Source organism: Eschrichtius robustus, chromosome 2 (genome assembly GCF_028021215.1).
Source record: "Eschrichtius robustus isolate mEscRob2 chromosome 2, mEscRob2.pri, whole genome shotgun sequence".
Taxonomy (NCBI): Eukaryota; Metazoa; Chordata; class Mammalia; order Artiodactyla; family Eschrichtiidae; genus Eschrichtius; species Eschrichtius robustus.
The window spans coordinates 18,859,836-18,931,924 of NC_090825.1; positions in this window are offsets into that span (position 1 = coordinate 18,859,836).

A 72,089-nucleotide genomic window follows, 5' to 3' on the forward strand; every position below is an offset into this window, starting at 1 on the left:
AGGCACTGCCCTTCGATTTATGTCCCTGAATCAGGTGTTCTGAATCACTGAGATAGAGCAAAAATACCTTGCCTATATACTCATTTTGCATATGTAATTTTAGTCTAGGATTTTAATACAAAAAGTTGCATATTCTCTTGTGTAGTATGTGCATGGGAAGTTGATATAGATATCTGTTTAAATACAATGGAATTGACAATTCTGACTAAAAGAGAGCATGCTAAGAAATCATCTATAATAAAACAAGTGCTCTTATTCTGGAAGAAATAAAGCAACCCTCACCAATCTTTCATTTTAGTTTATGCTTGCCTTGAAGGTAATGCAAAGGCAGCAAATAGGATAATCCAAGCTGGTCATAGTCTCTAAGAAAGAAGACATCCTCCAACATAAGAAAAAACATCATTATGTCTCAAGAATTCTATTGAATCTTTATTGCTCAACCCCTTAATAAAACTCCTTACTTGCTCTGTCAAGATCTGCTGAATGAGGCAGAGCCAGAGATAAACCAAAAAATCTTGCAGTGTAGCAAAAGTGAGAACTGCTTTTTTCCATAAATTAGACACATTTCACTGAAGAAAACTGTCTTCCATGATACTATTATTTCCTCTGAAGCAAAGGCTTATGAGAGGTGATTATTTTATATTTTTCATTCAGAGTTCAACAGTTCAAATATCTGTATTAATAACATCATCAATTGGGGTAATATGTGAATTTATCTAGCTTCTTTAGCACCCAATGAGGCAATTTTCACATTAGGTCCTGAAATTAAAACATCAGTGGGGATAAAAATGGGATGGTGGTGGATTTAAAGAAAGCTATACATCTGTATTTCATTATGAAATAAATTTTTTCCACATGTTGAATGGAACATACCTCAATGACATTTTAACTGTAGAGTAATTTATTGCTGACCAGAATCTAATCCAGTGTAAATGTAAAAAAAAAAAAAGTGAAAATAAATGGGTTCATATTTTATTTTTTCATGCTTTCAAAGAAAGGATAATTGATTATGTCAATATTAGATTGATTTCTCGATGGATATTTAGGCTGCTTCCATCTCCTGGCTATTGTAAATAGTGCTGCAATGAATATTGGGGTGCATGTGTATTTTTGAATTATGGTTTTCTCAGGGTATATGCCCAGTAGTGGGATTGTTGGGTCATACGGTAGTTCTATTTTTAGTTTTTTAAGGAACCTCTATATTGTTCTCCATGATGGCTGCATCAATTTACATTCCCATCAACAGTACAAGAGGGTTCCTTTCGCTGTACAGTAGAAACTGGCACAACCTTGTGAGGCAACTATACCCCAATAAAAACAAAAACAAAAACAATGATAAATTGAGCCTAGAACAGTATCTGACACATAAGAGGTGATACATGCATGTTTGATGTTATTATTATCCTTCAGTAAAAAGAATAAACATAAAAAATACTAGACTTATCTCTCAAAAACATTGAAAAAGATGGAGATCTTTGGAATGCACTTTACAATCACTGACATCAGAACTGGATAAACAAAGCAAGCACATATTTATGTGCAAATACACAGACACTACAGACATGAATACATGCAAAATGTATTTAGGAAAGATGCTGTATTCCAGGGTTACTCTAACTGCAAAGCTTGGTTTAGGCCAACCATTCATTGCTACGCACTGGTAGTTAAATTACGGAGAAGAATGTACAACAGGATGAGAATTCACACTCCTTTCTATATAAAACTTCAACTTGGTTTCTTATTTGGAGATTAATACCTGACTGGCATTAATTAGCACTTTGAATTCTCTCACATCAGTGGGCTATGTTAGAAATTAAACATATTTGCTAAAACAGATATTAACTGATTTTTTCTGAGCACCATGTACCAAGACACTAGGTATTCTAAGGTAATACTTGCATTGGGAAAATAATGTTACAAACCAGAAAAAAAGATCCAACAAAAATGTAGCCAATTTGTTTGCTAACTCAGAAAAGTACTGAGAGGGAATTTTTCTCCTTCAGAATCCAATACTATTGATACTTTCCACATTAATTCACTGTTTCATTAATTGCCTTAATTTTTTAAACATATTTTGTACCTCATTTACTCATGGATTTAAATACAATGTTTCCATTTAAATATTTTAAAACATGAGGTTTTAATTAATACCACTGGTTTGCAGTGGCCCTTTAAAAATTAAATACGATTTTGATTCAGTTATAAACTTTTAAAATGCATTGACTGAATTGCTTTCCAGAAGGAAAAAACAAACATATAAACAAAAAACAACAAGCTCCAAGTTTTCATTACTTTACATTAAGGAACTGAGAAGTCTGTTTGGGGAAACTTTCTAATTTCTTTGCAGTTACATCTCTGCAGACCTTGTTCTTAGAATTTGGATTTGCTTCCCAGTAGAGCCTGGTACTTCTATGTGCAATTAGAAGAAGCAAAGGAACCTTGTTTATACAAAGAGAAAGCTAATGAGATGGTACAATCAACATGAATGCCAGATCATTTCAGAGCTACAACTTCACAGCTCAATCTAATTCCTAACAAAGAATTAGCTGAAGTCAAGTGAGTATCCTGTATGGAATCAACTTCTCCCCTGTTTGTCTTTTTATGATCTGGGTTGAATGCTGTAAGTTTATTATCGTTGCCTAACCCTCTTTTGAAAGCGTCCACTTTGTTTTCCTTAAAGGTTTTACCAGGGATTATTCTATTTAGTGCTACTCCAATGAGGATTATTAGAAAATTCCCAAATAAACATTCTTTCTCAGTGCAGATAACATATTTGTTTAGGAAATACAGTAGTTCATTGTCAACTATGCAATAGTGAGGTGTTTTTTACCTTAAATATTAGTTAAGACAGATTTTGCTTTTGAATATGCCTAGTCATTGATTTTAAATCTTAAAATAATTTCAGAAACCACGTGACCCCATTTCTCATTTTATAGATAAAGGAACCAAAATATAGAACTGGACCACCAAGCCATTTAGTATAAAAATACTGACCAAAAACTTAGATTCCTAGAGTCCCAAAACAGACTCATTTCCACAATATGTGGACTCTCCCCGACATTTTCCCTAGACTTAATCACTAGTATTAGTAAATTGCTTCAGGTTACATAAGTAAGACATGAACATTCAAAAGAAAATTATATCTAGCAAGAATCATTAATTCACAGTTAAAGAGAAAATAAGCTATAATACTACTTTTTTTCTTTTCACAAATGCTTCTTTAGTCTGATCCTGAGTATGGATTGTGAAAAAAGCAGAAAAGCAACAAGGAATTAATTGCCCATATTAGTCCTCTGGTTTAAGGAATGAGAAATTATCTTTAAAATTTTAAATCTTATGTTTAAGGGACACTAAACCATGTCTTACCATCATCATCTAGAAGGAAATGATCATCTGGGCTCAGGGAAGGCCAGAGCCTTAGGGGATTAAGGCATTTGATACTAAGTTTTAATTGAAGGAAAGATAAATTCAGGGAGAGGAAGTGGTGTGCGGGGGCTGCCTGGGAAACTTCATGGGAGAGAAACACATAGATAGAGGGGAACTGAGGACTGGAATGTGTTTTTGTAGCAATGAAGATATACCAAGAAAACAGATGAAATAAAAGGGAAGGCAGAGATACAGTATCTTTATTTCAAGCCCAGGATGTCTGGAAATGCGTGTAAAAGCAGTGGTGATGTAGCTCGTACTGCTAAGAAGCACCAAGTGATAACGATGGAAACAAAAGTGAAAATAATTGAGAGAGTGGAGCGACAAGAGGAAGAAGTAACGGAAGAACCGAAGAGATTCATGATGCAGGAAATGGCAAGGGATTTTCTTTATTTGAGAAGAGACTGTTGGTTTTTGAGGCACGGGACCTGAACACAGAATGGTACACAAAGGTTGCAGCAGCTGTTCAGAAGGAAATCGAGTGCTACCGTGTCATCTATGACGAGAAAAAAAGAGCTACTACCCAGACATCACTGGATCATTTTTTCAAGAGGGTAGATGGAATTGAATCCAGCAAGGAACAAGAACCTGTGCCATCAACGTCAGGTGTGAGTGAAATTGCAGCTTGCCCTCCGTCTCCTATTGCTGACGATCCTTCAGCTCTACCATCTCCCACCTCCTCTCCCTCCTCCAGTCAGTAACTCTTCTTGCCTGTTCACTCGATGCCAGCCCCTGCATGCCAGCTGTTGTACTGTACTACTGTACTTTTCAAGGTACTGCACTGTAAGATTAAAAATGCTTTCTTTATTTTTTTGTTGTTTGCTTTTTATATATTATTTTTGTGAAAAGTATTATAAACTTACTACAGTACAGTACTAGATAGCCGATTGTGTTAGTTGGGTAGCTAGGCTAGCTTCACTGGACATACGAACAAACTGGACTTAATGAACACGCTCTCAGAATGGAACTCAGTCATATGTAGGGGATTTACTGTATTTTGGCCAATACTCTGTTAAAAAATAAATCAAACTGCCAGGGAAAATAAATAACAGCAGTCAGTCTACACTAACACTTCATTTGTAGAGCAATGGCTTAAAGCCAGGATATAAATAGGTTATTTTACTGTTGCTAATTAGTAGTAAACCTTAAAAAATAAGTTGTGATGACATTTGTTATCAGCAAATCCCTAAAGATGCAATTCTGGCACAGGATACCATACCTTTTCACTGGGAAGTGTTTGTTAATATGTTGCAATTGAATTGCTGGACAAAAAAAAGAAAAACAACCCTGATGGCTGCCAATATTTATATAATTATAACTAGATAGGCAGTCATTTTTCCCCAAGAGTGAGAACACTCAGACTTTAAAATTCTTTGCAAGGCAGGAAAACGTCAACAACGAAAAACAACTTGGGGTACAGATGAACTGGTTTGCAAGGCAGAAATAGAGACACAGATGTAGAGAACAAACGTATGGACACCCAGGGGGGAAAGCCAGGGTGGGGGGGGTGGTGTGATGAATTGGGAGATTGGGATTGACATATATACACTAATATGTATAAAATAGATAACTAATTTAAAAAAACAAAAAACAACAATAAAAAAAGATGTGGTATATATTAAAAAAAACTTGGTTTTTGCTCTAAATTTTACCAATTATAATCTCCTCTCCTATTAATAAACAACATGGAATTTACAATTATATTAACAATCCTGAAAATGTATCTATACACCTGGACTCAAGTTTTTACTCTGTGAACCTAGCCAGAGAAATTCTAAACATAGAAAAAAGGTTTTATGAAAAAATACGTTCATTTCAATTTTACAATAATATAAAACTGGAGATGACCTACAGAAAAATTATAAATTATAGCATGTTGTAACTAAACTATGAGAACCAGTTCAAAGACAGGAAGTTAAGAGAAAGAAATTCATATTTCTCAGAGGATCATACATATACGCAATACCTTTCATGCAGTCATTCCATCTCGTGCACAAAAATCTCACATACTGCTCCCAAGGACTACCTAAGCATGAGTTTTCACATTTTACAAATGAGACGGCTAGTTCTCTCAGTGATTGAAGACAAAGGCATGTAACCAGTAGTGATGACATATTTATTTGTGACCACTTACCACACACTTTATTATTTTTAGTTTATTTTTCTGTATCACTGAATAATGTTTTTATCAGAAATTTAAATACCCTTTATGTTGCCATATGCTATTATGAAGACTAGTAAATAATCCACATTCTCTAAAGCAAATTACTCTTTACAAGAAAAGTACTTATTTTGAAAATAAGTTTAGTGCCTCATATGTGTGCTCACTGTAGTAATTTGCTGATTGAGAACATTCGGTAAATTGACAGTTCATCACCTACTTAATGTAATAATATCTCCGCAGGCTTCTTTTAACTTTAGTGCATAATTCTGTTGAAGTCCTAATTTCATCCATATAGATTTTGGAGTCATACCTCATGAGCCATGCTATGTTATAAGAATAAATGCTTTTAACTCAGTCCAGAATTTAATATTATAACGTTAAACAAATTACAATCATACATGCCCAAATATTTTAGATATTGTTTGTGGAAGCCTGGTTGAAAGAAGACAAAGGAAAAAAAAAAAAAACACGGAAAATTCTGTAGGAAAAAGGCAAGGGGTGGAGGGAGAGTGAGATACAGAGAAAGAGACTAAATTCAATCTCAACAATGATGACAGGAGAATTAGAAATAACACAGGGCCAGGCCTATAAAATGTTATTAAAAAAGAATTGTTATTTATTATTATTTAAAGTTTTTGACTTTTAAGAATTATTCATTATAGCAAATTTCCAGAATAAAAAGGTTAAATCTATCACATTCAATTTTTTTAAGTAGGTTTCTGGCTATTTAGTATTTTGCAAATAACACGATTACATATAGAACTACAAACTAATTGAGCAATTACTCATTTTGGTCATGTTTCAACGTTTTATAACTTGCTATATATTTTTTCCCTATGGACATTTTTTTCATATAGCATTGTGAACTTGGGCAAGTCACATAAATAACCTGGCCTTTGGTGTCCCCATTTTTGAAGGAAGAAGGTAGAACTGTAGTACATAAAGTTCTTTTCAGTACACTTATCAACATATATTAACATAATGTTAAAAAGGCATTGAAGTATAATGTAAGTATTTAACAGATTTTAATACTTCAACAATAAATTTTGAGTTTTTAATTCATCTAAATATATCTCTAACACACACACAGGATGATCCCAGCATTTTCTCATAAACACTGATATCTGTTATTAATAATTTCCTTTTATCTATGGAAACACAATATTTTTCTCAGCAATAGTAATAACAACAGTAATTGGGTGTTTACTACATTCTTCACTTAAATTTTCTCTTTGACCACCACCAACTGTGTAACATCCCTTTCTCTATTCCACTTATGAGAAAATCAAGCAATAGACAGCTTAAACAATTTCTCTAAGGTTATATAAGCAGGTTGCAATCCAGGTAGTTCAAATAAACGTTCTAGCCACTCTGCTGTGAATTTGGTAAGAATATCTTAGATTTTGTTTAAACAGATTTAACTTTAATGTAGCTCAATGTTTATATGACATGGCAGTATAACTCACAGAAGTGTTTCTTGGAACTCACAATGTGATTGCTGGAAATAAACCATGGCTTGCTTGCACCACCATAATCCACTCATCCACAGCTCCTGGCCACATAATAAGCCCACAAAAAGGATGTCTTACTCTGTTCTTCTCAATATATTAATTGTATACCCTGTTTTATTCAAGCTTCTCACAGAGAAAGAAGTTTTTCTGCCGAAAAATTTTATCTCCCAAACTCTATGAAAAAAGGATGTAAAAGAAGCAGTGGGGCAAAAAACTGGAGAACAGGCATATAAGAGCTAGAGCCAGACAGATGGTACACCAATCAGAGAATGAAAGCCAAAGTAGTAATTTTGCACAGAGAGAAATGTCCAGTGAGCTTTGTTGTTTGTATATGGCATGCAATGTACATTGTCTCCTTTTTCTCCTCATAAAATTGTCAAAAGATAAATTAACAATGGTTGGCCCTGCTTTTGATTTGAGGGGGCGTGTATCTGATGCATGGGAAGTGCTGAGTTATCTTTAAGGTTAAGAGATAAGGATCAAGGATCCAGTGGACCATGCTCATACCTAGGTTAGGTAACGGATTCAGAGAAATTCAACCTGGGTTTAGATGAAATGATGCCTAAAGGTATTAAGAAGGAATGCTTTTAGACACTGATTTTACATTTCTTAAAAAGTAAAAAGTAATTTAGCTCAATATAGATCATAAATTTTATAATTGAGAAATGCGGTTTTTTTTTTAAGCACAGTTCAAAATAATTGTTTAAAACTGAGTAACTTGATTTCTACACTATTTTAATGATTAACTCAATATCCCAAGGTTATCTTTAAAAATTTATGATTTTAAATATATGTTGCTAATATAAACACTGTGCTAAATTATATAAATGAAAGTTTGAAACTTTCAATAGAATGTTCTGATAGGGAGATCAGCTCAGTGCTTTGTGACCACTTAGAGGGGTGGGATAGGGAGGGTGGGCGGGAGACGCAAGAGGGAGGGGGTATGGGGATATATGTATATGCATAGGTGATTCACTTTGTTATACAGCAGAAAGTAACACAACATTGTAAAGCAATTATACTCCAATAAAGATGTAAAAAAAAAAAAAGAATGTTCTGATAAATTAGAAATTTCAGCTCATATATTACAGATTTGTATATGTTCCAAACAAACTTAATTAATGACAGTAACAAAAAATTAACACATTACAGAAATTTCAGTTGCACACTAGTTCTTGTAATTGAGGCAGCCTGAAAATATTCATAATATATCATATGAATACTGTTGTGTTGAGGTTTTGTTTGGTTTTTAATTTGAAATGTTCTGTTAACCCAGTCAATGACGTCTGGAAGGAGATATTTCTCTTCCTTTTTGCGCTTTGGATCCCACCTAATCCTGTTGCTGTCTTCTCAGCAAACTTTTACTCTGGATTATTACCTCTTTCTCATGTATTTTCCACTTCTTCCTTTTACAGGATCATTCCTGTCAGTATTTCTAATGTGTAAGTCTTCACCTTTTCACCTCAGTGAAAAGCTCCTTAGACAAATATCTCCTTTTCAGATACATCTCTCTCTCTCTTCCTACCCCCTAAATAAAAACATCACTTAGGGGATGTCTTCACTAACAGGGTTTTATCACTTGGACAAACTCGTCCCACTTTAGAATGACTTCTTTACTCTCAGGCAACTAGTTCTCTCTTGGTGCTAAATTCCATAAACTTGGTTTTTTTTTTTCTTATTCATCTTCTTGCTCTTTCTGATAACTGTTGATTATCTGAACCATCTCCTTTTTTGCAAACTATTTCTCTTTAACCCAATACTTCCGTTGTTCCTTTGATCTATTAGAAAGCCCTTTCTCAGTCTTTGCTCTTTCTTCCTTCAATCAATCATTTAATGCTGAGGTTGCTTGGCTTCATCTTTATGATATTTCTCTTCTGTCATATATACTCTATTTAGGCGACCTCATCTTCACTAATTGACTCAATTTTAAACCTCCGGCCCAGATGTCTTCTGACTCAGCCTTCCACATCTCATAATCCCCATCTCTACACAGATGCCTTAAATGCACCTCAAACACAAGATCTCAAGGACTAAACTCAGTGCAAGTCTCCCAAACCTGGTATTTCGTTAATATTTCTTATTTCAGAAAATGGAACTGCTACAAATGTAACTTTACAGGTCATGCACTTGGCACAAGTTCTGAACACCTTCCTCTCAGTCATCACTCATGTTTAACCTATATTCAAATTCTGCCAATTTAATTATAATACTATTGGCTTTGTATACCTTTCTGCTCCTCTCCTTGACCAGCTTGAACCATTTTTTATCTAGGCTACTGCAACAGTCTCCTAATTAGTCCTTTCTTCATTGATTCCTACTTACCTTCTGTGTGTTCAACAAACATTAATGTGTGATATTTTTATAACAAAAATTTGGTCATATAAACAATCTAAAACTCTTTAATGGCCAATTAAATGAATAATTAACGTGTGTATTATAGTTATACACACATACATATTAAATAAAAAATTTTTATTAAAGTTATAAAATGAGTGGTCTCCTCTAGCTCTTAGAGATAAACAACAAACTGCTTAGTATGGCCTACAAGACCCTGCATGTTCTGACATTTTCTCTGATTCCAACCACCTCTGACTTCAGCTAATTATCCATTCTGCGCACTGGCCATGCCACAACCCCTCCCCTCACTCCAGTATCAGGAAGCTTGCACACGTGGGTCCTTCTACACAGAATATGCAACGGATACTTCAGAACTAAATGTCATGCACTTTTCTCTTTTGTAAAGCACTTCAAGGAAGATTTCGTATCTCTCTAAAGAAAAGAGAGAGATACGTACTTCTTCCTACTTCTCTATCTTGGCATTTTCCTTAGGAATGAACTCCCTTTAGTTAAGGGTTTCAGCTATGTTAACTCAGACTTTCTTTTGGGAATTCTCAGTGAACTATCACCCTCCATTTCCTTATCCAATTTCTACATTCTAGTCTTTGTGTGAGTTGAAAGTATATATTAATAAGAAGATATACTGGAACTGTATTTAAGGCTGTCAGTTACCTCATGCAATGAGATTAAGGTGAGATGCCTTTTTGGCGATAGTTTTCACCACCCATAGTTAAGAGTAAGCAGCCTGACAGCGGCGTGTTGCAGCCCCATTGGGCTCTGGGCTCTTTTGGTCCACGTCCTAAAACTTGAGGCTGACTGTGCTCAAACTTCTCTATTCTGATCTTCATTACTGTGGTTTCTGCTTTAAGGGTCTACGTGATACCGCATAACTGGGGGGATTATGAACAGTTGCCTTCTTAGTCGGACAAGTGCAAGGGTGTCCAGAATAAACTAATTTTTACCATGGCCTCCAATGTAATGATTAAAAGTTTCATAAAAATTTAAGAACCTATTTACTTATTTGCTCTGAAGATTTAAATTGTACTCTAAGAATAAATAAATATATCCCATGCCCAACGTGCATATTGTCAATAATCAGTGCCAGTAATTCACTTCATTTGCTTTTGCTTATTTTCCCATTCAAATGTACCTTTAGGTCGTACCAAGAAATTAGAAAGAAATACACTCACTATCACAGTGATTATTTTAATCTGTGTATTATAAGAAGAGCGAGAACATTTAAGAAAAAAATGTTTAATTCCTCAAATCATCATGGTTTTAAAGATCCATAATTGTTCAACATATATGAAACTATTTTTTCAATAAAAATTTAACATTTCCCCTTTTATTCTTCATTTAAATTGTGCTATTTGATCTTTCTAATTTATTTTATTATCAGCTTATAGTTTTTTATTATAGAAAAAGTAAATCTTTATATCTTATCGTTCTAACTTTACTTCTCTAATTAGAGGTACTTTTTTAATCCTCACTGAAGACAGTCTTTCTCTCAGTTTTCCCCTTTGTCTCCATTTTGAAGCCTCTGTTGATATTTCTGTCTCTCTCTGTCATCTCTGCTGCATCTCTACTCTCTCCTTTCTTCTCCTTCTCTCCTCTTTTCTTCAGTCTCAAGCTCTCCTCTCTCTCTCTGTTTGATTTTGTATTTATATTTTTAGGTACCTCAACATTTTTCAATAATGCCAGCCTTTAGTTTCCCTCAGGCACCAGGATTCACTACTGCTGTAGGTCTTCAAATGTGTTATCATAACACTTGCTCTTTTCCTCTGGCTGATGAAAATAAAATTACACTTCACCCTTTAGTTATGTTTCATTAAGAATCCATTCTCAAACACAGCATACTAATATAGTTTCTCCTTAAAGAGATCCCTGTGGATTTGTCAAAATACAGTTATTTTTGTAGTCTATAGGATAAAGCTTCAACGTGGGAACTAGTGAGTGCTAAATGAACTAAGAAACGTTGGCTTTCTCTCTCTTTCAAAACTGAGGGAAACACTAATAGTTTTAAATAGTTAAATGTATATCCAAATTCAAAATTAGAAAGATTTTGGTTAGAGCTGGGCAGGGAGAATGCAGCTGAGAAAAGAAAAGGTCTTAGATATTCAGAATATATGTATTCATGACAGACACAGATAGTTGACCACCCAATATATATTCTCCCCTTCCTCCTTACTAAGCAAGTTTAGGGTGGCAATATATGCAACCAAAAAGCTATAGTCACTTAGCTTTTTTGCAACTAAAAGTGGCCATGTGACCGATGTCTGATCAGTGAAATGTAAATAGGAGTCACTGGGTCTTGCTGGTGTCCAGTAAGGCTTTTTCTAAATAACACAAACTCGTTTTGCAGAAACCTTTTGCCTTTTGCCTTTTGTCTCATCACTTGCAGATTGACTGCAGTGTAAGAGCTGACACCATGGAATCAATCATAAGGGTAAAAACATGGTGGACATTACTGGTCCTTCATTTCAATACATAACCCAGAAGCAAAATTAGATCACCATAGCCTTCCAGACTTCTCTCTCTCTCTTCCTTCTCCTTCTTATCTTCCTCTTCCTCTTCCCTCCCTTTCCTCCTCCTCTTTCTTCCCGTAACAGATTAATTAATATCAATTAATTAATTGATATACAAAAAACGGCACATATTTAAGATATACAAATTGATGAGTTTGGACATAGGCAAACACATGTGCTACCATTACCACAATGGAGGTAATAAACATATCCAACAACTCACAGAGTTTGCTTCTGTCTTTTTTTCTTCTGTTGTTTTTGTTGTTGATGTTGTGTGTGTGGTAAGAGCACAACATTAAGATTCATCCTCTTAATGAATTCTGAAGTACACAATGTGGCATCACTAGCTGTAGCACCACGCTGTACAGCAGGTCTCTAGAACTTCTTCAACTAGCATAACTGAAACTTTACACCAACTGAACAACAGCTCTCTGTTTCCCTCAACCCCCCAGCCGCGGACAACCACTACCGTATTCTCTTCTCCTGTAAGTTTTGACTATTTTAGATACCTCATATAAGCAGATTTATGCAAAATTTGTCCTTCTGTGACTAGCTTATTTCACTTAGTATAAGTGTTCACGAGGAATTAGAGAAATCAGAACCCTTTTAGCCTGTTGGTGGGATGTGAAATAGTGTAGCATCCATGGAAAACTGTATGGAAGTTCCTAAAAAATTAAAAATAGAACCACCATATGATCCAAGAGTCTCACTTCTGGGTATATATACAAAAGACTTGAAATCAGGATCTCAAAGTGTTATCTGTACTCCCATGTTCATTGCAGCATTATTCACAATAGCCAAGAATGGAAACAACCCAAGTGTCCACCAACAGATGAATGAATATGGAAAATGTGGTGTGTATATATACACACAATAGAGTATTATTCAGCCTTTAAAAAGAAGGGCATCCTTCCACTTGTGACAACATGGATGAACAAGATTTCTTCTTACATGATCAAAACACATTCTCTGTGTATGAGCCACTGTGATTTGAGTCTTGTGTTAGGATCAGCTGATTCTATTCCTGACATATAGTAATTTTTTATGGTGTGGAAAGAAGTCAGAATTATGAAGTAATGTAGAAGACCGCACATTATATACTTGCTTATATCACTTCTCCAATTTTTCTATGCACTGATTTTCACTGTTAATTAAGCCATTTCTTGGGCGTTTAATATGCTGACCAACCATAATGTTTGTGTCAGGAGTTAGGCAAGCAGTAAAATGCAGGAAGAAGTCCAAAGCAAAATAAACATTGGTGGGCAGCATTGCAAGGAAAGTCCTACAGCACTTTTCTGAGGTCCCATAATTTGAGCAGGATGTAGACTCAGCAGCATATTAAAATTTATGTTTTCTATAATACAGTTTGATGATTACCAAAATAATATTTAGGAAATAGAGATACGAATAATAATTGAGGGCTTCCCTGGTGGTGCGGTGGTTGAGAATCCGCCTGCCAATGCAGGGGACACGGGTTCGAGCCCTGGTCTGGGAGGATCCCACATGCCGCGGAGCAACTGGGCCCGTGAGCCACAACTACTGAGCCTGCGCGTCTGGAGCCTGTGCTCCGCAACGAGAGGCCGCGACAGTGAGAGGCCCGCGCACCGCTATGAAGAGTGGCCCCCGCTCGCCGCAACTAGAGAAAGCCCTTGCACGGAAACGAAGATCCAACACAGCCCAAAAATAAATAAATAAATAAATAAATTTTAAAAATTACCTTTAAAAATAAAAAAAAGAATAATAATTGAAAAATTAAAAACCTCACTGTTTCACCACCTATAAATAACAATTGCTCTCTTCTTGGATTATAAATCCTTTCTAACTCACTTGTATATACATCTATATAATATGATAGGCTGTTTTTATTTCTTGTTGTTATTATTATTTTTTAATAGATCTTTATTGGAGTGTAATTGTTTCACAATACTGTGTTAGTTTCTGTTATACACCAAAGTGAATCAGCCATATACATACATATGTCCCCATATCCCCTCCCTCTTGCACCTCCCTCCCACTCTCCCTATCCCACCCCTCTAGGTGGTCACAAAGCACCAAGCTGATCTCCCTGTTCTACGCTGCTGCTTCCCACTAGCTAACTATTTTACATTCGGTAGTGTATATATGTAGAGGCTACTCTCACTTAGCCCTAGCTTCCCCCTCCCCCCACACCGTGTCCTCAAGTCCATTCTCTATGTCTACATCTTTATTCCTGCCTTGCAACTAGGTTCATCAGTACCTTTTTTTTTAGATTCCATATATATGCGTTAGCATAGGGTATTTGTTTTTCTCTTTCTGACTTACTTCACTCTGTAGGACAGATTCTAGGTCCATCCACCTCATACAAATAACTTAAAAAACTAAAAATAGGCTGTTCTTAAATACCAGTGATATTTAATGATTGAAAATATTTCATCATATTGATATATACAATGGGAGTTATAAAACTATCTTATTTTTAGAAATTGTGGTGCTTTTTAAGGCATTCCCTGTCATAAATATTACTAAGAGTTCATAAATCTTTCCTTGATATAAATTCCCACTAGACCACACATCTTTCTAAGGTTTTGATATATTTTAAAATAAATTGTAGACTTTTTAATTTTAATTTGCAATTTCCTCAGTAATGTGGGAGTTTCTTTCTTTCCACTTCTCACTGCAATACTCTAAATATCACTGAAAGCTAAAAATAAAATTTGCCAATCAAGTGGAATTTTTATTTTGTGTTGTAGTAGGTTTACTTTCTTTTTTTCCTTTTAAAAATTCTTTCTTCAACTACCTTCCACTCAGGAAGTAGCTTATGATACTCCTGTAAACATCAGTAAGTTAATCTAGTTCTCTATTAGTTTAGTTATGGTTACCATTATACTTAAAATATATTTAAAATGTGCAATGACAGAATCATAATAGAAATTTACTTTTTTTCTCACAAATTTCTTAACACCAAATTTATCCTAGAAATCAAATATACTGGAAGTAATAGAGAAGGCAGTATAGAGCAGGCTTTTTCAGCCTCAGTCCTATTGTTATTTCAGATCAGGCTATCTTTGTTGTGAGGACTGTTCCTAAATTGTAGAATGTTTAGCAACATCCCTAACCTCTAATGTTTAGACATAAGTGGCTCATGTGCCAGTGTAACCATCAAAAATGTCTCCAGACTTTGCCAAATATCCCCAAAGTTGAGATGCATTAGAACAGAGGAAGATGTTTATGAGCCAAGGTTGAAAATAGTGTTTATCATTCTTATATTCCACTGGCTAAAATTCAGGCATGATGCAACATCCATAGAAAGGTTGAGAAAGGCAAACTAGCTGAGTCAAGAAAACAGAGTGTTTGGTCTATAATAAGAAGTCTCTGTGACAGGTACACCATGCCTTTATTTTCCCCATTTTTTTTTTTTTTGGGTGCACGTTGGCATTCCTTAGAGAAAAAATATCCTCTGCCAATATCCTCTATTTTGCCATAATCACTGCCTTTATGCCCTTCAAAGGTTCCTTTTAGTGTGCTTCCTCTGTATTTTACCACCTTCACTGAAGTCACTTTATACATATAAGAAGATCCATCTCTTCTTTCTTCAACAAATGAAGCTAGACAATTGTTATTATTGATTTTTTTTTATATTTAGCCATATATTTGCATATATCATAACCATGGATTGTCTTTCGTCAACAAAGATGGATAAATCTTCTCAATCATGTGCTGGAAGACAGACAAGTTAGACTGGGAATGATTGGTCAATGTCCAGTTTAAATTGGTGGTGGTCTGAATTTTGCCATTTTACTTTACCACTTACTAAACATAATTTTAATCATATGAACAAGGTCTAAATGTATTTCCCAAGTTCCCAAGGTATTCCAACATGCTACATCATATTCCATACTTAATGTTGTTTCTAAGCACTGACTAAAACTCACTCTTAACCCTAATTTCTCTCCAAGGTAGCTGCAATCTTCATCTTTCTGACTCTGAACATTGTTTAATTTTCCCCTTCAACTGACATAATCTTCACTGTAAACTAGGCACTCATTTTTCATAAACCCCTTATTCAAGAAGTCAATTATCAATACTCCAGCTCTCACTGTGTTACCTCCAGTTCTTCTGAAATCATAAGGATACTTAAGATGTAAATTATGCAACATACATAATTTGATTTTATACCGTAGGTTGGAAGATTTCTTTTCGAGAACATTTCATAGTGTTTTTGATAAAGATAAACTTGATTATTTCTTTTTTCACAAACACAATCATATTGTTCCTACACGCCTATCATAATTTTACATAGAGTAACAACTTTTGGCAAGATAAAGGCTCTTCCTGGAATACTTAATGAATATTAATTATTTGCACTTAATTATTTCCTTGTATGTTTGTGAAAGACTGTGGCCTGAAAAAGGCTGCCCTTTGGTTAATATGCATCGTGTGCTATTGCCTACTTTTTTAATACTAACTTTGTAGTTTTTATTTCTTCATTGAGTAATGGTAAGTTTGTATCTAGGAGCAACTTTAACACAGATTTCATATTAATGTACTTCTAATGAAATTGATTTTACTGCAAAATATTGGCCTTGCAGCGTTTTTGCTTAGGGAGCTTACTTCTAACTACAAGGAAAACCGACATGCGGAGAGTACCTGCGTATCTAATTCACTGAAGTTCAACAGATGCCCCCAAACCGTAAATAATTAAGTATACTTATTAATGGTGCCTTTAGAAATTACTTATGCAAATAAATATGAACTTAAGACTCCAGAGTTCATACACCACCTCTCTCTATCAGTGAACTTGAGCACTTGCTTATAAAGATTATTTTGAAGATTAACAGTATTAAGGAAAAACAGTTATTGCATACTCACCCTCTGTAACTGATAACAAAATGGTCAAATACTCTATGGCCACCTCTAAACAATGCACTTAACTGAGTATGCAAATTTATATAAAATACAGAAAAATGTAAGATCCTTTAAGCCAGAATCTCCTTATCCAATGCTATGAGGTCTGTGAGAACAGGTCTATGTAGCAGAGAATTGTTTTGTGAAGTTTTCTCTTTTATAGATACTAACAAAAATAACAGAACAATTCTATATGATTTCATGAATATAAAGAGGCAACTATCTGTATACTATTAAAAGTTCATTTCCTTGTAATCCAATAACATTAATGCTAAAATTTAAGCAAGCAAGTTTATATGCTTTGGGGCACTGAGATGAAGTTTTTATAATTTTACTGAATTTTATATTTCATAACTTCATTATGAAGGCAGGGTCTCCAGATCCACTAAAGAACATGGAAAGCAGCAATGCAGTACAAGATATCATAACCATTTTATAAAATATATTTAGAAGTAACATTAATAAATTAGTTTACACCAACTTTTGAACTGGGAATTATATTGTTTTTGTTGTTGTTGTAACAGCTGGTAGGCAGTTTTTATAAGATGATATAAATAAGGGAATGTAAAATTGTGAGTAAATCTTAGTTAAAACTCATCAAAAAATTAAATTACTGTAAGCAATATGTTTACTTTTGTCCGGAAATCATAAGGTAAGAACCATGAAGGCCCTCTCATGAATTTCATAGCATGGTGTAACTTCTCTTCAGAGAATGTATAACTCTAATTATACAGGACCTCGTGATTGTCTGTGTCCCCGCTAGACTTAAAGCCACGGGCTGTATCTATTTGATTACCATCGAATCCCAAGCACAGGTCCTTATACAGTCTTATCACTCAGAATATGCTTACTGAATAAAGAATATCCTATTCAGGGACAATTTTGGCCAGACACAAACCATTTTGAACACCAAGCTTTCAACAAGGGGATGGAGTTCTACTGTATTGTCAAGCACTCTGTTAAATAACTGGAAATATAAAGAGGAAATTAAAGAGTGTCTTCAAATTTAGACCTTGTTCTAGATTCTAGATGGTAAGCAAGCTACATAAACATCCACACTGTGGCTAAGTGCCCTAATAGCTACGCACATATTATGAGGGTACTTTGTTAGATTTAATATTTTCTGGGGGGGAAAACAAGCTTTCAGGAAACACACAACAACAACTAAATTCTTCTACTAGTTAAATGTATATTTTACTTCCTTTTAATTAGAAATAATAATTCTCTCATTGAGAGACTAGACTCATCAACAGTATGTGCATCTATACATCTTGATATTGATTAGAGATTAGGATCGTTTTCTCTTAATAATTTTGAAGTGGCTTGGGATACTGATTAAAAATAGAAATTCCATCCAAAAAAATGTGCCTACATAGCAGCTGAATGCTACTGGCTGATGCAAACGTAAATTAAATTGGGTGAGAGATACTGATTTATGGATAGGTTTTATTGATGCTCCTGATGCTGTCCCCTAACCATAGATGGCTGAGCCAAATGTTCAGACCCTTGTCTCAAACTTGGCTAATCAGAGACGGGGATAACTTCACTGGAGACACCTAGACAAGAAGTGAGAGCCATATAAGAAGGTCCATCCCCACAGCACCTGCTGATGTGGCACCTAGCTCTTCCTCCAGAGGCTACCCCTAAAACTCTCCCTTCCTTCCTGCAAACACCTCTGTGTTATTGTTTCTTCAGTTAGCCACAGTCACTGGGGATTATCATTTAATCCTGAACCAATTTTACTGGATATACCTTGTTTAGAAAAATCCTCAATACACCAACATTTATTGCACACACAAAAAACCCCAATATTAACTGTTTCTTAGGTGTTAAACTCTTAGCTTGTGTAGAAGCAACTTGCATGCACAGACATTTTCTTGGCAGTGCTTTTAGCAATGCAATGTTACCAAATAGCTTAATGATGCCGTTAGTGCTCCCATCAAAAACCACAAAAATAATAACCTGAATGATATTATAAAACTAATAAAAGGACAAAATCTTCCAAGATTAAAAGTGTTTTGGCTTTTTCAATGTTTCTGGATATTAAAACAAATCCATCCTTTTTACTCCCCACTTCTATAGATCATGAATGAATGAGTCATAAGGAATGAACTGATGATATATGAGGACATTAGTTCTACCTGAAATTATTTAAAACGTGTCCACTCTAGGTGGTGTTGAACGAAAGGACTAAAATTGAACTAGAAAATGTACTTTGCAGTCATCTTAAAACCTTTGCTTTTATTACTTAGAAATAAAAGGAGGTAATATAAGAGTAAAAACAAAAAATATTTGAACTTATTTAAAACTAGATATTTTCAAACAAAGAAGGAAAGGACAATAGTAAATGTAAAAAAAAGTACTTGCATATTTTCAGTAGTTACGGATTCCAAATGTTGAGGTAGTTCTTTTAGGGTAGCATCAACTGGGAAGGCTCTCTATCCCTTATTTGATTAGTCATCACATTAAGTACATGTAACGTATGAGTTTTAGAGATCTGTATTCCCAGATGTAACTACATTAAATGAATCCGTTATTTTATATTAGACATTTTCCATTAAATTAAGATATCAATATATCTCCATTAAACTTCCAAGATTATGGAAGTGTATTTGAGGTTATCCATAGGGCAATCAGACAAGGCATATTCACAGTAATCACCAGCTCTGTTGCAATAAAAATCCATAACTACAGTGTTTTAAAATATACGCCTCTAGGAATAGTAAAAGCATATGACAATGATTCATGTCCTAAATAAATACAATGATGTCATCATTCTTATCACCAAAAACTCAGGCATAATGTTAAGAAATTAGAAGAAATATGTTTATTAGTAAATAAAATTGGAAAATTGGTGAATCAGAATTGTCATATATGTACATTCCTACCAGTATGAAATCTCACATTCATGACACTCAAGAAAAAAGAACTAGGAATTTCACATAAAACAAAAATGTCTCCTTCTCCTTCTTTTTTTCCTCTAAAAGCAAATGCATTTTGAAGAAACAATGCTCCTTCTCTCACTACAGAGTTATAATAATATGAATCATTTAAACCCTGGATTTGTCTTCTCCAACATTCTCAATTAGAGAAAAAAAGATGTACAACTAAGGGTCAGTATTTATGTAGATTATCTACCACCTTAAATTTCTATAATGTATTAATTGGCTCTTTCTATTCAGAGTGAAAGTGTTGCTTTTGGCATAGGGCAGTTCTCCTGGGCAAACTCTTTGGGTAGTTAAAAAACTGTCCAGAAAATGTATCATTTAATTAAAATTTTAGTTTAATTGATAATTATAATACCGTGAAATCATGTAGGTATATGAAGTATAATCATTTTCCCTTCCCCTACTTCTTAAATATACCTGATGGTAATATATTTTCTAGATGCTACCATCTGGAAGACATTGCATAAAGGTATTACTACAGATACATTTTTGATGACCCATCCACTTAACATACAAGATTTAAAATGTGAGGAACTATTTCTGTTAATTAAACTGTTGACATTTAAAACAAAAACATTTTTTTCTGAATTTGCCTTGTAAAAGTCTGATACAAGCCAGACCACATGTCTTTATGGGTTCCAAGCATTCGCTGCCTCATTTACCCAACTTGTTATTTACTGAATGCTAACTAGAAGGTAAGCTCCTTGAAGAGCAGACAGTAAACAGGTAACAGCATTATCCTATGAGAAGGTCTTTCTTAGGAATATATAAACTATACCCAACCTACAAGGAGTGGTAACGGGATAGAGTGTACAGCAACTGGCTTAGATTCCAGTGTTGGACAGACCTAAATGTTCCTTCTCATTCACTAACTGTATGGCCTATGTAACTAATTTAATCTTTCTCTATTTTCTTCACTCTAAAATGAAGACAGTAATATTAAATATCTCATATGATTGTAGTAATGTAACAAATAAAATACATGAGTACCACCTAACACACTGACTCAATGAGTGCTAAGGAAACCTTGTTGCTATTATTACTGTTGTTGGAATTATAATCGATCATTACTTTGATATTACTATTATTATTATTATTTAATAATAATCATATGCTGCCATCTCCTGTTTTGATTTTTACAAAAGTAACAGGTAGCAGTCGGGTCGAGTATTATTACTCCATGTAGAAGGTGAAGAAACAAGCTTGGAGCACTTTGATGGCTTTTCTGAAGACACAAAGCTGGAAAAAGGCAGGTTCTGGAATGAAATTCAGTTGTTTACGTTTACTGCTCTTTCAATAACTGAACCATGTGATAGCATGATACCCTGATGGCCATTTTTTAGGATATGTGGATTACCACACTGGTTGATTCAGCCACTCCTGGACAGCCACTTACAACCTTTCGGAGTTAAATAAAATGTACTGCCTACTCTTCATTCTTATTCAAATCTCTCTCTTCCTCATCTATTTGTGGACTGGATCCTTCACTGACCCTCACCCTCTGTACTCTTGAAAAGTTTCATCTTGATATCAGATCACTATATATTTATTATACACCAAGTATTGTATACCATCCCCAATCCACAAGTATTTTAATTCTCATCTATGAGAAACATGACTGCCTTCATTAAATTTTTTAAAATGTATTTTTAAAATTCTGAGGTTGATATTTTGTTACACAGCTGCAAATATATGCTTATGTGTTGTGTACTCAAGTAGAAGGTGTCTGAGAAATCCACAAATTTTAATTAATCACTGTATGATTAAACCACTTGAATTATTTCTAAATACACATACTATAAAATTATACTTTAACACAGGAGTGCTTTGAAATTATATATTTTTATACTGCTCTGTGTTACAACAGCAATAACTGTTAAGGAAAGTGATGAAGTCCTTAGTTATCTACTTATGTAAAAAGAATACATAATATATTGCATAATACATATTACATACATATAATACGCTGTAGATTTTCTTTCTTATTACTGAATGCCATATTTTAATGAGCATGAAGATTTAAAGTTCATTTTTAATTGTGTTTCATATCCTTTTAACCTGAGGAAAAAAATCTGATAGTGTAAAAGCATTTTGATAAGTTGCATGGCTGACTAATATTTTCTCAGATAATTACTGGAGATCATTGTATGCTGGGTGAAATAGGGGCTGCAAAATCGTGACCTGTCACATCACTTTAGTTCTAATAAACTTAGGGCGTCATTTTTGAGGTATGCTGCATATTTAGCTATTCAAGGGGCAATTTGTGTTTTAGAGCTGAAGACTGACTTCAATTTTTTAAATTACCTAAATGATTTTGCATATTCCCCCTTCCAAAAATATAAGTAAGGCATACAGTATATTTTCCAAAAGAAACATTTCAATTATTTCAGATTTTGAGAAATAAGATAATTTCTTACACTAGGTTTCCAATCTGATTTATAGGCAGACTTAGGGACTTAGGAGGGTTTTTTAAAAAATAAATTTATTTTATTTTTTATTTATTTGTTTTTGGCTGCGTTGGGTCTTCGTTGCTGTGTGTGGGCTTTCTCTAGTTGCTGTGAGCGGGGGCTACTCTTCGTTGCGGTGCACGGGCTTCTCATTGCGGTGGCTTCTTTTGTTCCAGAGCGCAGGCTCTAGGCGCGCGGGCTTCAGTAATTGTGGCTCGTGGGCTCTAGATTGCAGGCTCAGTAGTTGTGGCGCACGGGCTTAGTTGCCCCGCGATATAAGGGATCTTCCCGGACCAGGGATCGAACCTGTGTCCCCTGCAATGGCAAGTGGATTCTCAACCACTGTGCCATCCGGGAAGTCCCAGGAGGGGGTTTTGTACAAAACTTATTCTTCATGTATCTTTCAGTATAGAATGGGGGCAGAGCTTACTTATAACCATTTTCTTTTATTTTGGTTTCTGTATCTGACAATATAACATGAAATCTACCACAGGTAAAACAAAAGAGCTCCATACATATAATACACACACACACACACACTCATATATATATATATATATATATTCATGACTACATAAATCAAACTACAAACTCTACAGTGTTAAGAAAATATGAATCTCTTTATTCAGTAATGAAATCGCCTTGAATTCCTTAAATCAATAGTTCACTGAACCTGAAGAACAACTTTCAAGCACTGGCACATAAACAATCTGGTTTATGCAGTGTGCTAGAACTTGTTCAATATGAGAACTCAGTCCAGCTGTTAAAATAAAAATGCCTTTACAATACAGACCCCTTAAGCACAAGACACTTCCAAACATCAAAACTTCAGGATATCCCTGTTATTATATCAATAATTTGTGGACATTCCCTAGATACTTAATACTTCTGGAAGAAAGGAAGAGTTTTATAAAGCTTACAAAGTATTATAAATAAAATTCACTGCACTTAAAGTTAAGCAAGTAATATGCTTGTTTTATACTTCACACTAAAAAGTAGATCGCAATATACACTATAAAAGTCCCTAAAATGGTACCTTGTACATAAAAGAGGTTCTATTCAAAATTTTAAGTGAAGATGTGCAGACTTCACAGAACGTATATTATCCTAAAACCTCACAAAAACCTTTCTAAGCCATTTACAGGTCTAATTTCATAGAAACATTCCATTGTTTATTTAAAGTAAAATTAGTAAGAATCTCTCCTCTGAACTTCTAATTTTTCTATACTTTTGAAAATTGTTGCTGTAATATTAATTTGGATGCAAAAAATGGGTCACTGTGCATAGTTATCTAAAGAATGAATTTCCCCTATACTTCTACTACTTATCAGTAACTTCCATTCCTCGGAAAAAAAAAAGCAATTACTAAATTATCATACTAGATGTTAACTACTGAATTCACAATTTTGCTAACAACTAAAGGAGAAAAATTCACAACCATACCAAATATCATCCAGTGAGATGATCTGTAAACATGACCTATAAAAATGCAACTGAGAAACTCACATCACCTTCTCTTTTTCTACAGTTTTTAAGCTGTAAGGAATTTTTTATTATCTTTCATTTAATTCCATGTAGGTTTATTCTGGCTGATAACATGATCTATTGTTCTCTGAGCCATGGTGAGATTGCCATTTCTTAAACAGACAGCACTTATTGGAAATTAAACCTCCACTAATGTATTATAATTATTACTTGAGGGTAATTTGCTGCTCCAGCAGGGAGTCACAGCCAATGTGAAGGTAACGTTTCTTCCAGGGAGCTGTTAATATTTCTTCTACGCTGAAATCCCATATAATGGATCTTGCCTAAGGCTGATTAATGATTTCAGAGCTGAAACAGTGATTTGCAGCTAAATCAGTCCTCACTGGAGGAGATTCAGGGTTATTTCCGTCAATACTGTTAAATAAGTGTAAACAGTAACTTCAGTTAACACACATGTAATCTAGTAGGTAAGAAAAAGAGAGGCAATAAAAGGAAGTAAATAATGGTAATCCTGCTGCCCATGAATCTTATTTACACTTAGAACAGATACAGGGAAGTAACACACTGCGGTGTCATCAAACCCATGTAATTACTTCACTGCAACACATTTTTCTGCATCGAAAAAGCAATTTCCCAAACAAGTAAAAGCAAATTGAGCTAAGTGCCTAAAATAAATCAGCAACTTTCCCTCCATTCTTTAGTTTATATCACCTTCCTCACTGAAGAAGAAATTAGACAAATAGCTTGGAATGAAACTTGTGCAAGACAGATTTAAAGTAAGGAAAAACGTTTCATTTAGGATAATACCTTAAAAGCATACAGTGTTCCAATGCAATACACACTACTCAAGCTCTAGGGATTCCATCTTCACCCCAAACAATGCAGGGCATCCAGCCACAGGAAGTAACCTTGACCTCCCTTTGCCCAAAGGCCTACATGAGGATTGTATAGAATCAGGACTCTCTAGTCACTCAATTTAATCCTTCTTTGTTAACATAAAGCCAATATCAATAAAGAGGCAATGATATAACTGTAGTTAACGACAACGTTAGGGACCTTAATGTGCATCTTCCAACATGTACTTCACTGATAGTCTTGCTTCCCACTGTTCCAGTGTTCTAAACACAAAGCACGACACATTTACAAACATTCTGCCAGAGGTTGTTTGCCTGAGGTCCCTGGCTTTTGACTAGCAAAATTATTTAACAAGAACTGAGTGTAAATAATACTCAGGGAAAGAAGAAATTCTAGTGAGTTAAAGCTGAAGGTCTAGACATACACTCACTGTGAGCGCTGCTATTACAGTGTTTCAAGTAGTCAAAGAGGGAACTGCTGATATCTTTACTTAGCTATATAATATAAGTCCAGGTAAAACATAAAATATGGACCACAACTTGTTTATTAGGTTTTCTAGAACCTGGAAGAATCTGGACTTACTAAATACCTCAAAGAAACGTCACTGCATGTGTAATATGAAAATTTCCTTCTGTACCGTTACTGAAGGAATGTATATAAAAGAGCTAAAATAATTAGCTTCTAAGAATTATGTCTGAGCTTCCATTCAATTTAGACTTCTACATACACTACACAACTCACACACACACTTGCATGCCTAAGTACACACGTCCCTTCAATCAATGGCTTTTAACCTTCAATCAGAATCAATACCAAACTACATCTTAAACTTCGATCAAATCAATACCAGTGTTTCTCAGTTAATAATACTAGACAAGACACAGACACATGAGTGTTTTTTGTTTCTTGTTTTTTCTCTGATAGGATAGGATCAAAAAGTCAAGTGGAGAATTAATTTTGCCAAGGGGTAAGTTTCTGCCTTTGATAATAAATATAGGTGTTTTGTGGACTCTCTACAGACATATTTTATCTGGTTATTTGAAGTCAAACTTTTGGCTTCATATCCTATTAGTTATTTTAAAAGTGGCTTTATTAAATATAATTCACACACCATGCAATTCACTCCCTTAAAATTCTATGGTTTTAATATATTCATAGAGTTGTGAAATCATCACCATAATACAATTTTAGAATATTTTCAGCCCCCAAAATGAAACCCTCCACTCATTAACAGTCACTCTCTATCCCTACACTCCATCCTCAGTTACTAGGCAACTCTTAATTTATTTTCAGTTTTTATAAATTTGCCAGTTCTGGATAGGTCATGTAAATGGAATCATACAGTATGTGGTCATTTAGCATATTTTCAAGGTTCATCCCTGTAGCATGGGTCCATCCTTCATTCCTTTACAGTGTAGAATAATATTCCATTGTGTGGATATAACACATTTTTTGTTCCATTCCTCAATTGGTGGGCATTTAGGTTGGTTCCACTCTTTTAATATTAGGAATAATGCGGTTATGAACAATTGCAAACTAGTTTGTGTGTGGACATATGTTTTCATTTCTCTTAGGTATATACAAGGAGTAGAATTTCTGGGTCATGTGAAAACACTTTTTTTAACATTTTGAGGAACTATGAAACTGTTTCCAAAGCAACTGCACTATTTTGCATTCCCATCATCAATATATAAGGGTTCCATTTTTTTCAGATCCTCACAACACTTGTTATTATAGCCACCCTAGTGGGTGAGAAGTGTTATCGCATTATGGTTTTGATTTGAATTTCCTTAATGACTGATGATATTGAACATTTTTCATGTGCTTATTGGGCATTTGCATATATTCTTTGAATCCTTTGCCGATTTTTAAATTGAGTCGTCTTTTTATTACTGAGTTGTAGGAATTATTTTTATATTCTGCATATACTTCTCATATATTTGGCTTGAAAATATTTATCCCATACTGTGAGTTGCCTTTCACTTCCTTGGTAGTGTCCTTTGATGCACAAGTATTTTAAATTCTTATGTCTTTCAATTTATTTAATGTTCCTTTTGTTGTTTCTTCTTTTGGTATCATGTCTAGGAAGTCTCTACCTAGCCCAAAGTCATGAAGAGTTATTCCTGTTTTCTTCTAAGAGCTTTATGCTATGTAACTCATATTTTTGCCTATGATTCACTTTGAGTTAATTTTTGAGTGTTTTGGGGAAAGGCCCAACTTTATACATTCCAAGTGGATATCCAGTTACGCGAGCACCATTTGTTGAAGAGTCTAGTTAGTTAGTTTTTAATATTGAGTAAGATACTTGCCTATTCTAAATTGAGGGTCTTCATTAGTATGATGGGGTGACTGATAAAATTGCCTAATTCACTGAGTTAGCTTCAGGATTGAATTCAGTAATACATATTAAATTTATAATATAATATTTAACACAAAGTACTTGCATTTTAGCTCTTAACAGATCTTCATAGTGTATCATTACCTATTTCCTCCCCCTGAGTTAGGTCTCCTGATTATATCACCTGGTGTTTTGGAAAGAATTCTATTCTTAAAATGCTCTTTTTTCCTTATCCCTATATGAAGAAAAAAAAAGAAAAAGAGAAAGAAAGGAAGGGCAAAGTTTTCTCCATGTGACTCTCTCAGCCCCCCCTTAAGAACTGCCTGATGATATAAATTGTACTTAAAAATATAGAATGATTAAAAATATGTTAGTCTTTAATGGAATTATATTGCTTTCATGTAGATACAGTTACAGTACCCTAACATTTGTTAACATCATTTATTTGTGTATTGAAGGCTGTTAAAGACATGTGTCCCTTGTGGAATAATGAGAAGAATGCTTGGTCTTTATCCTCATTGCTAGCACAGAGCTCCTAAAACCTTTGGAATTTCCTGAGTGATAAGGGTGAAAGGAGCATCTTTTGTTTTAGTGAGGCAATTCTTGTGGCCCCTTGATAGCTTCAGGGTGAGAACTGGGCTCAGAGAGCTTCAGGTGCAGGGGTTGGGAGAGTGGTGTGCCCGGAGAGCATGGAAGCACTGCACCCTCTTCCCCATACTCTGCCCTATGCATCTTTTCCATTTGGCTGTTCCTGAGTTGTATGCTTTTAAATAAATTAGTAAATAAAGCACTTTCCTGAGTTCTATGAGATATTTTAACAAATTATGAAACTTGAGGACGGGGTCCTGAGAACCCCTGATTTATAGTTGTTCAATCAGAAGTATGAGCGACTCAATCAAAGGTACAGGTAACCTTCACAAGTTGCCAGCTATGTGACCTTGAGAGAATGTTTACACTTGTCCATTTTGTTGCATGAGAGTCACAACTGCTCTCAGTAATTCCATGAGAATTAAATGAGGTAGTATATGTGGAAATGCCGTCAAGACAGCACTAGACAAATGCCATTTACTTTTAAGTAAATTTCAACTTGAGAAAGGAAAGAATTTAGAATTAAATTATTTGGAAATGTAAAAATGATGATTATTTTTTAAAAGGTCTAAAATATCCTAATAAGTTCCATGGGTATAATTATGTAAAATAATGTAAACTGTAGAACTGGATGCATATTCAAATTATTGTCACAGCTTTCAAGTAAAAAATAATGGTGAATTATATGAACTAAGAACTCTTTTTCTCCCCATTCTGAATTCATCCTGTGCAGATTTTTGGATCCATTGACCAACTATTATTTGTGAATCTGGCCATAATGGAACATTTCTATGACATTCCTTTCTCAATAACCAGTGAAACCGTCTGCCAACATCAGTGTTTTTCTCATCATTGAAAACCAGACGGGTGTGTAATTATCCCACTGAAAGGGAATTTCTCAAGAAACGCAAACAGAAGACATATTTTTGTTGAACTGGATGAAAAAAGAGTGCTAAATATGCTGAGATGTATAACTTTATATAAAATCATAAACATAAATAAACATTATCAATGGAGGCATAACACTCTATGTTATTAATTACTGAAATCTCATATTTTTAAGTCTCTTGACACTTGGGTTAGAACTAAATGATGACTGAGAATCTCACCCTGCATTAATTAGCAAGAAGGTGATTTGAATGATAATAAAACTCAATATTTTTTTACTTTTGAAACAGGTGTTAAATGATTGATTTCAAAGCACAATAATAAAGTTTGCTTTGTAACTAGAGCTGTCAAAAATATTCAGTCTAAACTAAAAGAAGTTAAAAAATAGGAGTGGGTTGTCTAGATACAAGTAAACGACAACAGCTCCCTACATAATTATATTAACACCATGGATAAACTCTTAATATTCTAGTATGTACCAGTAATACATATCCTTCTTTTAGTATAGTCAGCAACGTTCCAAAAGAATTTGCAAAATCTCCTCATTTCAAGCTTTTAGAATTACAGAGATAAGGCATATAAAGTAGCAAGAGAATACTCGGATAAGGAATGGTATGAGGGGAGATGCTGGGTTGAGGTAGTATCCACATGGCCATCAGGATATCTTTGGTCCTCAGCCTAACAATAGAAATGTACGTGCCACATTATAATTGATGTGCCAAGAAAATTCTTGCTCTTAGAATCCTTACAAAGATGACATATGTGGAAGAGGCACACAGCACTGAGAGTACATCTTTGAGGTCCTTTTCTAACATTATAATGAACTAGTTACAAAGCCAAAATAAAAATGATTAAAATTGGAAGATAATTTCTCCACACTAAATGCAAGTACATCACTGAGAAGTCTACCCATCTTTGTGGCTCCAAAAGGGTTTATTCTTTGAAATTGCAAGAATTTTACGATGAAAACAAGATTGAATTGATTGGGAAGATACACGAGGTTCAAACTGGACAGGCATCTGTCAATAACCCTACTTAGATTCCAAATATTCAGTGCTATTCAAATAATATTTAATAATAATTTAAAAAAAACTCTCCGTAAAGTAGTAGCAAAGTTGGAAGTGACAAGGTTTGGGGATTTGCATCAAAGTAGAAATACAACATATTCTTGATTCCTTAAAATCACACAGACTATGGGCAAAGTCATGGTTACAAATAAACATAAAATGGATTTTATTAAATTCTCTTATGTGCTAGTTAATTTTATATGTTAACTTCATTTGGTGATGAGATACCCAGATATCTGGCTAAACCTTATTTCTGGGTGCACCTGTGAGAGTGTTTCCAGAAGAGATTAGCATTTGCATGGATAGACTAAGTAAAGAAGGTGGTCTCTCCAGTTTGTATGGGCATCATCCGATCCACTGAAGGCTTGAACAGAACAGAAAGCAGAGGAAGGGAGAGTCACCTCTCTCTATCTGATGGCCTGATCTGGGACATCAGTCTCCTCCTGCCCACAGAATGGAACTTGCACCATTGGTGCTCCTGGTTCTCAGGCCTTTGGACTCAAACTAGAACTATACCCACCAGCTTCTGTGGGCCTCCAGCTTACAAAGGGCAGACGGTGGGACTTCTCAGCCTCCATGATCATGTGAGTCAATTCCTCAAAATCTCTCTCTTTCTCACTAACTAGATAGATAGATAGACAGGGAGAGATAGAACTGTATAGTCAGAAATGGATATATGTATAGACTTATAGGCCTATTTCTCTGGAGAACTCTGACCATATACATTTTGGTACGAGGAGTGGGGTACTACTATAACAAATATCCAAAAACATGGAAGAGGCTCTGGACCTTAGTATTGTGTAAAGACTGGAAAAGTTTCGAGGCACATGCTAGAAAAGCCAAGACTGCCGTAAAGGGATTCTAGAAGTTAATCTCATGGACACTAAGAAAGTGAAGAGGAGAGCTCATGTACACAATATGAATATATATATATACATTAAATGTATATAAATTTATATGTAAATAAATTATACCAATTAACATGTATTTTACCTAATAGGATGCCATACAAAGTAAAGAACAAGCTTTATACCATACAATTTATCTATCAGAATATATTTATTGAGGTTATGTAGTATATATGTATGTGTATGTATACAAATTTTTTGTATGTGCTTTGTTATGAAATACATTTTTATACTATTAATTTGATGGTAGCATAGTAGTCTTCTGTTTCATGACTTACTTATAGTTATTTATTTTATTTATTTATTTATGTGGGATCTTCCCGGACCAGGGCTCAAACCCGTGTCCCCTGCATTAGCAGGCGGATTCTTAACCACTGCGCCACCAGGGAAGCCCATGACTTACTTATATATCCCACTATTTTAAAATGTTTATTTATTTTATCAATATAAAATAACTATATGATGGATATTTTTACCTTAGGATAAAATGTAAAATTAGAATAATTTTGGATAAATAAGAAGAAAGATTGTTAAAGCTTTGACATAAAATGACAAAATGCTTCTGAGAATGGTTACATTTTCTTATCTCCATCAATGATATTCTCCTTAGAAAATCCTTCTACATTCCAAAACTTAATAAAAATTTAGATACAATTAATTATGCTGTTTATATGGTATCATTTCTATGCTAGAATTTTTAAATTCTTTTGAAGTTAATTTTGATATGTTAACAGAGTGAGATTATTAGACTGTTTCCCCAATTGATTCCAAATTATCAACTGCTCAACACAATTACTAAATATTCTGTTGTTTCCCTATTTCTTTAGATGGCACATTTATTATGTGATCATTTCTCCTGTATTCTAGAATTTGTTTCCTATAAATTTTTTTTCCACAAGAGCATTTCTATTTCAGCACTTGTTCATTTAGATTATTGAAGAATTCTAATACATTTTCAAATACTTCTTGGAAATTATTTTATATTTGCAAAGACTGTACAATTTGCTTATACCCTTTGTACCCTGACCCAGTGCTACTGTTATTAATATCTTTCATTAACATGGAGTGTTATAATACATTTTAAAATTATTTATAACACATTAATTTTTGTTAAGTTTTCTATTTTCTTCTTGACAATTTTGTTTATTCTTTTTAATAAACAAAGGAAACAATTTTATATTGACGCTTTTTTATATAAATTTATTTATTTATAATTTATTTATTTTATTTTTTTATTTTTGGCTGCATTGGGTCTTCATTGCTTAATTTCCCTTTATGATAGTTTGTTATGACTGCATAGAAACACAATATTCAACAGATTTCTCTGTATTAATTTTGTATCCTTCGACTTTACTGAATTCATTCATAAGTTCTAATATTATTTTGGTGATTTATTTTAGGATTTTCTATAAATAGTCTCAAGTCATCTACAAACAGTGACAGTTTTATTTCTTCCTTTCCAGTTTTATTTCTTTATTTCCTCTTATTTTTTATTTTCTTTAGGAACTTCTATTTCTATTATTTTGTCTGATTGCTGTGGCTAGGACTTCCAATACTATGCTGAATAAAAGTGGTGAGAGCAGGCATCCTTGTCTTATTCCTGACCTTAGCGGAAATGCTTTCATCTTTTCACTGTTGAGCATGATTTTGGTTGTAGGTTTGTCATATATGGCCTTTATTAGGTTGAAATATGTTCCCTCTGTCCCCACTTTGTTGAGAGTTTTAATAGACACTGAAAATTTTCAGAAGTTTGTTCTGCATCTATTGAAATGATCATAGTTTTTATTCCTGAAATTTTTAATGTGGTATATCACTTGACTGATTTGTTGATACTGAACCATCCTTTTATCCCTGGGATAAACCCCAATTTATCATGGTGTATGATCCTTTTATTGTATCATAGAATTTGGTTTGCTAATATTTTGTTGAGAATTTTTGCATCTATGTTTATCAGTAATATTGGCCTGTAATTTTCTTTTTTGTGGTGTCTTTGTCTGGTTTTGTTGTCAGTGTAATGATGGTCTCTGAGAATGAATTCTGGAGTGTTCTCTCCTCTTCAGTTTTTTGGAATAGTTTGAGAAGGATAGGCCTTAATGTTTCTTTAAATATTTGGGTAAAATTCACCTGTGAAGCTGCCTGGCCCTGGACTTTTGTTTGCTGGGTTTTTTTTTTTTTTTTTTAATTACCAATTCAATTTCAATACTAGTAATAGGTCTGTTTATATTTTCTAGTTTTTCTTGATTCAGGATTGGAAAATAGTACTTTTCTATAAATACAGGCATTCCTTCTAGGTTGTCCATTTTATAGGTGTATAATGATTTGTAGTAATCACTTACGATCCTTTCTATTTCTGTAGTGTCATTTGTTACTTCCCCTCTTTCATTTGTTTCTATTTATTTGGGTCCTCTCCCTTTTTTTCTGGATGGGTCTGGCTACAGATTTATCAATTTTGTGTATCTTTTCAAAGAACCAGCTATTAGTTTCACTGTTCTTTTCTACTGTTACTATTTTTGGGGGTTTCTATTTCATTTATTTCTCCTCTGATATTTATGATTTCTTTCCTTCAACTTACTAACTTTGGGCTTTGTTTATTCTTCTTTTTCTTGTTCCTTTAGGTGTAAGATTAGATTGTTTATTTGTGGTTTTTCTTGTTTCCTGAGGTAGGCTTGAGTGGCTATAAACTTCTGTCTTAGAACTGCTTTTGTTGTGTCCCATAAATTTTGAATTGTGTTTCTGTTTTCTTTTGTCACCAGGTAATTTTTAATTTCCTCTTTGATTTCTTCAGTGACCCATTGGTTGCTTAGGAGCACATTGTTTAGCCTCCATGTGTCTGTGTTTTCTTCAGTTTTTCTCTTGTAATCGATTTCTACTTTAATACAACTGTGGTCTGAAAATACGCTTAATATAATTTCAATGTTCTTAAATTTATGGAGACTTGTTTCGTGGTCTAGCATGTGATCTATCCTGGAGAATGTTCCATGTACTTAAAAACTATGTATTCTGCTGCTTTTGGATGGAATCTTTATACACCACGCACATGCACACGCACACACACACACACACACAGTTCATCTATTCTAGTCTAATGTGTCCTTTAAGGCCAATGTTTTCTTATTGAGTTTCTGTCTGGATGATCCATCCATTGATGTAAGTGGTGTGTTGAAGTCTGCTCCTATTATTGTGTTACTGTCAACTTCTCCATTTATGTTTGTTAATGTTTGCTTTATGTATTTAGGTGCTCCTATGTTGAGTGTATATATATTACAATTGTTATATCTTCTTGTTGGATTGATCCCCCCATGTAATGGTCTTGTTTGTCGTTGTTACAGTTTTGTTTTAAAATCTATTTTGTCTGATATAAGTATTGCTACTCCCACATTTTTTTTTCTTTTTCCCTTTGCATAGCATATCTTTTTTCCATTCCTTCACTTTAGTCTGTGTGTCTTTAGATCTGAAGATCATATCTTGTAGGCAGCACATATATGGGTCTTGTTTTTTATCCATTCAGTCACTATGTATCTTTTGATTGGAGCATTGAGCCTGTTTACATTTAAAGTAATTATTGCTAAGTATGTTCCTATTGCCATTTCATTACACTTCATTGTTTTCTGGTTGTTCTTGTTCTTTTTTGTTCCTTCCTTCTTTTCCTCTCTTTCCTTGTGATTCGATGACTATTTTAGTGTTATATTTGGATCCCTTTCTTTTGTTTGTGTGTGTGTGTATGTATTGTAGGTTTTTGGTTTGTGGTTACCATGAGGTTCACATAAAACAGCATATATATATATTATTATTATTATTTTAAGTTGATCTCTTATGTTCAACAATTCTAAAAACCCTATACTTTTACTCACCCTCTCCCAATGTTTAATGCTTTAACATCATATTTTACATATTTTATTTTGTGTATCCCTTAACTACTTATTTCGGATATAGATGATTTTACTACTTTTGTCTTTTAATCATCCTACTAGCTTTACAAACGGTTGATCTACTACCTTTACTGTATGTTTGCATTTACCAATGAGATTTTTCCTTTTGTCATTTTCATATTTCTAGCTCTGGTCTTTTCTTTTCCACTTTGAGAAATCCCTTAAACATTGCTTGCACAGCTAGTTTAGTGGTGCTAAACTCTTTTAGCTTTTGCTTGTTTGTAACGCTCTTTAATTCTCCTTCAATTCTGAATGACCACCTTGCCAGGTGAAGTATTCTTGGTTGTAGGTTTTTTCTTTCATCACTTTGAAAATATCATGCCCACAAAGTTTCTGCTGTAAAGTCAGTTGATAATCTTATGGGAGTTCCTGTGTAAGGAACCAGTTGCTTTTTGCTTGCTGCTTTTAAGATTCTCTCCTGATCTTTAATCTTTTCCATTTTAATTATGTCTTGGTATGGACCTTTTTGAGTTCATCTTGTGTGGGACTCTTTGTTCTTCCTAGAACTGGATATATGTTTCTTTCCCCAGGTTACATAAATTTTCAGTTATTGTTTCTTCAAATAAATTTTCTTATCCTTTCTCTCTCTCCTCCTTTTGTGACCCCCATTATGGGAATGTTAGTATGCATGATGTTGTCCCAGAGGTCTTATAAACTGTCTTCATTGTTTTAAATTCTTTTTTTTTTTCCTTCTGTTCAGCTTGGGTGATTTCCACTACTCTGTCTTCCAGTTTGCTGAACTCTTTCTTTGCATCACACAATCTACTGTTGATTACTTCTAGTGTATTTTTTTTTTTTCAGCTATTGTATTCTTCAGCTATGTTTGGCTCTTCTTTATATTTTCTAACTCTTTGTCATACTTGTGTGTTCACCCATTCTTCTCTCAAGTTCATTAAGCATTTAATGACCATTACCTTGAACTCTGTATCAGGTAGCTTGGTTACCTCCACTTTACTTAGTTCTTTTTCTGAGGTTCTGTCTTGTTCCTCCATTTGGAACATATACCTCTGTCTCTTCATTTTCCCTAATCCTCTGTACTGATTTTTATGTATTAGGAAGGTTGGTTATGTTTCCCCAGTCTTGGAGAAGTGGCCTTATGTAGGAGATGTCCTATGGGGCCCAGCAATACACTCCCCTCTGGTCATCAGAGCTATATATTCTAAGGGTGCCCTCATGTGGGCTACCAGGGCCTTTCTGTTGTGGTGGTCTGACTACTCTGAGAGTGCTGAGAGGCAGGGCTGACCCCAGGTGCAGTTGGCTGCTCGTCCCTGCCTTGTGCAGTGGGTGCTGGCCCACCGGTGGGAAGTGCCAAGTCCCTTCATGGCTTACTGTATTTTCTCTGCACTGGGACTCAGGAGAAGGTGGGTTCAGGGTATTCCTACTTCACCATATTTGTCACACTTCTGCAGTTGATTTCTTTTTTTTTTTTTGGAGCATAGTTGATTTACAATATTGTGTTGGTTTCAGGTGTACAGCAAAGTGAATCAGTTATACATATACATATATCCACTCTTTTTTTAGATTCTTTTCTCATGTAGGTCATTACAGAGTATTGAGTATAGCTCCCTGTGCCATATAGTAGGTCCTTATTACTTATCTATTTTTTGTGGGTGGGGGTATAGTTGCTTTACAATGTTGTGTTAGTTTCTGCTGTACAACAAAGTCAATCAGCTATAAGTATACATATATTCCCTCCCTCTTGGACCCCCTCTTCACTCCCTCCATCCCACCCCTCTAGGTCACCAGAGAGCACCAAGCTGAGCTCCCTGTGCCATACAGCAGGTTCCCACTAGCTATCTATTTTACACATGGTAGTGTATATATGTCAATCCCAATCTCCCAATTCTTCCCACCCCCTTCCCCCCACTGTGTCCACATGTCCGTTCTCTACATCTGCATCTCTATTCCTGCCCTGCAAATAGGTTGATTTTTAAATTATACAAATTTATCTGCAAATAATATTTGTCTCTAACCCCCATCAAAAAATTGATTTCAGTGTTAAATCTTTAAAAAACATAAATTTTCCACTTAACTTTACTTTTTTTCCTTTTGTATCAAAGTAAAATAGCATATTGACTTTATGTGAGAACAGAAGTTCCCTGTTCTTATCAGGAATAGATATCAAATTCTGTCAAATACCTTTAGCAGTTATTTTGTGTAATATATATTTTTCCTATTCAGTCCTATTTATAGGCTAATATATTTTTTCAAAATCTTCATTTTTCCATTTACATTTATCAGAGTATATATCAGTACGCATTTTTCATTTACATAACTATAGGTTATTCAATAATAACAAGAGGTTTCTTAATAAGAAAATAAGTTTTTTTAAAGATGTAGCCTTCTATCAGAATTACTTCTTATAGTACCCCTCTTGCCACACCAATAAATATTTCACTTCACATTTCAACAGTATCTCTTCTTAGTCTTTTTAAAATATCTATGCATGTAGTGTTTTATTTAATATTCTCCATAATATTGCAAGGTTGAAGTGCCATGAATTCCAGTGCTATTGTAACAATTAAACTACCTGGAAGCCTATGTAGAACCCTGATCTGGCACCTAAACCAAGTGCACATCTTTCTAACAAAGTAACATCTTAAAAATAATTTATATTTTGTAACACAGATTGAAATGATTTAAGAGGAACTTCCATTAGACCAGGGCTACTGATTCTGAGCCCAGGGTTAGATCCATATGGCAGTTCACCAGGGGAATATGTTCAGTGCATTATTATAAAAACTGTCATTTGATGACTCACCATGCTATTATAGTCTTTTTTTTTTTTTTAAACAAGTAACAGTAAAACAAATTATATTAAATTATAGAGAAGGGATAATTTCAGTGACTGTAAAGGACTTGATACAGAGATGTTGCAGGCTAAGTTCAAAGCTAGACCCTGCCTTATATAAGCTGAAGCATAAGTAGACCCTGAGGAGCTCACATTTTCAACTATTCAACTACTCACTTTTAAGTGGTCCCAATTGCTTTGGTAAAACACTGCTGTTAAGAACTGAATTATGTCCCTTCTACCCAAGTTCACATGCTGAAGCACTGACCTTCGGTGTGACTGTAATTGGAGATACGGCCTTTAAAGAAGTAATCTAGTTATAAGGCTGAGATTCTAATTCAACAGCACCAGTGTCCTTAGACAAAGAGGGAAAGCCCGTAGGAGAATAGCAAGAGAGTCAACCTTTCACAAGCCAGGAAGAGAGGCCTCACCAGAAATGAAGCCTGATGACTCTTCATCCTGGACTTCCAGCCTTCAGAACTGAGAAAATGAGTTTTGTTGTTTAAGCCATATAGTCTGTGGTATTTTGATATAGCAGTGAGAGCAGATGAATACAATTGGACTTACTTTATATTTTAGAAACTATCACATAGATCACACTCTCTTAATAGCCACATAAATAAAAGTCTTTTCCTAGGGAGACACAGCTTTGCTGACGTACATAATCCTACATTCTCTTAGTCAGAGTACCTCACTAGAGTCTGAAAATACATTGTGATATTTATATAAAAAAATCACAAGAATGCTTTTTTCATCGATGACTGAAAGGATGAATTTGCCTGAATGTGTCAATCACAGAAATTTTAATCGATGCCATCTCGCCTACAAAGTATCCTATAGAAGAGCATTATGTCTAGCTGCATGCAGTCCCCAGATATACAGATGTGTAGTGTGTGTGTGAAAGAGAATTAGACAATTATTTAGTTTTTATCCTTGAATTATAAGAGAATTAGAAATCTGGTAATTCAAGGATAAAAATTAATAATTATTGTACACATGCTTTATGGTGTGCGAAGGGAAATGTGTTTTATCCATCTATAGTTGGATGTAGCTCCTCTCTATCTTGAGAATATAAAAAGTACAGATATAAACAGTATGAGAGAAAAGGAATAATGATCTATGATTCCCAGACAGTTGTAGCCATGGTACCTGTATTTCTTTGTGTTTGATGTGCATTTCTTGTTAAGACAAAGTAGTAAGTTGTGTGTTCTGTGAACCAAATGCATGAGGGTGTACTGATCTGAAAAATAATTTGGTGTATTGCCTCTAAAGCAGTGATGCGAACAAGAAAGAAATAAAAGGCTGTGAGCACTTACACATTTCAGCCCATTTGTATCAAAAACTAAAAGAACAATAAAAGGAGACAATTCAGACTTATTTATACATCTGGTGTGTTTTTTTTTCTTCAACACAAAAGAATTCTAAGATTTCTTACTATTATTTATCTTCTAGATCCTATTACTCATTGGTGATTTAATAATTGAAAATACATCATTAAAATTGTGGTTATCTTTGTCATATAGGGTTCAGTTTAGAACACATATTTAGACATGATACCAATAAACATGCATTAATGCAATTCACTAGAAAGTGGAATTTAGTGTGAAAGAGTTCCCCATGCATCCTAAGATTTACTGATCTATTAAAATATTGAAAAGACTTTACTAAAACCCCTAAAATACATGTGAATTGTAGCATTAAAACAAAAACAAAAACAGCCAAACAGGAGGACAGTGGCCCTGGGGAAGACTTGTTGAATACTGAGCAGGGCTATATGGAAGCAATGCATGGTTCAGTGCTTAAGATCTGGTCGGACAAGGGTACCACAGATGTTTAGCCAAAAAATACAAATATGATCAATCATATGAGAATTAACACATGTTAGTCAAACTCAGAAGTATAAAGTAGATATAAGGCAGAAGGTATTATAGATACAGATACTTTTGGACAGAATGTTTTCTTCCTATAGTTATATATCAGCCCTCTACATCCATGGGTTCTCCCTCCCATGGATTCAACTAACTGTGGATCAAAAATATTTGAAAAAAAATTCCAGAAATCTTCAGAAACAGAACTTGAATTTGCCATACTCTGGCAACTATTTACATAACATTTGCATTTCATTTACACCTACGTAGCATTTACATTGTATTAGGTATTATAAGTCATCTAGAGGTGATTTAAAGTGTATGGGAGTCTGTGTGTAGGTTATATGCAAATACTATGCCATTTTATATATGGGATTTGAGCATACTCAGATTCTGATTTTGACATTTTTGAATTTTGCTATCTACAATGCTCCTGGAACCAATCCCCCATGGATACCAGGGGACTACTGTACTCAAATGAAAAGCCACGTCACAGCCAGAAGATTGCCCAATGAACTTAAAGTAAAGCAGAGAAAATTGGGTGAGTCATATTAATGTCTATTGTCATTATATTATGCTAATCTTATGCACCCACATGAACTAGAAGAAGGTACCTGTTGGTGTATACTTTTTATTTGGGGAATACTAATACCAGGCTGAGAAAAGTCTCTGAGAAATGTCCTCCAGGCTCTTCCCTTATTAACATGCTTCTTTTTCTCCTCTCCTGCAAACATCAGTGGACAAATGATTTGTACTGAATGCTACGGGTTGTCTAGCAGTTTTTCCCACATTCTTATTTTCTGTCAGAACTCTGATCTATTTTGTTAGGAATCCTCTCCTAAGCACACAGGAATGTGTTTAGGGTGGCTCACTAGAGTCCCAACTCACGTAGGACCTTGTTTGCTCCTGGTGAGTTACTTTACCTAGTGCCAGTGACTGCTTCAAACATGTTTATATTGTTTAACTCTGGCTAATGAAATGCATAGTGAAATAAGTTGAGTGACATTTGGTAAAGTTTCTTATCTCCAATGTAGAAACCACAGGACGAGAAGGTATTCATTCTCCTGTAAGTATTTTTGAATCTGGATAACATAGGTATAACTGTTATATCCATCGTCTTACAAGCCATCATCTAATTACTCAAAAGACAGAGCCAACATTGGTGGTGACAAACAGAGATGAAAATCATCTAGATTTTTGGTGACATCATTCAGCTATTGAATTCAGTAACCCTAATAACATCTCTACATCTGAATACTCAGATGAAGAAGACATAAACTAGCCCTTAACTATAAGCCTATTTTAAATTGTATTTATACTATGACTGAAAACACTTTTTAAAGGATAGAAAGTTGTAAGATATTCTCAGGACATCCCTCTTCACATTGTCTTGCTTGTTTCTACTTACAGAGAAGAAATATAGCCTGGATTTCTTCCTTTCCTGTTGATTACTCCTTATTTCTTTGTGTTTATCAGTTTTCCTTCAGGGTTCACTCATTAACCCTTTTCCTGTCCACATTCCTTATATGGCTAATCTGGTCAGACACATTATTTTAGTTCTATCCATATGCCAAAAACTTCCAAATTTATTTATCCAACCAGAGCTCTCTAGGGGTTCCTGATTCCCATTACCAACTGCCCAGTTGACATACTATTTGTATTCTGGTAGTCATCTCAAAGTGATCACACCCAATATACCCATCCTTACTCCCCAGTATTTCTCTTATTAGTGACACTCTCTTTGACTTGTACTCGATGAATATCGCTGTCTCCAAATATAACCTGAACTGTCCTAATGCTCTCTAATCCCACAGCTCTTGAAAAGGTACACTCTTTGCCTTAAGCGCCATCATTTTATCCCTATTCTAGAGCAATAGAGTTTTTTAAAGAACAGAATCAGATTGTTACTCCCCACCATAAATTTTTCAATGACTCCTCACTCTCCTGAAAATAAAATTGAACTTCTTATATTATGGAAGATCCTACATAACATGGTTTTACCTCTCTCTCACCTCAACTAAAACTATGTTGATCCTTCCTAAGTAAAATCCAGCCACTCTGGATTTGCTCTAGACTTCTAATATCTTTCATGTCCTAAAGCTTTGCCTTTTCTTACTAGTTTTATATCAATCTGGAAGAACCTTTTACTCCCTGATCTCACCTGCCAGCCTTTTTCATTACAATCTCAGTTCAAAACATTATCTTCTGAAAAAGGTTTTTCCTCACTACTCAATCTGAAACTGTTTCCCTTCCTAGCACTCTCAATAACACACACATATAGATTGGTAAAATGCTTCAAACATAGAGGGCACTAGGCAAATGCCATGTTTTTAGCAGAGCCTTGACGCATGATGCTGTTTAAAATATTAACTCACTCACTGCATTCCCATCTTTCCTGAAATCCCCCTATTTTACTTCTCTTCGTTTAAAGTACTGATATCTGACATAACATTTATTACTTGTTCATTGTGGACCTTCTCACACAAGACTTCAAGTTACTTGAGGGCTGTATTTTGCTGTTGTTTTGTTCACTGTTGTACCACCCATCTGAGGGTGTCAAGGACATAGCAGGTGATCAATAAAATTTTTTAAATAAATGAATAAAATTATTGTTTTATTCATAGTACTTACCACTTGCTGAAATATTTTTGTTAACATTTAATTTCATATTTTTTCCTTGTAGAATATAAACTCTCTGAGAACAAGGGATTGTCTTTCCTAAATCACTGTCGTATCTCTATTTCAAAAACAATTGCTTCGCAGATAATAAGCACCATGAATGTAAGTATATATGAATGATTAATTTCTTTGATAGTGATTTGACAATGGAGATTTGTTTTGGGTATCAGTATTTCTTAAATGTTGCAGTTTGTTTTAGATTTTGTTGGGGTATTTTCCCCCCCAATTCTCTCCTGGCAATGTAGTGAAATATCATGAGTGCACATTCTGGAGCTATAAGGCCTTTCCCTGAATTCTGCCCTCTTCCACTAACTCACTCTGATGTGTGGAAAATTACTTAGCTGTTACTTACCTCAATTTTCCTATATGATTAATGATGATAATAATATTATCTATAATAGTATTGCTGTAAGGCTTGCACGAGTTAGCATTAGGCCAGTGCTTAGCACACACTAATTGCTCAATATATGCTGAATATTATTTTATAGAATTTTCATTTTATCTAGCCTAAGTGGAAAGACTCCCAGGTCCTTTTCCTAGTTAGGAGGAGGCCTGCCCCCACTGGCAATCACAAAGGAGGTATTTAGGAACTTCAGCCTCCCTTACCCATGTATTGGTAGGAACAGCTTGATACAAGGCAAATTCTGATAAGATCCCACCACTCAGACTAATCCCTGCCTTTGCTATGGTCAAATTCTTCCACTGCCCAGCCTCCTCCTCCTCTGGTATTTTCTTTTTCTTCACACCCAGGAGAACAGAGTGGGTTGTTCTCACTCTGACGGCTTAAGAAATTCTTTTCTCTCTCCCTCTGTCTCTCTCCCCCTTCTCTCCTTACTTCTCTTTCTCTTTCTCTCTCAATCTCTTTTGACTCCTCATGTAGTGGAGAGAATGTGATACCTTCTCATATTTGAGAAAGAAAACATTGTTCTTTTCCCTCTGGCTTGGTAATGTCTCCCAACCCAACTTATCAAACCTCTTTACCCTGTGTATGAGACCACAAGCTTGATAAATATAAAAAGCAAACTTCACTTTCCCTTGCTGATTTTTTCAACTGTGTATATTCCTTGTAGAAATCTTTGGAGCAGTTTGAATCTCATCTGGGTTGGCTTGAGAGACTCCTAGATCCCTTGACATAATATTATCCAAGACTGCTCCAAATTTCACCATTTTTTCCCTAAAATTTTATCACCTCTTTTTGCAGTCATAAGAGACAACTTTGTTAAATAAATAAACTATTTTATGCAATAAGCAATCCTTTTTCTTTCCTTTCCCCTTCCTTGATTCAACCCAACTTGCTAAAGAACAGATGAATTTCATTGTCTCTCCTCTCTATATTTCACTTCCCTGTTCACAAATTTTCAGTAGTTTTCTATTTGTTACAGGATAACTTCCCATATCTTTGCCATTTAAAACTATACATCTATGCACACTCTAATCCTTACTAACATTTCCAACTTTTCACTTCACAGTTTGTGTAAAAGCACCCTGTTACAGTCAAAAGGACTTTCTGCTACACACCCATAGACATTGTGTTATCTTTTCGTGTGTCTTCAGATAACCTTTCCTCCAACTTGGATACCACATTGTCCTTTTCTATCTACACTGCCAGCTGAAATGTCGCCTCTTTCTTTCAGAGCAGCATAGCCTTGCAAATCTCTTTTCTCTAATTTGTACATCCTACACCATCTGTCTGACATTATTCCATGATAAGTGTCCTTCACCTAAGTTTGTTGACTCCTTGTTAATAGAAAACTATTTTAAAATGGTGTCTTACAATACTTAGCAACTTGTTTTTCTCCAAAAAGTGTAGGTACTCAAAATTAATTATTGACCGAGTAAGTGTCTAAGTGAAAAGTTTAGCCAAGCCCCTGTAATTGTGAAACAAGATTCCAAAGAAGAAGTGCTAACCCCAAAATGATAGTCCACAACTAAGGAAAACCGGGCAAAAAATTTTAAGTATCTTCAGCATTCTTTGAACCTTACCTTTATACATTTTTCCCCCAAAATGGGTTAATTTGGTGTCCCTGCAATATGTCAATCAGTCAAAACAAACATATGACAGAGAAATGATAGAACTGAGGATCATAGAAAAGACAACTGCCCTTTAAATAAAATATAATTTTAATAGGAAATATTGGGGCTGGTTTTCTATCTCAAATGTCCTTGTGTCTCACTAGTGGTTCTTCACAAAGAGAATAAAGTCAATGTACTATGTACATATGCCATTTTTATTAAGATTCACAGACAAGTAGTTCGGGTTAATACAGCAGACACATTCTGGAGTAGATGCCCAGTGTAAAAACCACCTGTCTTCTTTGAGAGATGCCCTTTCACCAAAAATGACCATCTAACTGTTTCTCAATTTTTAAAAAAATTTTGTGTCATGTGCTCTCCACATCCTTGACTTGGGTTTTAATTTATGACATTTAAATTCTCTCCACCAAAAAACTGACAATATTTTTCAGAGACAATTAGATTTCAAAAGTTACCACCACTGAGGATTTCTAAACTTGGAAATTTTCTGTGCTCATCTTCTCCCATGTATACAGAGAGGCAGTGAAAGCAGTAGAAAGAGCTGCTAAGAGATAATGCTAGAAGTGGTGTGCAAAGAAATGGGAGGGAGCAATGTCTAGCTAAACCGTGCTACTGCCTTGGAGATCTTAAAATAGCCCTGGATGCTTGTAATAAGATCTATTTGCTGAATCCAGTTCAAGTGCCTTTCTGTTATTTGCAATCAAATGTGCTTTTCAGCTCAAACTATTTTAAAATACTCTCAAGGGAAATTATATAAAATGTTAGGGTTTTGTCACTGAAGTCCCAAAGGTCCAGCAAGAAATTCACAAGTAAGAAGCTGTGAAGGAGTAAACCTTACTTTAAGGCTTGATTTTGGGCCACTAAGTATTATTACATATGGCAGCTTACCAACAATTTGTTAGGATATTTATAGCATATAATAATAATAATAATAGGAAATCCAGAACTACCTAAACTGATGGGAGAGGATATAATATATTTAGTTTTCTGGAAAAAAATTATACATAATATTTTACCATTAGTGATAAGGTCATCCACATCCTTTGTGTTCTTTGGAGCACTATGTACCCAAGGTTTTTTTAGGCTGATCTTTCCTTACACCAGGTATAAACAACATATTTTTAGAAATGAAGATAAATCTTCTCCTTGGCTTATACATAAAAACTAATTGAATAAATTATTAATCTTCTTTGTATATCATATCAATCTGGCTATCTTTATATGTGTGAATGTGTATATACACATACTGAGATATATATAGATATATATATATATAAACACATACACACACACACACACACACACACACACACACACACACCAGTTCTTTTAGTTCTTTGAGGTAGTAATTTACATTTCCCCAAAATACAGAAGAAGGAATTGAGATGCAGAAAATTTAAATATACTTGCTCAGGGCGACAAAGCTAATGAATGATTGAGCAGCAAGGATATTAACAAGGTCAGTAAAACATATTCACTGCTTTTCTATCACAAATTCAAAATCATGTCACCTAGCTCTCAGCTTCAGATTCTATGGGAAATTGATAGCAATATAAACTCTAGCTTCCATCTCACAATCTGATTTCAAAGCAACCTTTCTGGAAATATTTTTTAAAAAACGGTTGAATTAAGAAAAAACTCATACACACAAATACACACACAGACACGCATTTCCCAATTTATGCAACCAAAATGGGAATTATTAAAAGGCTTTCAATGTCAAAGTATTTTGGGGAAGAAAAAATAGAGAGCACTAGTCAAATTCAATAAACGGCACAGCTGAAAAATAAGGCTATGTATGCCACCAAGGGAGATGATAATTACTTTTTCCTTTTAATATGCACAGAGGGATAAAGAGTTATAATAAAATGGAAAAAAAAACCCACATCACCACAACTGTTTGGTATTTAATCGTTACTTTTATGTGTTTGTTAATACGACGAAAAGTGATAAAAATTTCTTCAGCATTATTTTTTTCCTATCCTAAAGCTATACTTTATCAAAATGCTATAATGAGGTGAACGGGAAGGTATTTCCATACATTATGGTTTACTTGCATTCTTCCTTGAATAATTGTCAGAAAACCTGATATGATGTGTTATTTACATCACTTAATTTTGGAGAGACTTCAGATAGATGGAAAATGTTACAGAACTGTTATCTCAAAGAATTAAATGAACTTTGGGCAAAAGAAACCACTTTTGAGTTAAAGTGTAGTTGGCTCTGACTGCTTAGTTATAAAGTATTAACTAATTTAGTAGGTTTTTGCTGGCAAGTACAGACACCCATCCCATTTGATTTCTACATATTTTGTATCTTTTAAAATATGTACATATGATATATTCTTAAATTTTTCTATTAATAATCAAGTGGTTAGACTTACAATTATTCCCTTGGTTATCTTTAATTAAAAGAACATGTATGTTTATACTTTTCAAAGTTAGTACTTAAAAAATCTAATCTGGTTTTATTTAATAATTTATAACATATCCCATATTATACTTGAATGAAGTCATTACAAAACATACACACAAACTAAATATCTCTAGGGAGGAAATCAAATCACACTTAACAAATCCTGCTTTTGTAAATGATATAATTTTTTTTAATATATCTTATTTATTTGTTCTATGATTCATTTGTTTTCTTTGGTTTTGTATTCCAAATTAAATTTTACATTTTGTCTTTTCACTTAAGTTCTTTTATGCCTCAGAAAATGTTATATATATCAATTAGAGAGTATATAATGTTTAAATATTTTAATATATAATAATTTGGTTAGCCCTTCACTCTTGGACACGTGTTTTTAATATATTACTATAATTGTATAAATATTGCTACAATGAGCATCTCTGTATATAAATTTTCATTACATTAAAGTTGCACTATTTGAATCATTAAGTCAAAATTTACTGTCATTTTAAATGCTGTTCATAGTCTTCAAAGCCAGAGAAACCGAGGTTATAATTTCTTTGTAATATGCGGTCACATTATATCCCTTTGTTTTTCACCACTAACCTGAAAGAGGAAGAAAATCCTATTGTCATATTCCATTACACTCTGCATACCTAAATGGGTTTTAGCAAGAACAAGACAACCTCTTTCGAGAACATCTCCTAGAACTAAGTATCTAAGCGTAAAGTATCTTTTCTCCAGCAATACCATTTTTCTTTAGTTGTGTCCCAGTCACACTTAGCACACATCTGGACCCTCATTTTGGATGCACCACTGTGCATTGGCCTTATTACATCCTAATCACACACCTCCCACATTACACAGCAGAGTGATTCAAGAAGACACAACATTAAGCCTACTAAATATGCATAAATCCCTTCAATTAAAACCCTGCAGAATCATTTTCATGTTGAACATACAGACTAATTGTTAATATCCCTCAACTGTGCTAATGCAATAATTTGTGCAAATTAAATTCTTCTTTGTATTTTTTTCCTGAAATTTTCATTGTTCAATATTAACAGGAAAGAAACACCTCCTCTATTGAAATGATAGTTAACTTTAACTAGGATTGCACAGTCATTTCAACATTCACCATGTTCTCCAATGTCATTTTTTAGTTATTTCTGTGTACCATCTTCCATCTACAATCTAGACATTAAGGTCATGGAAGGAAGAAACGGTGTATTTAAGTCACAGGAACAGGAACAATCAAACAGACAACATCAACAACAGAACCATCACAATGAGTGACCCTTCCAAAAAATACTGTTTTGGTAAGGAAATCACTTTTTTTGAAAATTTCAGTAAAAACAGTTGGTTTCTCCATTATGACTTGCACAGTATTTTATTCATTCACTGTAGGCTTCAATCTGAAATCTCATGCTCCCTTCCTTTTTAAAATTAAAACCCAGGAGGTTTTCTTGCATTTTATTTTCTCTGCTGTTACATATTTGATACTAGAACATCGTTTCTTCTAAGTTAAAATCAGTAATAAGTTTATTGGGGGTATCTTTTAATCATCCGACTATTGCAGACACTAAAACAAATGATTTCCCCAAAATACATGCTAGTTCAAGGAAACTATAGTCATTGGGAAAATAATCTAGCCTTTCTTTAATTTTCAACTGGCTCTATAAGGCAAATACAATAAAGCTAATCTATTCTCAATAAATAAAATGACTTGGAGGCTGGCCTGAGGTAGCGATGTTAAATATGGTCTAAACTAGTCTCTTGTAAAGAAATGCATTACTATCTCAGAAAATGCTGTGCATTCAAATGGAAAAAATATATTATCAAGACCTATTCCCTCACTTTGTCATTCAAGTAGATTATTCACACAGTAAGTAGTTCATTTATGAAACAGCTAGATATTTACAGTTCACCCTGTACGAGGCACTGTGGCAAGGATGGAGACAGAAATTTAGCTTGGACACACTGGGCCCATGTCCTGCACAACATTCTTACTCAAATCAAACACGCACACACAAAGAAACACATTCTCCCAAGCCTATAGAAATGTGAATTAACGATTGTTCTAAGACCTCTGCAGTTATGCTGAGAAATTATAATTGATTTGATAAGGTAAGAGAGGTAAAAGGAGTTTCTTTGGAAAAAGTAGTCACCACAGGGAGGTTGGAGGGTTGTGTAAAAGGGAAGGAAAAGCATCCCGAGGCAATGGGTACAGCTGTTTGGTATGGCATGGGCAAAGACACCACGGCAGAAGGAAGCATGACAATTTTCAGGTCAGTGTGGTTGGAGCACAGACAGAACATGGTCTCATACTGATGGAGGCCATGGGCGTCGAGTCAGTTATTTAGGTTGGATTTGAGGAGGTCTTCCTCTACCAAAACCTATGCTTCGTTTATTTTTAGAATTTAGTAAAGACACAGACAAGATATATTTAGTGGGAAATAAATAAAACAAAAAATATGTATCATACAAATGGAGAAGTAGTTATTCTAAATGTAGACTATTGTTTGCTATTATCAAAGAGTAGCAAAAACATTAAATAATCTGGGGAGATTTCTGTTTATGACATTAAAAAGCATCTAGCTGGACACTGATCTATCTTGGAGATGAAAATAAAATACCTAGAAATGCTGGATAAATATGTGTATAAAACTGGATTTGCAAGAAATTCAGGAAAGTGCTTAAGATGCGAGAAAGCAAGCAGGAGCTGGATATCAATGTGCAATCTGCCCGGAAATTGCTCCACTCCGCGGTCACTCACCCATATTCATAAGTAGGGAACTTAGACTCGTGGCCCCTAGAGGAGAGGGAACAGGTCTTCAGTACCAGCAAACAGGAGCTTGAACTGAGAACTAAACACAAGAGGGATACACAGATATGAAGAGGTGGATGGGAAAAAATGTTCCCACCAACAGAGGAGAAATCAAGAAAGCTGGTCAACCTCTTCCAGGCCCCATGTGGTGACAGGAGAGATGGGGTGGCACCAACAGCGAGAATTGCTGAATGCAAGCCGGTGCTCATGAGATGCGGGGAAGGCCAAGAGTGGAAAACGATAACTCAAGCAAATAATAACCAGAAGAAGACAAATGGTCATTAACTTAAATAGCTATAGGGCTTCCCTGGTGGTCCAGTGGTTAAGACTCTGCGCTCCCAATTCAGGGGGCACGGGTTTGATCCCTGGTAGAGGAACTAAGATCCTGCATGCCACATAGCGTGGCCAAAATAAATAAATAAAAAATGAAAATTAAAAAGATTAAAAAAAAATAAAGAGCTATATCTGGCATAAGGGAGTGCATAAAACTAGGCAGAAATATACAGAAATTTTAAGTATGTGTGCACCTAACAAATAACCTGAAAAAACTGTACAAGAAAAATTGATGCAATTACAGGGAGAAATTGAGCCATCCTTGATTTTAACAGAAGATTTAATAATCTATCTTTCATTAATTTTGCAATCAAACAGAAGAGAAAATGATACTTAAATTTGTGCCCATTAAATGGAACAATTAACAATCTTGATCTATGAGCATTTCTGTACCAATCATTAGAGAATTCTCATTCTTCTCTTGCATACATGGACTATTGATGAAAATTAATCTTAGTTCATAGAGCATTGTCAACAAAGTTCAAAGATTTAATGCACAGAAAACCTTCACTCAGTAGAAGAGATGCAGTTAAAAATGAATAATCCATCAAAAAGTAATAGTTCATGTAATGTTGATAGATTACTGTCAGAATAAAATATTTATAAATTTAAAATACTGTTTGTTCTGAGCAAAACTGAGAGATCGGATCATTAAGCCCATGACAAAGACTGAGAGTTGCATTCCTATGATAATCACAGAAACATAGATCTTTTTCTTTTCATTGGTAGATAGCCACACTGGGTTAGAGTCTATATTTTCTAGTTCCCTTGAATTCAGGTGTGATTGTACATAGGATTTCTGGCCAATGGGAACATGGCATTGGTGAGTTACCTTAGATTATGAGGACACAGCTCAGCCCCTAGGGAAGATGATACAACCAAACAGAAGCAGCTCAGGTTCCTGACAATTCTAAACTAAAATACTAGCTTTACTGGATTGGTTAAACTCAGACTATTACATGAAAGAGAAACTATCTTCTGTTTGCTATAATTTATATTTTTTGTTTCTATTTCACAGCCAAGTTTGTTTCCTATTCAGTATAGAACTCAAACTGATTTCTAAAATACAAAGTGACTAACTCAGATATCTCAGGATTCTAGTTTTGACTTTGAGAATTTAATGTAAGTTTTGCTTCATGCTTAGTTTTGGCTTCTAAATCTGGTCTGCATGTGAGTCAAGAGATATAAAAAATATTTAGGTTTATTTAAAGTAAGGGTTGATTTTCAAAACAATTTTATTCATCACATTTAAATTTGTCCTTTCACACGTGTGCTGTTCAGATTTCAACACAGGAAAAAGGACACCTTCAGCCTGTGGAGCTAAGATGGTAATGGCTGTTGTCAACTGAACTACATCATGAGTTTTCAGAATAAGGTTTCTGCTTAGGACCAATGAGTTGATTTCCACAAAATCACTTCTCAATGTTATTTATCTCAGCCTTTTGGGGGAAAGGATTTTTGCCTAAAGTACACAGAATGAAAATGGCTTCTTCTGGCTTCAGATGCAACTGATTTTTACAAATTTGCAAAGGAGGAACCACAGCCAGAAATAAAAGCAGGCAACTATTAACATCCTCCCATCACAGAATCAAGAATTTTTAAAGGTTTCCCCACAATTATCTGATCTTTTACCTATTCTAGTTTACATCCTCAGTGGAAAGTGCATGGTACTTGGGTCAGAAAAACTATGCTTATCCGGATTCTGACATTTAAAATTATCTGCTCATGGCCTCCAAAAATTAAGATTAATGATAACTTCACAGGATTTTTACAAGGGTTAAAAAATGAAATATTTGAAAGTTACTGGCAAAATTACATGAATATATTATTTCCTTAATATTGATTTGGTAACTATGCATCATGCATAAATGTCTTGTGTCAATTAGACTACCTAGAATCAAGGGTCTTCATCTTAAATTGTATGTTTATCCCACAGGGCATTCCACAGTGTTCTTTATCATAGTACTTTCCCAAACAACCATTTGTAAAATTGGGAAAACCCAGGAAGAAAAGTAAATGATAAAGAACAAAACTTAAAGGAGGTAACAATAGAAATATGTTATATTGTCATCTGAAATATGATAAGGCCAAAGTAAAGTAATGGGAATATGTTGAAACTTTGGATATTCACATTACTCTGTAATAGATTCTAGACACCAAACCACAGTAGAAAGTTAAATGATTAAACAAAACAGCAAGGAGTTAATATGAAATCAAAGGGTGTGGAAATAGTCCTATAGTGAGCTTGCCACTCCATATACAGTCTAACAATATTTTAAAAGGTTCAGCACCCCACAACCAAAATACAGACTTCAAAAAGGATCTTGTTCTTCAAGAAACAAAATTCATCCTTAGCAGAAAATATAGTTTCACTTGTTTTTGCATTTAAATATTCCTGTAAATTCACTAACAAGAAGATCTTGTCACAAATCATTAAAATAATATGTAAATCTGGCACAATGTCTAGAATTAAGAATTCCTAGTAAATGAATCTGTACCAAATGAAGGATAGGATTCCCACATATGTAGTCTCAGGGAAATTTTTAACATTAATTTTCCTAACTGATTTGTCAACTTAACTTTTAGAGAAAACTAAAATATGTTTGTAAAATAACAAAGGATAAATTAATAGTTGACTGATTTTTTTAAACACTTGAAATAAATGTGTTGATGATACAGAAGAAATAATTTGTACTCTCTGAAATGAATACTTGAGGGTGTTCATCAGAAAACCGAATCCTTAAGGCTTAGGTGAACTTGCAATTTTTGAATTGAAAGTTACTATTTAAGGTCCACATTTTCAAATATTCATTAGTATGCAGGAATTTTTTGAGCCCAAATTAAATTTTATTTCATAAATAGTGTATGTACTTATGCCTATGTCTATGTCCTAATCTACATCACTTCAAACAGTGCCAGGCACGTAGTAAATGCTCAGTAAGTGATGCTAGGTATTGCTGTTACCATGACAGTTATGCTTACTTCTTTTCCATGATAATAGGGTGGATACAATATTTTAAAATAGTAAATAAAATTATTTTAAATGCTTTGACATATAAATATAATTTCAAATGCTTATGCCCGAAAACTCATATATTCATTTGTGCTGATAAAAATGTGTTTGGCTATTAGAGTTGCATGCTTTTTATCCTTTTAACATCATCAAAAAATATAAAATACATTTCATAAGTTTCTTAGCATCAAAACCCCTCCTGTTTTTGACATTGACTTTAATCAGCAAAAGGCCTTCTGGCAATCAGTTTAGGGTCTCCTGGACCATTTCATAGGATAACCTGGTAAAAATTTCCATGCTTTTATTCTCAGCTCTTTTATTTATATTTCTCCCCCTTTAAAATAACTACGGTCGAAAAATAATTAATGTTTTTGATGGCTTCCTCTGTGGCAGACAACGTTCTAAAAATTTATACATATCATTTTATTCCTTATAATAACCTTATGAACTACACATTAAAGGGCCCTTTTTTTACTCCTTACAATAACTCTATGAAGTACACATTAGATGGGGATAGTAAGTCATAATGAAGTGTATGTTATGTTTTTAATGTCACAAAGCTATTAAGAGATGAAGAAAGGATTTGTACCAAAACAAACAATGACTCTCCAGAAATCATTTTTCCAATGAATAATTAATATACTACTTCTCCAGTACCATACAGACCCTTGGAAGAAATGGATATTGCAGAACATATTCAAATAATTGTAACTGAACATTTGGAACCTCCTTTAAACATTTCTATTAAATTCATCTATATAATTTACAACCTATTTTGTAATGAGCTCCACAATAGTGCCTGGGGATGCCTACACTAGAACACCATGTTCCTTTGGTTCACATCAGAAGAAAATAGTTAAGATCCCACGTTTGGATCCAAATCCCTGCTCCATATCTTACTCATCATATGACCTGAGGCTAATCCTTTAACCTTTTTGCCTTGGTTCCCTCATCTGTAAAATGAGAACAATAACAGAAAAATTAGGTGAGCTGATATATGTAAAGTGCTTGGGAAAAAGTCTAACATACAATGTCCACTCTGTAAGTAGTTTTAGTTATACGCTAGGGATATATATAACAAGATTGTGTGTATATATATGATCATGATGGACAGACAGACAGAAGATGGGAGAGGGTGTGTGTATGTATCCCATTAGACACATTTTTTCATTCTATTGCTTAGTCCTACAACATCCTCTTCCTACTTCTTATGTAACCCAGAAGTCAGATTATTTATCCTGACAATTAAAACCCCAATTTTACACATTTCATGGCTTCTAGCAATTCTAATGCCATCACCAACATATCTTCAAGGTTCGAGGTATACAGTTTTTCCATTCTCACCCATGGGTCTAAATCAGTGTTCATGTTCAGTAATTCATACCTGGGACCAACTTACCTCATTGTTGTTGCCCTATTCCCCAGTATGTCATTCTAGAAATAAAATTCAGCCTGTCTCATTCATTTCGACTCCCCAATTAATGCTCTGATCCATTCCTTCAACTGGAAATCCATCTTTCTCACAATGGTTGGTTCTCTTTTTATTGTCCTCCTTTCTGCTAGATTTTTTTGTTTTTTGTTGTTTTGCATGTATAGCACTCCAAGCACCTGATTCTAATTAGGCCATCAGTTGACTCATGTCCTCAGAGCCCAAGCTTTCTCTCCAAAGGAGTTATTATATTTAGGGTACTTCCTAAACAGAGTAGCCCCAGCGTGATGGGAGAGTTTTTCATTGGCTGGCATGAGTGGGTGTGTCATAGGAATAGGATATCTGCTCCATGGGGCAAGAATAGCTCTTCTCATTTGACCTCCAGCCCATTCCATATATTACTGATATTCAGTTATGGTACCGACATATTTTTGAGCAAAATAATCATAAAATAAACTCTAGTATCTGATGACAGTTCATGAAGAGCCCATTTAAGAAGCCATTAGACCTTTTTGGTAGATATGCATAGGAAAAAAGGAGGAGGAGAAGGAAAGAAGAGAAAAAAATTTTAATTCTAACTTAAAACTGGGATAACTCATAAACCTTTAAATGACCCTGCACTACTAAAGAACTCATTACCGTCACACTGTACATGGAACAGTATATTTATCCCAATAGGCCCACCTAATGTTGCAATAATGTTTTAAATCAGATGTCCTTTAGTAATCATATTGAGGTCCATTTATTTCAAGAAACCTGTTCCAACAAAGTAGTCAGGCCAAAGTGATCTTTTCCATGCTAATTGGAATCAAACTCTTGGGTTGAACCTGGAATATTTTGAGTGCTTGAACAGATTCAAATCTCATTTTTAGAAGAAATGCCAGCCCTAATCCCCAGCCCTTGGAAAGTCTGTCCCATGTGTAAGAGAACTGGATTTCTGTTTGGGCAAAATACAAGTTATGTTTCCAAACTTTCAGTTAACATAGCATTAACTTTGCCCTCCTGGACATCTGTTATCTAGAGCACCTAAATTCCTTTTTAATCAGCAGCACAGGAACTCAAGGGCTTGTCAAAAGTTAAACCTTAACATCACAGTATTATTTGAGACATCTGATATTAATCAATAAATCTAAGAATCTTGTTAATTATCCATCTCTTTAGTTTCTCTGAGGAATATAATTTGATTACATAACCTCAGCTGCCTAAGCATATTTTTATGAATGATAATTTGATATTATTTATTCAGCTTATTGAAGAACAATAAGTCATTTCCATCTCAAGTATACATCCTTGATACAAACCTGTGTGAAAGTGTTAGCTATGTCAATTACTCATTGATTTGCAACCACTTATTGCCTTGTGATTCTGTACCAAACATGGTGATTGGTGTAGGAGCCAATGGAAAGGGATAAGAGAGAGTACCTGTCTCTCAGAGTTCAAAACAGAGCACAGAAACTGATTCATTAAAATAGGTATAACTCAATGCAATGACAGAATACTAGAAGTGAAAACCAAAATACTGTGGGAATCAGAGGAGAGACAGGAGCTGAGCCTTTACTGATAGACTGATGAAGAGTGGGTTGAGGATATGGGCAACTGGAGTATACACCCTAAGGAAGAAAGGATGTGCAAATGTGACCCAAAGTGCCTGGCAAGTTTAGAAATGGTAGGTAGATATATATTATGGACAAAATCTGTTTTCCAGAATTCATTTCTTGGAGAGTTGCTGTCTCTGGAATAAATATTTGTATTACCTGCTAAAGTATGTAAAAGGTGCTTAGGGGGTAGACTTCTACTGGTTCTAAGAGACCTGTTTACTACAATGCTTCAGGGTGCTGCCTGAGGTTTGCAAACAGAGAACCAATTCTTGCCCAGTACCACATAATGCTCTAATATTCCCTTAATCTAGACCTTTCTGTCTAAACATTAATATTGTTCCCGAAATTGCCTAAAAGAATAGTATCTACACCCATAAAGAAAAATAAGTATATACCATAGATGAAATTCTATTTAAATTAAGAGAGTTTTCTATTAGTTGGCCTTTTCATAAAGTATTTGTGTGTTTAATTCACAAGCAGAGCCCTAGAGACAACTAACTCTTTTAATTTCCGACTGCCTCTTGCGTTTTAAAAATGGCTATTTTAGCTACTACGTGTTTATTGCATACACATTTATTGTGAAAATTACTCAAATTCAGCAAGCCCACAATTCCCATTTCCTGAAAATAACATCAGTTTAGGTCTTTAGAAAATAATTCAAGTACCCGGTTATACAATGTAGATTACAGAAAGCTATCTCGTGCTTTGTCCTGAAAAAATACAATAGTAAATATAGGTTTAAAAATCATACCACTTTCTCCATCCACTCCCACTCTCCCCTCTCCCCATAAAGTGACAGCTCTCTTACTTTATGGATGGTGAGTGCTTTACATAGATGTGCAATCAAATACCTGACAAATTCTAGTGCTGCTTGTACTGGGACTGGAAGAGAGATTTTGTTGTTCTTGTTGCTGTAATTTATACTGCACTGGGTATTTATTCAAGGAATTAAAGTTAATTTTTAAAAGGGTTTATAAATATATTATTTTCTTAAGTTAAATTTATGGGACATTGTGTAGTGAAGAATGTAAGCCCTTAGTTACTGGGAGTTGGCCTCTAGACTCCTGGGATATCCTCCTAATAGGAGTATCTTTGTTTTGCTAGGACTTTGGCCACCAGACAGTTTAACAATGTAAGTTGTGAAGGGGGATTTTAGAGACTAAATGTCTAAATTAGCACAAACTAGCACAAAATTAGCACAAACTTCCAGGAGAGGCTAGAGACTAAAGCAGGCAGTATGTGTCAAGCTCCAACTGAAACTCTAGACATCCAAAGCGTGGGTGGTCTTCTTTGCTTGGCAATATTCTCTACATATTTTCACCCATCATGGTCGGAAAGAGGTAAAATATTCCATGATGCCACAGAGAGAAGATGACTGGAAGCCTCCGTGTTTGGACCCCTCCTGGTTCTGCCCTAATAGTCTCTTCCCTTGGCTGAATTTAATTTGTATCCTTTAACTATAATATACTGTAAATGTAAATATATTGTTTTCATTGAGTCCTCTGAGTTGTTCCAGTGAATTATCAAACCTTAGGGTGGTTGTGGAGACTCAAATCTGTAGCCAGCTGGTCTGCAGTGAGAGTGACCCTGGGACCCCCAAACTTGAGGCTGAAATGAGGGCAGTCCTGTGGAGACTGTTCCCTCACCCTGGGGCCATAATTTCTGGTCTTACTTCGCCCTGTGCAGGAGGAGGTAAGGCATTTAGACACCTTTCTTAAGGGAGAGGCACACAGGACAAGGGAAAGGAATCATTTATAGTTCCTAAAATACTGTTTATTATTCCACTTTAAAGGCTGAGCAGACTCTACACGGTTTCCAGAAAGAGCTTAGATTCTTCCCTCCCCTACTTTTTAGCTGTATGTCTCTGGACTTAATACTTCATCTGTCTTGGACTTGGTTTCCATATCCATGTTCATATGAATGCAGTATTAGCATCTATTTCAAATAACTTTTGTGGGTATTAAATGACATAATGCCTACCAACACATGAGTTTTATTACTTCTGTTAACTGTAAGATCTGGCCTCCCATTCTGAAAAGACACCTTCTTTGATTGTGTCCTTCCTTCTCTCCTCTCTCTGGGATGGGAAGAAACAGCTGCAGGTTGCAAACTTCCTCTAGAAATTCAGATCAAGGAGTAATAGGGAGAGAGGAGCCTAAATAATTAGTTCTTACCCAAACCATTCCTACAACTGGTACTTTTAATGGATATTTTCCTTGTTAAAACAGAAAATGAATACTGAAGAGAAAACTGCACCCTCATGTTCACTGCAGCATTATTTACAAGAACCAAAATATGGAAACAACCTGTCTACTGACAGGTGAATGAATAAAGAAGTTGTGATATACATACATATGTATATATATACATATGTATGATAACACATTCCATTGAATATTATTCAGCCATAAAAAAGAAGTCTGTCCTTTGTAACAAATGGATGGATTTTGAGAGCATTATGCTAAGTGAAACACATCAAATAGAGAAAGACAAATACTGAATGGTCTTGAAACGGAGCAGGACCCTACGGTCCTTGCCCCCCATGTCCTCAGCCTGCCTTTTGCCTGTGGAAAAACTTTAGCCAAAAAAGAAGTTTAATCAGAGAAGTGAGAAAATGCAGAAACAAAGGAAACCAGTCAAAGGAGACCAAATAATAATAGTTTGGTCATTAAACATAGTCAAGGACATTTAGTTCCTCTTCGAGGGCTATAGATAATATTCTGAGCCGTATCCTGTGAGCTGTCTTATAGATACTGAAAACCCCACCGAGTGGAAGAGGTTAACTACAGGATGACCAGACTGTAGCCATGACATAAGCTGCCACAATTCCGAGAACTGGCCTCAAGGAAATGGGAACAAACTGACCCCCGAACTGAATATTAACCGTACTTAAAATAATCAGGATGACACTGGTCAGACCACCGATGACCAATTTCAAGATAACTGTCAGAGCTGACCATGCTGTTTCTGTATATAGCCGCCTCCCTTCACCTATAAAAGCTCTTGCCCCCTGATTGTTGGTGGGGGCCATGGGGGGAGTCGGCCTTTGGACAGGAATCCGTCCTCCCCACCAGTTGCTGGCCTCCAAAATAAAGCACTTTCCTTTCCACCAAATTTGCGTCTTTATTGGCTTTTGAGCAGCGAGCAGCTGGACCCCACTTTCGGTTACAATCTCATATGTGGAATCTAAAAATGACAGCAAAACCCCAAAAACAAATTCAGAAAAAAAGAGATCAGATTTGTGGTTACCAGAAGTAGGCGGCTGGAGGTAGGTATTGCAGGAATTGGATGAAGGTGGTCAAAGGGAACACACTTCCAGTTCTAAGTGAATAAACACTGGGGAAGTAATGTACAACATGATGACTGTCGTTAACACTGCTGTGTGGCATATTTGAAGGCTGCTAAGAGAATAAATCTGAAAAGTTCTCATCGCAAAGAAAAAACCTTTTTTTGGCATCTACGTGAGATTATGGATGTTAACCAAACTTACTGTGGTTATCATTTCACAATTTATGTAAGTCAAGTCATTACGCTGTACACCTTAAACTTACACAGTGCTTATGTGAATCATTACTCACTAAAACTGAGAATACGCTCAAACAAAATTAAAATAAATCACGAAAATATACTTAGGGATATTGTGTACAATATTAATTCAGAAAATTTATGTAATGGGATTAAATTTAAATACTTGAAGCATTAAAATGATGTAGAAGTTTCAAGTTAAATAGGGAAGCATTTAATATATAACATGATTACATTACTTTCTTCTGAGAAAAATACGAATATGTTTAACAATTTTTGACCTCATAATGAAAATATCATATTTATCAACATGCTTGTGCACCACTGAAAATACACATTCGTATCCCCAATGCAATCACAATAGAACTATCTTTCTTAGAAGGGTCCACGTCCTGTCTTAGATTTCACAACTTTGCATACGCATGCCATTACTTTAACACAGACAACCTTTCCTCTTTATCTGGTAAGATTTTTCATTCTTTATGAGCACTTTGAATTTCAGAACTTCTTCAATCTTAAAATTCATTTTTTACATTAATGTATCTAAAACCAAGATGCATCATATATTTAAAGTGTAGTTGGACAAATCCCTCCTGTGAGGGTAATAACTCCATTCTCTGTGCTTCTCCTAACCCTCTGCACATACTTCAGACTTCCGCTTTTTTGCTTTTCATGCCAATAATCTGCTTACGCGTGTGTTTCCTGTTATGGACAGCAGGCTCCTTGAGTGCTGGGGCTTCTTCTTAGAGACACTGACCTCATTTAATCTTCTCAGGGCCGCCTTGCCTCAAATGAGCACAGCAGCCTCTCAGCCTCACTTTCAACCACACTTTAGACATTGGGACAACGCAGCCTGTGTGTGCCTTCTCCACTCACACGCTGCTGCCTCAGCACTAGCATTTACAAAGAGTAAGGTGGAATGGAATGGAATGATCTTTGTGAGACCTCCAAAGTGACTCTTCCATGGATGGGTTTCTAGAGACCTATGTCCATCCCCTTTAGCCTTATGACTATACTCTTGAGTGTTTCCTCTCACCTTTTTGATAATATTGGAACATGCATCATAGATTCTGCCAAATTGGGCTACTTATGTATCTGTTTCCCTCCTGCCCTGTGAGCTCCGAGAAACCACATTCATCCCTGTATCCCCAGCAACAATCACATTGCCTGGGCATGTGGTCAGTATGATCTTAAGTAAATAACCTGAAACATGGAGTCATAGTATGTGTGCTGGTATCTTGCTCACCTTTAAGCTATATCCAGCTCCATCCCTTGCAGACTCATATAATGAAGCCATGTTTGGCACCCTTTATTTTAAAACCATTCTTTATTTTAAAGCCCATGGTCTTTAACAATAAATAAGTGATTTTTCCTTAAATGTATACAGTCAAAATATATGACTCACCCTTACATTTTCAATTGTAACTATGATAAATAATGTATAATGTCGTCAATCCTAAGTCAGGGCAGAATCAAGAGCCTCCAACTGATTTAAATATTCACAAATTCAAGTGAAACACATAAATTTTGCAGTTAAATTAGTTAAAATAAATCCACCCAGATGTCCTTCCAAATATGAGTACGCATAGCTGCAGTCTTTAGCTACCGTGTACATATGTCCCCTTGAAGCAGATGTATATCCATATTCACTCAGGAAATAGTGCATACTTGCATATCAAGTATAAAAGAAGAATGAATGTACAGATGAAAATAACTGCTCTCTAAGGGAAAACTCTAAAACTGATGCTAGATTTGTGTTTCTGCCCATATGTGTTTATGCACCTTGAGTCACATATGAGCAAAGTGTGTAATTCTGGTGTTTCTATTCCTGTTGCATCATTATGGCACAGAGTTATTGTAAAATATCACCCTAAATGAAGCTGCATTTCACTGGGGGCATCCCTTAAATATAGCTTGTAAACACGGAAAAGCACTTTGTATTTGAGGGGCAATATAATTCAACATGTCTCTATAGTAACTCTGAGGAAGATCAGAAAATATAATGCTACTGTAAAGAAGATAACTGCTAATTCTCTCCTCTAAAAGGTTTATAAGACTTTCACTTTATAGCCTTTTTTTTATTATTACAGATGCAAGGCATATTCATTGGAGAACATTTCAAAATTTCACAAAGGTACAAAAGGTAGAAAGGGGTTGGATAAAATAAATAAATAAATAAACTCACATACCTCCTACACCCCTCAGTCATGTCCACACAGCCATATCAGTTCTGCACAAGCGCACTATATGTATTATTTTGTAAGAAAAGTAGGAAGTAGAAAGAACTTTTGTTAGATTGTAGGCCTGTGTGAGTGTCTATAAACTGCCCAAGATAAGGTAACAGAAGACAGAAGAGTAATTTAAAATGTTAATCTCAAATTGGGGCCTGAGAGTGGATAAAGAAAACATCTATAGAAATATTAAAATTAAAGCAGCAGTTCAGTCAGAGGCTAAGAGCTAAGATGGTTGTGAAGCCCCACAGACAGATAATACAAGCAAGTGCCCCTCACACTAGACAAAGATCTAAAACTTCAGTACACCTCCTGGCAGTCGTCATTCTTGAAGCCCAGTACCTTTGTAACCCTCCGTGTTGATTCTAAACTTTGAGACAATAACTTAAGAACAGGTCGTTTATTTTTCCCCCTATTTTTAAAAGATTTTTTGGGGGTAATTACAAGTGGGAAAAGGGAAGAGATTTAGAATTGGTAAGTGATTTTAGGGATAATTTCCTCTGGTTTCTTGAAGTACAGTTTCTGAAAAAGAAATCTGACAGAGAAGAAATATAATAACCATACTCTCAGTTCATGGGGTGATAACAATACGTAAACATACTATGTTTGGGGAGCACCTCTAAGCTATTTGTGACTATCCGCTCTTCAATTCTCACAACTTGATCAATATGTGCTACTATTTTCTCCATTTTACAGTTGAACAAACCGAGGCACACAAAGGTAATGTAAGTTTCCTGGCATCACATAGGTGACAACTACCAAAGAGAGACTGTACGCTCAGTCACTCTGGAACCTGGGTCTTAATTCATAATCATTGTAACAGAGAATTGAGTTATTCACTGTTAACACATTACTTCACATTTTTCCTCCAAACTTGCATTTTGATGTGACTACAAATGCTTTAAAATAGAATTATCAAATTACACGGCTGCATAGTATTCCATCTTTCAGAGGTATTACGGTTCAACTAATCATTCTTCTATTTTTAGTTTGTTTCCATTTTCCTGCTATCATGAATTCAGCTGTGCTATTGCTGGAATAAATACCTTGTTACTAAAAAATTAATGACTTTGAAATGTAAAATGAAATTGATTCCTAATAGAATTTTACCAATTTTATTTTTATCAGAAGCCTATGAGAATACTCAGCTCATCCAATTCTCAGTAATAGAAACCATTACCAACTTAATTTTAGTGTGTTGGGATTTTGTGATCTTTAAGACAGTTCTTATGGGCTATATATGAACTCTTCTGATTGTTTCTATGAAGTGAAATAGCAAAACAGAAAAGAAATTCCAGATTTGAATGCAATTCTTAGAATTATTAACTGTACGATATCAAACATAAATTGTCTTTGAGCTTCAGTTTCTCACCTACTAAGTCTATGACCTGCAACCTCTAATTTAGTGGCTTGCAGTTAAAAAACAAGTAATAAAATATCATGTGAACATGCTCTGTCAACTGTAAAGTGCTCTCTAAGCTTATGCTGTTGGCTGTTGATTACATAAAGAATGGATGAATTACATGTTTTACTATGGTGCAGGAAACTCTGAAGATACTGTTACCAGTTATTATATCCATAGCTCTGAAATTAACACAGCTCAATCTCTCTTTTATCCTTGGCTCTGACCTATTCATTTTGTATGAGTTTAATGAAATTATATGCCAAATCTACAATGTGTGTTTCCCCAAAAACAACATTAATAGATATATATTCTTTAGGGTCACAAGGCAGACAGAATAAGCATAATTAAAATCCATAGATTTAATTCTCTTTTAAAGCATAAAGACATATTTTATAACATACATTCATTTTAGACATGATTTTTTAATCTTTATTTTTCAGTAGACTTTATTTTTTAAAGCAGTTTTAGGTTCACAGCAAAATTGAGCAGAACGTAGAGAGTTTTCATTTATCTCCACTCACCACTCCCCCCAGGCTGATAGCCTCCCTGACTATCAACATTCCTCACCAGAGCAGTGTATTTGTTACAACTGATATACCTACACTGACACATTATCACCCAAAGGTCATAGTCTCACTAAGGCTCACTCTTGGTTTTGTACATTCTCACTCTCAGTTTTGACAAATGCAAAACAACATGTATACACCATTACAGTATCATACAGAATAATTTCAGTGCCCTAAAAATCCTCTGTGCTTGGCCTGTTTATCAATTCTTCATCCCTATATCCTGACAACTACATTTGCTTTTACTGCTTCCATAGTCTTGTTTTTTCCAGAATGTAATATAGTTGGAGCCATATGGTATGAATCCTTTTCAGATCATCTTTTTTCATTTAGTAATATATATTTAAGGTTCCTCCATGTCTTTTCATGGCTTTAGAGCTCATTTCTTTTTAGCACTAAATAATATTCCATTGTCTGGATGTATCATAGTATATTTATACATTTACCTACTGAGGGACAACTTGGTTACCTCCAGGTTTGGCAATTATCAATAAAGCTGCTCTAAAAATCCATGTGCAGGTTTTTGTGTGGATATAATTGTTCAACTCATTTGGGTAAATACCAAGGAGCACCATTTCTGGATCATATGGTAAGAGTATGATTAGTTTTGTAAGAAACTGAAAACTATCTGCTAAAGTGGCCGTACCATTTTGCATTCCCACCAGCAGTGAATGAGAGTTCCTGTTGCTCCACATCCTCACTGGCATTTGATGTTGTCAATGTTTTGGATTTTGGCCATTCTATTGTATATTGTATATTGGTATATTGTAATTTCTAGACATGATATTTTTATAGCAGACAACACTTCAAAGTTCACAAAGGCTTTATGCTTATTTCAATAAAATTGAACAGATTCTTGGGGAGATTTATGATTCACATTCTCCCAGAACAAAAAAGAATTTCAGACCTTCGTTCTAGAAGTAGTACAAACAGGACCTATCGTGATTGCTGGAGCAGTAAATTATGTATTCAAATAAAAACTAAAACAAATGCTTATTCATGTTTTGTTTTATAAGCATTCTTTTTTTTTTTTAAAGACACCAATTGTACTTGAACATTTGTTTTTTTTTGTTTTTTTTTTAAATTTATTTATTTATTTTTGGCTGTGTTGGGTGTTCGTTTCTGTGTGAGGGCTTTCTCTAGTTGTGGCAAGCGGGGGCCACTCTTCATCGCGGTGCACGGCCCTCTCACTACCGCAGCCTCTCTTGTTGCGGAGCACAGGCTCCAGACGCGCAGGCTCAGTAGTTGTGGCTCACGGGCTCAGTCGCTCCGCGGCATGTGGGATCTTCCCAGACCAGGGCTCGAACCCGTGTCCCCTGCATTAGCAGGCAGATTCTCAACCACTGCGCCACCAGGGAAGCCCTATAAGCATTCTTATTCTCTTAAAATATATAGCGTAATACTAATATTATATACTACTTACCTTTAGTGTGCTCAAATCATTTCCAGACACTATTTAATTAATTATTACAATGAGATTAAAATGGATGAATGGGAGATGGTTGTCACCAATTTGCATCTAAGAGCATAGAGGTTTAAGGCTGTTTATTACATGAATTATGAACATCAACTTTCCATTTTGATCTTTATTAGGTGTGTTATTATAAGTTAACCAGAAACTTGCAATATAGAATACTCAATGGACAACACCTTGAATAAGTCTTTCATAAGTGTTTCTGTTCAGTACTAGGTATAACTACAAAAAACATTGAATAGAATATCAATTGCTTATATTATTTGACTGTTGATCAGTCTATTTTGGTATATATTTTTCTTGTTTAACTATTTCCAAAAGAAAATTTGGAGAATTCAATATTTGTTTCCTACTTCTTTTTTATTATTAGCTAAAAAAAAGAAGATAGTGCAATTTAGTTTATTTGGCACTGTAACTCATCCTGCCAGACAAGACAGGAAAATTAGAACACTGTTTACTGTATCCATTACTTATACACTACTTTATATTTTATTTATATATAACATTATTTATTCAGTCAGTATCCATTTAGATTTCCCACATATTTACCATTTCATGCCGTGTTGTTGCTTCTAGTATCTTTGAGATATGCTCTAGTATTCCTTTAGAACAGCAGTCCCCAACCTTTTTGGCACCAGGGACCAGTTTCCTGGAAGACAATTTTTCCACAGATGGGGGGAGGCGGGATTTAGGCGGTGACGCGAGCAGTGGGGGGGATGCTTCAGCAGGTAACGTGAGCAATGGTTCAGGTGGTAATGCAAGTGATGGGGGGCGGCAGATGAAGCTTTGCTCCTAGCCCGCCACTCACTTCCTGCTGTGTGGCCTGGTTCCTAACAGGCCACGGACCGGTACTGGACTGAGGCCTGGGGGGTTGAGGACCCCTGCTTTAGAAGAATAATCTAATGTTCATTTAAGTTTGTGTTTCCTGGTAATAAATTCCTTTTTGTTTTGTCTGAAAATGAAGTGATTTCACCTTCATTATTAGAGGATATTTTAACTACGTAGAGAATTTTATGTTGGTAATTTTTTTTTTTTTTTTTAATTTCTTTCAGCACACTGAAGACATTCCATGGTCTTCTGGCTTCTGTTGTTTCTTTGTAAAGTCAGTTCTCAATTGTTCCTCTGAATGTAGTGTATCATTATTCTTATGCAGTTTTTTTTAAAACTATCTTTTACTTTTGTTATCTGCATTCTTACATTGTTAGTAGTAGCTGTGTCACTGTGAATTACCTTGAATTTATTCTGTTGAAAAGTTGTTGAATTTTTTGAATCTATAAATAACTATGTTTTATTCATTTCTAATAAATCTCAGCCATGATCTTTTCAAATATAACTACTGCCCCATTGATTTTCATATCTCCTTATGAGATTCTAAATAAATATGTACATTCTAATTCTATTTTCAATATAGTTTATATCTCATAATTTTAAAAAAATCTTTTTATATCTCTGTGCTTCTTTGATCCAGACCCTCTCCCTCGTTAATTTTCCCTTTATCTTATCTACTCTACTTTTAAAGTCACTGATTGGATTCTCAATATCAGTTATTGTACTTTTTTCAATTCTAGTAATTTTATTTGGCACCTTTATTATTCTATTAGCAATTCTGCTATGTAAATTTTTATATTTTCTAGTACTTTATCAAAATTTTCAATCTTGTCATTTATTATTCAAGTAGAATAGGTGGTTACTTAACGTTGATGATGATTCTATTCATCAAGAAGTTCTCTGAATCTCTTTCAATTGTCGTATTTCTTTTGTTGTCCTTTATGCTTTACTATCTTCTCAACTGCTTTGTTAATTTTTATTTTATATGGAATATTTTATTCATAAGACTCTTTGTAGCAATATCTTGAGGACTAGCATAATATTAAATTATTCCTGAAAAGATCTGTCTTTGCTTCTCTTAGGCATCTTTTGGCAATAGCCAGCTGGGATCAACTTAACACAGAATGTATGAATTGTAGGATTATTAGCAATTGGGGACAGATAAATATTTGTTGTGGGAGACTATTCTATGTATTGTAGGGGACTGAGTAACCTTCCTGGTCTCTGCTCATTAGAAACCAATAGCACCCCCTTTTCCCTAGTTGTGACCACCATAAATATCTCCAGTCACTGCCAAATGTTCCTTGAAGGAAAAATCACCACCAGTTGAGATTCACTGGCTTAATCCAGTTCCAGGGAATGAGATCCACTGGCACTCACAAATTGATTGAAGCCATGATAAGGTTCACATGATGACTGTTTTACTGATTCCAGTCTTAAATCTAAGGTATAGTCCTTCAGGGTCTCTATACAAAATTCAGATTTTTACCACAGTCTGAAATGTGGTGGGATCCAGGCTCTACTTTTGCTTTCCTTAGGATATAAGGGGACACTGCATTGTTTGGTCTCCCAGTCTCTTCTTCTGAATTAGTAAATATCCCCAAAGTTATAGCATTCCCAAGTGCTGTGTTCTCTAAATTTTAGACCAGCAGTTCCTCATCACCATGTTAGCTCTCTGTATTAATCTTATATTCCTGTCACAACAATTTATCATACACTTAGCATCTTAAAAATGCAGACTTATTTTCCTCACAGTTTCTGTGGGTCACAAGTTGCAGCAGAACAGGGCAGGATTTCTTCCCATGGTCTCATAAACCCCAAATCAAGGTGTCAGCAGGGCTGTGGTTCTCATCCGAGTCTCAGAATTCTTTCCAAAATTACTTGATAAGGAGTCATTTCCTTCTCTCTGAAATTTCCATGTCTTCTACTTCTGCTTTTAAGGGCTCATGTGATTACACTGTTCTACCTAGATAATTCAGGATAATCTCCCCTATATTAAAGTCAACCGTTAAGTGACATTAATTACATTTCAAAGTCCCTTTGGCCTTAACAAATGCACGGGTACCATATCTCATGTTATTCACTATCCCAGGCATTAGCACATGTGATTGTCTTGGGGCTGTAATTTTACCACACTCGCCATTGCCTTCAGGAAATTTTTAAAAATATGTCTCAAATTTTACTGCTTGTCTTCAGCTGAAGCATTGGTCTGAATACTTACTCTGCCGTTACTGAATGCAGAGATTCTCTTGGTCAAATTTTCATTCAGTGCTTTAAGAGTTTTTCTTGCAATTTTCTTCATTTGACCAGCATAGGTGGTCAGAAATTCAGCTTGTATAATACGCTGATTTCAAATCCCAGGTTTTCACTTACCGCTCCACAACCTTCTGCAAAGTTCCTCATTTCTCTGTACCTCAGGGCCCTTATCTATTAATTTGTAATCACATTACCTAAAATATTGAATTATTGTGAGAACTGAATGAAGATATATATAAAGTCACCTAGCATTAAAACTTGTATAGTAAGCATTCGTTTTCAGAATGTTAGTTTTTATTATTACTCAAACTTTAGAAGAATGAATTTATATTAAAAAAATAAATTGGAAAGAAGCCTATTCATCTCTGTTTCAATACCAAAGGAAAATATATTTTTAGAAATAGTGTACCTCATCGTATATTGCCTATATTAATCATGTTACAACCAGATATGTAAATAAAAAGCAAACAAATACAAGAGAAACAAAAAAAAAATTTCTATCCTTGTTTAGTCATAAAACTCTGCCATAGATATTTAGAAACTTATTATCATAAATGAGACAAACTGTCTTGCCCTGGGATCAGTTTTTGGTGAGCTCTATTTGTTTTTGCCAATCTATGACAATACTTTTAGAAAAACATTTTAGTAGTAAGTAGAAGACAATGTAAGAAAAACTAACATTAGCCCTAGAGCTACACATACAGAGGATATGATTACAGCTTTTACTGCAAACCTTGTTGAACATGTTTGAATTCAAGTTGAAATATAATGTTTTAGTACATTCACACCAACTCTCAAAGAAGAACAGTGTCACACATAATTATAAAGAACTCAGAAAAAAGCACAAAAGGCCATCTGTGAGATCTGAACAGATGTAGCTGTTCAAAAGACACTGCTCATCTTAAAGTTGGGAATTCTAAAGTTTAAGTAATTGGTGTTTAGATGAGTGGAAACTAACACAGGAAAATATCATATATAGGAATGATGACTTGTATTATTTTGGTTATTTACAAGTTTTCCATTAAAATTGAAATAAATGCTTCCTTTTGCACATAAAAATAATTTCCTATAGGAAAAATACAGTAATATAGACACAGACAAAATTGAAACACACAAGAAAGAGCAGCCATTAAAATTTTTGGTCTTATATCTGTAGTCAAATTTATTGGTTTTACTAGCCATTACACAATTAAAATATAAGAAACATGTTGTTGCCAAGAATTGGGAAGTTGTTTTCTCCTGAACTGTGTTCCGTATTACCTTCTTCACCTAGATGTGTTTAGTTTTCTTTCTCCACTGCCTCATTTTCATCAAAAGCATCCTTTAAGACTGGATCTTAAATTTTCCCACACTTTAATATGCTTAGGAGATAGTTTTGAAAAATCCTACACCTGGACTCACCAGGTTAATTAATCAGAGTCCTTGGAGGTAAGACCCAGTCATTAATTTATTATAAACTCTGTAAGTGATACTATTATGAAACTAATTTTGAGAACCAGTGCTCTACGAGCTATCGCATGCTAGATGTAGGTGGCATTTGAAAGATGAGTTAATTTAAAATATGGGAATAAAATTAAAAAATAAATATGAATGTCACAGATTATAAAATTAGTAAGTATATTATTGTTATTAAAATATTAGAGTTTTTGTAAAAGTTGATGTAAGTTAAATACCTCCTTTTCATTTCCTATGGGAAGTCAAATATACAATTCAATGTCCTGTTGGAAAATCAAATATAAAATTAAAACACAGATTTTTTACATTTATTTTGACAAAAGTCTCAATTGCATTCTTCAAAATCCTTTGTTATTAAGTATCAAATAATTATTAAATAAGTATTCAATATCCCTGAACATTTCAAGTTTATTTCTGGAAGTGATAGGCAATATTTTTATGACTGTTTCATTCTTGAAAGGTCTATCTTTATATTGAATTTAAATGTACTTTTAGGGCTTCCCTGGTGGCGCAGTGGTTGAGAATCTGCCTACCAATGCAGGGGACACGGTGTTCGAGCCCTGGTCTGGGAAGATCCCACATGCCGCGGAGCGACTGGGCCCGTGAGCCACAATTACTGAGCCTGCGCGTCTGGAGCCTGTGCTCCGCAGCAGGAGAGACCGCGATGAAGAGTGGCCCCCGCTCGCCGCAACTAGAGAAAGCCCTCGCACAGAAACGAAGACCCAACACAGCCATAAATAAACAAATAAATTATTAAAAAAAAAATTAAATGTACTTTTAAATTCAAATAATTAATTCTATTTTTGCCTTCTGGATCAATTTGCAATAAAATAATTGTTCTCTAAATTAAATATCTTTCTGTTTTCACACACAACTATAATATTGCTAAAAAATACTCCTCGTAATTAGAATGCCACAAGTGAATTAATTTAAACATGAAATTAGTATTAACCATAATTAAAGACAAGTCAAAACAATTGACTAAATATAATAACACTATTGAAAGAAAAAAAAAGAAAAACTGAGAAAAGTTAAACTTCTTTTATGGCTTTCCAAAAAAATATTCTTTTTGGAATTGTATCTTCCAAAAATTCATATGTTGAAATCTGTTATTAGTTCACTAGGGCTGCCATAAAAAGTACCACAGACTGGTTGGCTTAAAGAACAGAAATATATTTTCTCACAATTCTGGTGGCCAGAAGTAAGAAATCAAGGTATTTGCTAGGGTTGGTTTCATCTGAGGCAATTCTTCTTGGCTGGTAGAGGGCTATCTTCTCCCTGTGTATTCACATAGTCTTCCCTCTGTATATATCTGTCTTCCAATCTCCTTTTCTTATAAGGACACAAATCGTATTGGATTAAGGCTTACCCTAATAACCTCATTTCAGCTTATTTATGGCTTTGTAGTCCCTATCTCAAAATACAGTCAAATTCTGAGGTACTGAGTGTTACAAATTTAACATGTGAATTTCAGGAGGGATACAATTCAGCCCATAATGAAGTCCTAACCACAGTGCCCCAGAATATGAACTTATTTGAAAATAGGGTTGTTGAGGATGTATCAATAATTGCTTAAGATGAGGTCATATTAGAATAGAGTGGGTTCCTAATCCAATTTGAAGGGGAAATTTAATTACAGACACTCACACTGTGAGAACTCTAAATGAAGATGAATACAGAGATCAGGGTCATGCTCTACAAGCCAAGGAATGCCAAAGATTGCCAGCAAACCACCAGAAACAAGTAGAGAGTCATAGAACACATTCTCCCTCACAGCCCTCAGAAGGAAGCAAGTCAGCTGACACCTTAATCACAGACTTCCAGTCTACAGAACTGTGGGACAATAAATTCCTGTTGTTCTATGTCAGCTAGTTTGTGGTACTTTGGTATAGCATCTCCAGGGAACCAATAGTTTCTAAATAGTTTTCAACATTGATAAAAATAACAAAACTTGTTTCATTTTTATAAAATGAACTCAAGCAAATTTAAAAAAATCATCTGAAATAATTTGTTTCATGAATATTATGAGATAATTTTATAGTACTTAATAATACTTATACTTTTATATACTCATAATACTTAATAAAGTAATTTTGTTATACTTCAGCAATCATGAAAAAATATCTTAATTTGTGTATCAGTTTTATTATGGCAAAATGAGAATCATTGAGAAATAACTGATGTTATCCCTCTTGAGAACCAATATTAGATAACACAATTTTAAATACCAGTTGGCCTTAAATAAATTTCAAATTAAGGTTAAAATTACCTTACTCATATCTGATTTATTCCCATAGTTCTCCTGACTGAGTAAGAAGAAAAATCATTTGTCATCACCATTTACTTAGTTTTATGACAATGTTGTATTTTCAGAAATAAAATGTGGTATGAACTTCTTCATTTTTAGCTTTTATACATTTATAATCCTAAGCATATTTTTAAAAGAAATATGTACAAAACCAGTACAATTCAAAAATATACATGTATATGAACTGTGATCTTTTATTGAAATTAAGTTGCCATTTTCTTTGTGAATCATTTTTTTTAGTTCAGCATATTCATCCAGTGTGTCATTTTGTGATTCATTTCTCCCACCACTTTTTCCTCTTTTAACTTCTGTGAACACTGTGTTAGTTCATTTATATGCACCCATGATGTCATATTTTTGCCAATATAAAACTTTAAGTTAATGAACTACACATCTTTTTCATGTAAAATCAGCCTGTCTTCTTCCCTCATAAGCCCAAGTCTATAAAAATGTACAATACAAAGTAATAAGTTATAAGGTATCCTTGTTATTAATTAAGGGGGCATTCATTCCAAACTTCTCATATTTCCTTGTGGAGAAAATTGCCTTCCACAAACACACCTGGCTTCACTGGTTCCTTCCTGAACAGAGGTGACTTTGTTTGATTAGTGAAATTGATAGAAACAACAAAGGAACACTTATTTCAGCCTCTTTTGTGTTTGTTTTGGCATTGGCCAGCCTGCAGAAAAGGTGTATTCAAGTTGCTCTCCTATGATGAAATAAAGGGCTTTGGCCAGGCTTGAAGACTGGGAGAGTG